We start from the raw sequence: 53,479 nt of genomic DNA, 5'->3' as shown, positions 1-53,479 counted from the left end.
TAGTGTATATATATATATATATTATACTATTATAGCATATGTTTTATTTAAAGTAGTACGTATAGTCATATATAATTATATATTGAATGGTACGTATATATGTGTAATTGTTTATATATTTTTAAAAAAATATATATTGTATATTGGAGTGTATATAGTGTATATAGTGTATATTGGATTTTTTATTTATTTTTTAAACGGGTTTGATTGGGTTTTGGTGGGTTTGACCGGGTTGGGTTAAGTGGACCGGGTTAGGGTTGGTTTTAATTTTTTTACTATTTGACCCGGCCCGGCCCGGTTAACGTCAAACCCGACCCTTAACCGGCCCGCAACCCGGTTAAAATGGAAGGGCCGGTTCCGGGTTGGCCCGGCCTGGCCCGTTTGACACCTCTAGTTGTAACATAAGACTCATCTATTGGTAAAAATTAAAACAGAACAAAAATCTATTTGATTTTCTCAAAAGACGAACATATGTTACAACAGATAACGCATTTGATGCAATAGATTAGACAACAGTTGCAACAGATGTATATATTTGTTTGATAATTTTATCAGATGTATTATCTGTTGAAACAGATATATGCCTGTTTGTTTTTTGAAATAGATGATATACATTCACTTTTTTCAGCTCATGCTGCTCTCCTGTGGCCCTTGTACATTGATGTAATGTCCCAAAATCTGATCCCGAGATGTCACACGGTGCTCAAGACTATTAGTAGCCTTAAGCTAACCCTGTCTACCTACTACTAAATCTGAAACTCATAATAATAGAAATATGGGCATAAAGTCATGTTAAATACGGAAAACTGTCTGAATATAATATTTAAAACAATGTCTGAAATCTTAATACTGGATAAGCTGAATCATAAATAGTTGTCTGACAAGCCTCTACTACTAACAACTAAAGAGTCATTGGGACAAACTCCCAGCTAACTTGAACTATCTGAAAAGAATACTAAAGCATGTAAACTGATAAACTGCAAAATCTAAGTAAATAAGTCCTCGAACTATGAGGACTCACCAACTGTAGGATATATGGAGATGCTTGGACTACTCACGCTGTTGATAGTGAGCACCTGAACCTACATTATGAGATAATGTAATACATAGACATATATGCGGATCAGTACTTTGAGGATGTACTGAGTATATGGGGGTGAAATGCGTAAATAAATTATCATCACATCCTCATAATTTATAAAACAATGCATGCTGAATGAAAATGACTCACATAAGCTGGAATATCTGAAAAACTGAAATCATGGATAATAAATCAATCATACTTTATAAATCTAGTGAGTCATAACATTTATTTCTGAAAACTATACTAGTACTCTGTCTTTAAATCATGCTATCTAAGTGTAGGAAAGACTCACTTCTAAGTTTGAAAGCTGAAATTTGTAACTCTTATCTTTTTGCAAAGCATAATTTGAATAACATTGTGACCCTTTATACTTAGTCTTCTAAAAGCTTTTTTTACTAGTAGGGAAATACTCAAAACTGTTTATTTACTTTTTACTAGCAGGGAGGTTCTCTTAACCGACATAAACCATGCGAGCTACATCGAGTCCAATATCTCATCCTCCTAAGGAAAAAACCTCACGTTGGGGAGAGGTGTCATACTCTTGTCAGGAAGTATAACCTGAGCTAAGTGATCACATCTGAAACTATCATCCACATAGAAGTAGGAATAAGCTGATAATCTGTACCTACATTGGCTACGCAGTTTTCTGGAAGTAGGATGCGCTAAACTCATACTTCCCGCTCGGTGCTAAATACTACTCCCTTTAATTTGCTACACTCATTCTATTGGAAATTCACTTTAAAACTAGCATAAGGGTTTATCTAAAACCAATTATGCATTTATCTGATAAAATTTATAAATAAAACTGATCTGAATTTTATAATCTGTAATAATCTGAAAAGTGGATTCCAAAACTTATCTGATGATCGAAAGATCAAAACTTTACTAAAAATCTATAAATAATTTGATAATAGGATGTTTTAAGCATCATCTTTCTTGAAATAATAATATTCAATCTTGGGGTAGTAGCCCATGCTTCAATCTCATGTCAAAACATCATAATAATCATGCTTGATATTGAAAACAATGATAATTCATCTCAAAATCTGTTAGTTACTGCAATAGGCATGAAAATATGAAAATAGACATGCAACTCATCTTCTAAAACATTGGAAATCTCATAATCTTACAATTAGAAATAATGGGTATGAACCCTAATTCAAATCTCATGTATATTCATTCAAAATCATATGAATTTTAAATAAAAGCTTCGTTTTGGACACAAGGATTGAAGAAGATCCTTGTTCATAAACCCCACATACCTTGATTGATGATTAGATGAAGCAACTTGAGTTATTGATTCCTAATTGAGTTCTTGGGGATGAGTTCTTGATTATCTTGCCTTGGGAATCCTTAATTTTAAGCTTTCTTGGAGAATCAATAGAGGATTTTGATTACTTAGAGAAGAGGTTTTAGAGATCTAGGATTTGCTTTTGAAGAGAAAGATGAAAAATGAACACAAGGTTCTTTGAATATGATTACTCTTGTGTTTTGGACGGATTGGGGCCTTAGGAATTGACCAAGATACCCTTTTTAAACTTCTAAACAAAACTGGAGAAGATCAATATTTCCCGATTTGACTGGCCACCGCGATGCACCAATATCGCAGTGGCTCACTGAAAAATGACAAGTGGAAATAGGGCTTTCTCCGCGATGCGGAGCTATCGCGGTGCCCTAGAGTTTTGCTATTTTGGCCACTAGCGTGACGCGCCAACATCACTTGGGTTACTGGATTTTGACAAATGGAAAATTGGGCTTCTCCGCGATGCGGGTCTATCGCGGAGGGCCACTTTTTACACTTCTCCGTGATGCGCTACGGGCCCAAATCACGGTGTTTTACAATCAAAACTTAAAATCGCCATAACTTCTTACTCGATTATCGGATTTAGGTGAATCTTTATATCGTTGGAAAGTTAATTCAATTTCCTACTCACTGGAGGGTCCGAAATTGGAAAATTGCACATGAAATAAATATTCTTCATTTTGGAAGCTATCTCTTAACATTCTAGGAACGAATTTAGGCTAGAAAAAGTATGGGGTATTACAATTGAACAATGGTACAAGACAAAGACAGAGGCGTTGTAATTTTGCTTTTTTCAATGCTTGATGATGCCTTAGAAATATCTTTCCTTCTTCTCTTAGCCAACTTCATCTCTAGTGGAGTGTATGGATATGAAATCCTCTTTGATGGAATGACATCCCTCTTAGATGTCATTTTCTTTGCAAACGCAGTTAGTACATTAATAGCATTAATCACTCTATCATGTTTTGCCTTGCAGTCTTGATATTTGCATGCAGAACATTCGCTAGATGTGGCAAAATCTAGAGAAAAATCTGTATAACCAGTATGATCATAATCATAATGGCTTGTTGTTTTAAAAATTATAAGAGGAACATCATTATCCCCAACATCAGCACCACTACAACTACCATCATTAACAACAACAAGCCCACCCTTCAAAGTTGTTTTTCTTGTGATGGTTGTTGGTCTAAACAATTCCATTTTTATTCTATCAACGACCTTGGGGACCGATAAAGTTTGCACAAACCATAAAATAAGAAAAAATAGCATCTTTAACTCTCAATTAGTCGGAACAAGCCATGGATGGACAATCTAAAATAAATCAGTACATATATTAGAATGATGATGAAATTATTTAAAATAATCATTAATTAAAATAAAAAATTGATTAGAATTAGACTTACTGCTTCCTTCGTGGATTAAAAAGATCAAGAAATTTTGCATGTTTATCAGTTTTGACAGACAACTATCTCAAGATTCTTGGACATGAAACTTCTCCCTGGTAGTTCACTTGTTGTCTCAAATAAGGAATGACTTCAAATGCTCAAGCCTCTAACATAACTCCAATAAATCAAAAATATTATTGAATAAAAAAATGAATCATATCATAATAAAAGAAATATTTACCATGAAATCCCATGGAAAGCCATATAAGTTGACTGTCTTTGACATTAATGGAGTCAACAAATATTTGACAGTCATTTTGAAGCTTTCATAACCCCAAGGATAGTTGTTAAATGCCTTAAGATCCTCGGAGAGATTTATTAAACCGAGGCTTATGTTGTTGTTAACGTCTCTCGCCTAAAGAATATTATGTACAAACCAAACTAAGCACAATGATTTTTGTGCTTATTTGAAAGTCATTTACCTTTCGATGCTTCTATCAAATTTTTATTTTTAAAGGTTGGGCCAACAATGGATACCAGGTCATCACGATTACTCGACTTGCCTTTGACTTTTTTGGGTGTACGGGGTGCTTTTTTTAGGTCAGAGTAAGTATAACTTGAGAAGGAGAAGGAGAATAACATTTTAGTCTAGTAACTTTGGCAAACTCTTTCTAACCAAAACAAACAGGCATGCCACAGTAATTTATCCACACCTCATCCATCTTATCTTTGTTTTCATACACAAACCTACACTTGAGAAGATCGTATACCATTTTCATCTAAAAACGAGCATTGTTGTCCTCCGACAAATCAAGATATTGCCCAAATCAGCTTTTCCTGAAATAAAAATCCAATTTGTGTTCTCGAAGTATTTTTTTGAAGGCATCAAAAGATTTTTTCATGGATGACTTAACTACGAAATCACTCATTAAATCTGTGACACCATCACACTACATTCTCACAGGATAATGATTAATGTTGAAGGTTTGACCAACTCTTTGGCGGAAGGGCTATTAGAATTCGGATCACCTCTTTTGAAATATTCCTCCTCTCCGTATTCATTATCTTCTGCTCCTGATTGAGATAACACTTGTAAAGCAAGCTCATAGAGTGGTGGATGTAGCCTAGCTGCTTCACTTGTTCCTTTACTTGGACTTGATTCGGTTTCTTTTCTTTTGGGAGCCATATTATCTAAAATTAATAGGAACATAAAATAGATTATAATTGATTAATGCATCATTAAAAAAAATAACAGTAAATCTAACATGCACAATAGTAAACTAACAGTTTCAACAGACCATACATCTGTTGCACTAGGTATGTTATTTGTTGCAATATATAACCGACCTGTTGCAACGGATGAGTAAACCGTTGGAAATAATAAAAATAAATCATTAATCTGTTTCACTAGGTAGTTTATCTGTTGTAACATATAACCAACCTATTGCAACGGATGAGTAATTCATTGGAAACAGTAAAAATAGATCACTTATTTGTTTCACTAGAAAGGTTATCTGTTGCAGCCTATAAACAACCTATTGTAATGAATGAGTAATTCATTGGAAACAGTAAAAATAAATCACTTATCTGTTGTACCAAGGAGATTATCTGTTGTAGCATATAACCAACTTGTTACAATGAATGAGTAATCCATTGAAAACAATAAAAACAGATCACTCATCTGTTGCAGCGGATGAGTAATCCATTGAAAACAATAAAAATAGGCCACACATCTGTTGCACCAGGTAGGTTATCTATTGTAGCTTATAAACAACTTGTTACAGTGGATGAGTAATTCTTTGGAAACAATAAAAATAGATCACTAATCTGTTGCACCAGAAAAGTTATCTATTGCAACATATAATCAACCTATTGCAATGGATGAGTAATCCGTTGGAAATAATAAAAACAGATCACTCATTTATTGCACCAGGTAGAATATCTGTTGCAGCATATAACCAACCTGTTGCAGTGGATGAGTAATCCATTGGAAACAATAAAAATAGGCCACATATCTGTTGTACTAGGTAGGTTATCTGTTGCAGCCTATAAACAACCTATTGCAGCGGATGAGTAATCCATTGGAAACAATAAAAATATATCACTCGTCAGTTGAAATAGATCCTAATGATGTTTGATCCTCTAAGTTGGTCGATGTCACTAATCTTTCGTTCAAGACTTAAAAGAGACCTTTCCTTCAATTTTCTCAAGTTTTTGTAGTTTGTTCCCTGTTTCCCATCCATACTCATTCTATCATCCAGAAAATAGATTAGGCGAGTTCTAACGTTCAAAATCAAGGAAATAATCAATACATGTGGACACCGATTAAAGATTACTCTATACTATTAATCCAATTTCATTAATCTGTCATGGTTTTCACACCTCTAGTTATGGTGTTTAGCTACTCATAATTGCAAGAAGATGAAAATAAATTTAAGATGAAAGCATAATTCCGAGCTTACAATAAGAATATGAAAACTCCATGATCTTATTTTGAATTAAAACCCTAGAAATCAATGTTTGTACTTCCAAAATTAATTATATATCTCGAAATTAATAATAGAACGTAAACTAGAAAAATAAAATGAATAAGAGTATTTATGGAAAGAATAAAACCTATCCTAAATAAAATAGGAAATCTGGATTGGTCACATCGAATGAGTGGAAGGTATGATCGTGGTTAAATACCACAATCGTCCTTTGGTGCTCATGGTTTCAATAAGGACTTTGTCATCTTCAGGTCTTCAATGGTATGACCTCTGTATGGATTCGTGACTTCAACCAATGCCCGTATAATACAGTCGTCTAATCACACTCCATTTTTACTCCTATAGACTTCACTTCTGACATTCAATCTCATGACCTTAAGGTATAACCATCATATCTAGGCAAGGTCGCGGGATCCTCTTTTCCCCTTAACTTTTGCATGCCTATTTTCAAGATATCCTTCCCACGATCGATCGTGTGATCAATATATGATCATCGGAGCTCTCGTCTAAGTAACACTCGAGAGTCATTTATCTGATTCTTCCTACGAGGCACAAGTACATTCACGGTCAGATTCCACGCTTATGGCAATAGTCGTCTGATGTTCTTTATTGTCCAGATCCATCACTCTACTCTTCGGAACCTGTTGGACCCGTAAACACACAAAAACCCATTATATCCACGTAGAAATACCCTTACACTTGCAAATATTTATCGTTTTAAGCTTCTTAAGTGTATATATATATAAGAGTTTCTCACTCGAAAATGCATATATATATATATATATAAGAGGTTACAAAGTTGGGTATGCATGCAAACTAAAATTCAAATTCAAAACCAAATATAAGTCGGATATGCATGCAAACTAAAATTCAAATTCAAAATTGAATGTGATATGAATTTATTAGAAAGATTAGATTTCAAAATATTATGATTATCTTAAGTTTAAATTCAAGATTCTAATATATTACTATTATATTCAAATTTTAAGTCTTTATCTTTTAATATATATATATATATTTATGTTTGATGAAAATAATAAATCTTTTGATATTAATGATTCTATTCATTTTTTGCATCAACGACTCGTTTAGCATGCATTATTGGTTAATAAATCTAATATTATTTTTAAAAAAAAATCTAAGTTTTTGGTTTTGAAAATTTTAGGTTTATCTTTTAGAAGATATTGTATCTCCAATTCAAAATTTAAAACTCTTTAGTGTGATAATTAGCTATCTTGATAATGTTAGTTGTTAGTAGTTACTACTTATTGCTACTTCTACTACTATTACTATTATTGTTGCTACTACTACTATTATTTTTTTAAAATTATTATTATTATTATTATTATTATACTATTACATTTTTTTTAAACTAAAAGCACTATTACTACGTGTATTACTATTATTCTCTTTGGTTAGACGTGTACCACTGCTACTATTATCATCATCATCATATTATTATTATTATTAATTAAATATATTAAATAATATTTAAAAGAGATATGCTTACGAATAGTAAGAGTTCATTTAGAACTCTTTAATATTACTAGTTTAGGTGTACGCGCCTCGCGCGTGTAGTTCACTTTATTGAGTTCAAATGTTACACTAAATAAGATATTTGTTTAAATAATACAAATGAATACAATAATTAAATTCAACATTTTTTGGAGAATTTATTTTATTAAACCTAATCGTTACCAAAAAATTTGTTAAGCTGATCGACATTCATCTACCACTTGTAAACTATAACAAAATAATACAATAATAGAGATATCAAAATAATACAACTAAATTTAACCTTTACAAAAAAATATTCTTAAAGTAGAGATATAAATACAATACAATTAAACTAACCTTTCTCTAAAACATTTCTCAAAACCGACTGACATTCATCTACTACCTGTAAATTCATCTCCGAATATATATATATATATACACACACACATACATACACGTTGAATTCTATTATGTTGATAAAAACAGTGAGGAAGTTGAAGGTTAGAAAATTAAGCATCCACCAATCTAGACATCCAACCGAATCAAGTTACATGAGCATCAATAATATTTTTTCAATAAGTTAATCTGTTTCCTCTCTAGTTTAACGTGCATCCCAATATTTATAGAAATATTTTCTTAATAGAGTCCTATTTTAGGAGTATTTTTCTATTCTATTTTAGGAGTATTTTTCTAATTGATCAGTATAAAGAAAAATATTAATTTATTCTTCTTCCGTATATTTTAGGAGTCCTATATATTTTAGGAGTCTAGTTAATAAAATAAAAATAATTAAATAATAAATTAAGGAAAATAGTGACAAGACAATTTTGTCCAAAGAAGGATTTTTTAATGAAGGACAAAAAATTCAAATCAATGTTCTAAGGGTCTTCACACTTTTAATATACTATAGATATAGATGCTCCTAACGTCAAGCTAATAATAATCTTTAAAAAATACTAATATTTTTAAATACAAATATCAATATCAAATCTTTTAATTCAAAAATTTTACTATAATATTATATTCGTTGTATTAAAATTGTCAAGTGACTTATTATTATTATTATTATTATTAATAATAATAATAATAATAATAATAATAATAATAATAATAATAATAATAATGTTGCTACTACTACTTATTATTAATAATATTGTTATTGTTATTATAATACTATATTACTGCATTTTATAAAATTAAAGTAGTGCTACTATTTGTACTATTTTTTTTTGTGGTTAAACGTCTACTAATACGATTATTATCTTTATGTATTGTTGTTGTTGTTGTTGTTGTTGTTATTACTAGTTTAGATGTACGTGCCTCACGCGTGGATCTCACTTTATTGAGTTCAAATGTTACACTAAATAGGATATTTGCTTAAATAGTAAAGATGAATACAATAATTAAATTCAACATCTTTTGAAGAATTTAGTTAATTAAACCTAATCTTTACTAAAAAAAATTCCAAAGCCGATCGATATTCACCTACCACTTGTAAACTGTAACGAAACAATATGTTGATGAGACATCAAAATAATATAATTAATCTAACCTTCCGACACTCATCTACTATCTGTAGACTATTACAAAATAATACGACAATAGAGATATCAAAATAATATAACTAAACTTTACCTTTACACAAAAAAAAACTCAAAACAGAGATATAAAAATAATGTAATTAAACTTAACCTTTACCTAAAAAAAAATCCTTAAAAAAATTTCTCAAAGCTGACATACATTCATCTATCACCTGTAAATTCATTTACGACATATAAACTACAACAAAATAATACAATAACGATCACAAAGCTTCAGTTTTGATGAAAATAATTCTTATCTGAGCGAAAATTTTGACACTGACTTGAATAAAAATAAAGAAGATATATATATACACACACGTTGAGTTTTATAATGTTGACAAAAATAGTGAAGAAGTTGAGGATTAGAAACTTAAACATCCACCAATCTAGACATACAGCTGAATCAAGTTAGATGCGCATCGATCATATTTTTTCAATAAGTAAACTAGTTTTTTCTCTAGTTTAATGTGCATCTCAATATTTATAGAAATATTTTCTTAATAAAATCCTATTTTAAGAATGTTTTTTAATCCTATTTTAGAAGTATTTTTTTAGTTGATCAGTACAAAGGAAAATATTAATTGATTTTCCTTCCATATATTTTAGGGGTCCCATTATTTTAGGAGTCTAGTTAATATAATAAAAATAATTAAATAATAAATTAAATAAAATAGTGAAAAGATAGTTTTGTCTAAAGGAGAGTCTTTTAATGATAAAAAGTTCAAACCATTTTTCTAAGGGTTCACACTTTTAATATATTATAGATATAGATTATAGATTATAGATATACATATAGATTATTATTATTATTATTTAGGTTAATATTATATTTTTATTTAATAATTGAATATATTTTAAATTATATTTAAAAAAGATAAACTTATGTTTCTAATTTCAAGCTAATGATAATCTTAAAAAAAAATATTTTTAAATATAAATATTTTATCTTTTAATTCAAATCTTTTATTACAATATTTATAACCTTGTCCTAAAAACTGCCACGTGATTTTCTATTGTGCTGCCACTTGGTATCATCCACTTTTAGTTTTGCTTTATATATATATATATATATATATAAGTACTCCCTCCGTCCTAATTACCCGTCTCAAATTAAGATGACACATTAATTAAGAAAAATAATCAATAACATGCCTAGTTATCATAGTATCCCTATTAAATGATATTTACATTTTAATTTGAAGAAAAAGTAATTAATGAAAAATATCAAATATGAAAAAAAAAAATTTATGATGAAAAAAGATAAGTAAAATAAGAAATTAAATTACTAAATCTGGGACGGCTAATTTAGGACGGGAGAGTATATATATATATATATATATATATATATATATTACTTTACTATTACTAATAGAAGCGGCAATGTTGAGCAGGTTAGGGTCGTTCTGACTGCTTCAGCTGCTTCAAGCGTGATTTTACTATATCACCCCTAATTAATTATTATAAATTATTTCATTTAAGTATTATAATATTAATAATATTTAATAAGAGGGTAGTTTTCAAAATGACTACTAAATTCCTCAAAGTTTCACTTATTATTATTCGAAAAAAAAACATTTAGCCGCTTCAATCGTAATTGTAATGTATTACCTCTAATTAATTATTATAAGTTATTTACGTATTAAAAGTTAATAATATTTAATAAAAAAAGACAAACAAATTTGACATGTCTATTTTGGTTGGATCGACGTAATTTTACTATATCACCCCTAATTAATTATTATGAGTCATCTAAGTATTAAAAATTAATATTAAAAATTTATTATAAAGTCATCTAAGTTTTAAAAGATTAATAATATTTAATATTAATTTAACTTGACGTCTTATATGAAATCCACTTAATTTTTTTCAAAAGTATTTTCTTATATTAATTTTGTTATATCACTTCTAATTAGTTATTATAATTCATTTAATACATGTCTACTTCATTGCTTCAATCATGATTTTATTATATCACCCCTTATTAATTATTGTGGTCATCTAAGCATTATGCCACTTAAATTGAATTGAATAGTTATATATAAGAGGGAGTTTTATGCTTAAGCAGGCAGCAGGTCGGCATGCATGCTTAAGCAGGCAGCAGGTCGGCATGCCAGCTTCAGCTGCTACAACCGTGTTTTTACTGTATCACCCTTAATTAATTATTATAAGTTATTTACGTATTAGAAAATTAATAATATTTAATATAAATAAATAAAATAAATATTTCTAACATGTCTGCTTCAATTGTTTCAACCGTAATTTTACCATATCACCCCTAATTAATTATTATAAGTCATCTAAGTATTAAGAAAATAATAATATTTAATAAAAAGGATGAAACAAACATAAAATAATAAATTAACTCTTGATATTCTAAATTAGCTTGATATCGTATATGAGAATCACTTAGATTATTTTCATAAGTAATTTTTTGTAATTATTATGCTATATCACTTTTAATATATGTCAGCTTAGCGACTCCAATCGTGATTTTACTATATCATCCCTAATTACTTATTATGGTTATTTAAGCATTAAAAAAAATTATATTATTAGTATCCTATATAAGAAGTTACAATAAGTAGTTGAAGCAGGCTGCTCATGTTCGACATGCCTGTCTCAGCTGTTTCAATCGTGAGTTTACCATATTACCTCTAAGTAATTATTATAAGTCATTTATGTATTAAAAAATTAATAATATTTAATAAAAAACTAAAATAGATATTTACAACATGACTGTTTCAACTACTTCACTTGTAGTTTTACTAAATTATCCATACTTAATTATTATAAGTCATTTAAGTATTACAAATTAATAATATTTAATAAAACAAAGTAAAATAGACGTAAAATGATAAATTAATTTTTGATGTTTTAAATTAACATGACGTCTTATATGGAGCCACTTAAAAAAAAATTCACAAGTATTTTTTATAATAATTTTACTATGTCACTTCTAATTAGTAGAATAGAAAAAAAAATTATAAATCGCAATAATTAAGAAAATAAATTATTAAAAAATATAATTGACTATCAATGTCATAGAAGTTTGAACAACTTAAAATATCGTTATTCAAATTTCATCAATCTAAATATAATATTATATGTCTAACTTAGAATTTATCAATCAAACAAATAAAATTTTTAATTAAATGATAGAATTATACATAACGTAAAATTTTTAAGGATCAACATTGGGTCGTGCGTAGCACAGCGTAAGCTCGCTAATATAATAGAAGCGGCAATGTTGGAGTAGCTTAGGGTCGTCTTAGCTGCTTCAGCTGCTTCAAGCGTAATTTTACTATATCACCCCTAATTAATTATTATAAATTATTTCACTTAAATACAAAATATTAATAATATTTAATAAAAGGGTAGTTTTCAAAATGACTACTAGGTTCCTCAAAGTTCCACTTATTATTATATTTACGTATTCAAAATTAATAATATTTAATAAAAAAAATAAAACAAACATTTTTGACATGCCTGCTTCAGTTGGTTCGCAGCTGAAGCAAGCAGGAGGTTTACATGCCTGCTTCAGCTGCTTCCACTGTGATTTTAAGTTATTTACATATTAAAAAATTTAAAATATTTAACAAAAAATTTATAATAAACATTTATGACATTACTGTTTCAGCTGCTTCAACCATAATTTTACTATATCACTCATAATTAAATTATAAGTCATTTAAGTATTAAGAAATTAATAATTTTTAATAAAAAAAAAGATAAAATAGATATAAAATAATAAATTATATTTTGATGTTTTATAAGTCATTTAAGTTAGTTATATAGAAGAGGGAGTTTCATGCTGAAGCAGGCAATAGGTCGGCATGCCTACTTCAACTGTGTTTTTACTGTATCACTCTTAATGAATTATTATAAGTCATTTACGTATTAGAAAATTAATAGTATTTAATACAAATAAGTAAAATAAATATTTCTGATATGTCTGCTTCAGGTGCTTCAATCGTAATTTTGTCATATCACCCCTAATTAATTATTAGAAGTCATCTAAGTATTAAAAAATTAATTGTATTTAATAAAAAAGGTAAAATAGAAATAAAATAATAAATTAACTCTTAATGTTTTAAATTAGCTTGACGTCTTATATGAGACCCACTTAGATTTTTTTCACAAGTAACTTTTTGAAGTTATTATGTTATATCACTTCTAATATATGTCTGCTTCGCGACTTCAACCGTGATTTTACTATATCATACCTAATTACTTATTATGGTTATTTAAGTATTAAAAAATTATATTATTAGTATTCTATATAAGAAGTCACAGTAAACAGCTGAAGCAGGTTGCTCATGGTCGACATACCTGCTTCAGCTACTTTAATTGTGATTTACTACATTACCCTAAGTAATTATTATAAGTCATTTACATATTAAAATTTAATAATATTTAATAAAAAAACTAAAATAGATATTTATGACATGACTGTTTCAACTACTTCAGTCGTTATTTTACTATATTATCCATAATTAATTATTATAAGTCATTTAAATATTAAAAAATAATGCAAAATGATAAATTAATTTTTGATGTTTTAAATTAACTTGACGTTTTATATGGAACCACTTAAAAAAAATTCACAGGTATTTTTTGTAATAATTTTACTATGTCACTTCTAATTAATAGAATAAAAGAAAAATATTATAAATCACAATAATTTAAAACTTAAATTATTTAAAAAATATAATTGATTATTAATATCACAAAATTTTGAACAACTTAAAATATTATTATATAAATTTCAACAATCTAAATATGATATTATATAACTAACTTAGAATTTATTAATTAAACAAATAAAATTTTTAATTAAATGATAAAATTATACATAATATAAAATTTTTAAGGATTAATAATGGCCAGGTAGGATATATATATAGAGAGAGATGGCCGGCCTAACTTTCCATTGACGCCCCTATATTAGGAGAGCATTTTTGTCATTTTGTATGTGAAGAAATCATAATTGATGATACCCTCGGTTATAGGAAAAGCCAGTGATTGATGAAATTACGGATGAAGCTATCAGCTGCTATAGGGGCTCCCTCGTTATTTCCTTGTTGCAGTTTTACTCATTTGCCTGCCTCTCCTTCAACGCTTTATGCTTCCATCCCCTTCTCAGGTGTCGTTCTCTCTCCGTGTCTCTCTCTGTATGTTCGCCAAATGATCTATTTCTCTTTTTGTATGTTCGCCAAAGTATGTAAATGATCTATTTCTCTTTTTGATACACCACTGAAATGTGAATCTGAAGAAAAATGGTTAGACTTGTATTAGCAATACTTTCTAATATAGATAAAAAATCTATTTTTAAGTTTGATCAACTTCTCAAAATCATTATCTGTCTGCAGAAACATAATACTGATGGTTAAGCCTTTTTCCCCCCCTTTTAGATGACTGCTAAGGGACTGAAAAGTGAAACAGATGGATTCACTTTCCTTTTTTTTTTTTTTCGAGTAAATATTCCATTTTCTGCTTGATGTATGATGCTGATGTATAAGCTGCGCTTCTTCTTGTTGTCTGTAGCTGACAATCGAACCATTGACATGTGAAAATAGAGAAAAAATGATCTATCATACTTCTTGTTCCATGCTGCTCTGCAATGTGGTCAAATGGGTTTCAAGGACGCCTTTTCATTTTCTTTGTCCCCTATTTAAAATGCGAAACAACTGGAGAATGATAAGACGAACATATCTTATGTTTCATTCTATTTGTTTGCCTTTGGATTTTGCTTATTTGACTATCAAAGAAATAGTGTTTTTCATGAGAGTTGTCACTTAGTCTGCTTTGTACAACAATAATTATCAGTTGTTTCATGATTAGTGTTAACTTTACAGGGAGGAACAAGTTATTCTTACGTGCTGTGAATCTTGATTGTGAGAGTGTGGAACAAATGAATTTGAAGAAGGAAATTCCTGAATTAAACAAGAATCTATACCCCTCTATAGAGCCATATTGCACTGGATTTTTGAAAGTTTCAAACCTTCATACTCTATACTGGGAGCAGTCAGGAAATCCTAATGGCCACGTGAGTTTTTTCTTTTTCTGTTTCTTTCCAGTTTATGGTTATGTTGCCTTTGGAATAAAAACTATTCATCTTCTTGAATGAAACTTAACTGAATGCCAAGCCAGCATCGAGTAGTGAAACTAGAAGTGATGACAACCAACCCAGGAAGGCTCAAATAAATTGATTATAACCCCAGAAGAACATCTTGAAATCGGTGTACAGAGCAATAAAAGGATAGGGAAATCGGTCTCCATAATCAAAATCAACTAATATCAAGTGACAATTATTTTTCTCATTATAAACTAAAGCATCATTAAGCTCAAAACTGTTATAGCTATCTTTCAAACTCCACTTTCATCAAAATTAGTGAAAGCGTCATCAAAATAAGTCAAAGTACTGGGAAGGATAAGCTGTTTCACTTTGAAGTTCTTCTAACATACTTTCATTACCTTGATCTTTGCATAATTAAGTTCATAGGTTCTCTTGAAAAGGTAACTTGATCTTCCAATCTATTCACGTATGGTTGCTCTTTGCCTATTTGCTCCTTTTGGTGCTCTCCTTTAAGAGTTATTGTGTAAGATACGAAGTAAGAAAGAAGAAAGGTTAAAATAGTTAGAACCGGAAAATTATTATCGTTCTTTTTTCTTTTTTCTTTTTTGTCATTTTCTTTTCTACTCGTGACAACTCATTTCACTCTACACTTCACTTCTGCTCTTTTTCCACTATAAAGTTGTCACTTTCCTCTCCCTCACCTCTATTTTTTTTCTCATCCTCACTTTTTCTTGAAATTTTCTTTAAAGAGGACTTAAGTTCATTTGCAATTCCAGTCCTTCACAGGGTTGCAATGGTTCAAAAGTAATCTTCTTATCATCCCATTCGAGCAAATAATGGTTCTTTATCATGCATGATATTCCTATCATTCAACCAAGGTCTCCGAAGAATAATATGGCAAGCATGTAGTTGCATGGGATCATAATTGACTTCATCTCTATAAGTCCCAATCATGTATTTAATACTCAACCTTCAACTTCTTCGATGGATTTTTTCTGGTTTTCTTTCAGTTTTGCTCCACCCATTCCACCAAATCAATGGATAATCACATTTTACTCCCCTCCCCCCCTCCCCCCAAAAAACACCCGATAGATATCATTTGAAATCACCAATAAATTTGAAATTTAAGATCAAAACTGGAAGAACAAGAAGTCAAAACTTCAACAATGGAAGAATTGTCTTTGTTTTTTTTTTTTTTGTGATTTTTGTTGAAACCTTAGGGGTTGCACCACACTTAAAGAACAACCCACTATAATCAAACTCTTGATTACAGACTTGATTTGAATCTAACTCTAGGTTCATCCAACTTGTAGTAACTCTACTACAACCTCACATTGACAACTCTGCCAAGACTCTCTTAACACTGATCTCTTATCAGTTTCAAGCTAAGGCAACTCTACCTAAGCATACTCAAAACAAGAAGAAAACATTACTCTTATAACATGAGTAATTCAGTTGTATACCAATATCTAACTCAAGAACAATTTTCTTTTTTTGTGCACACTGAACTGAGAACTTGAGCTAAAAATGAGTTTTTGCTTTTCTTCTTCTTGACACTCCGATTTTCAATCTTGCAAAAACTATCCATTGAGAAGCATCCTTTTCTTTTTATGGTAGAGTAATGATTAGGGTTAAAATATGATTGAACCAGGTGTCCTAAATAGTACAAGCAACACCTACGCAGTTTGTTACTCTAGATGACAAAACTGTGTAGGTGCGTGCCAACTGTCCTTTAGCCTTGAAGATTCAGGGACCTGGTCCCTTATTGTAAGCTGCTCATCATCAAAACAAGATTTAGCAATTTTTCCCCCTTTTTGATGATGACAAACCAACCACAATTTTTGAGCATCTGTATTTATTCATCACATTTAATAAGAGTGATTACCACTATTGAAAATGAATGTTCCCCCTATCATTCAATCATCATGCAGCATAGGGACTTGGTCCTTTGTTGTCAATTGATACCATAAATTACCAACCATCCTTCCCCCTGTCAATATGCCTTCGTACCTTCTCTATAGCTCATCACACCCTTCCCCCTATCAACATGCCATGAATATATGCAATTCAAGATTTCATTTACACCTGGTATCTGGTAGCTGGTCCCTACCACATGAAATTAATTTTCTCCCTTTTTGCATTATTGAAAAGTGAAAATAAAAAACCAAGAGTAATAGTAAGCACAGGTTAGTTAACTCACGGCCATTAGGGCAACACTTAACATGTAGAACAACTTTCAAAATAAAGCAGAAACAGATAGAGCACAAAAACAAGAACTCATTCATATTTTAACTAACTTTGGTATCTTTACAGTTCAAGATTTACATTTCCTGTTCCATAGAAAAAACGATAAAAGTTGGAGGAATCAACAAGGTGAAGGATTTGGGGAGAAGGTTTGGATAAGTAAGGTTATCTTGAGATAGTGTAACAACTCTTTAGTTGGCATCCTGATATCTGTATTCAAGCTCAGAACCACATTGGTTAGAGTTGTAATCTTCTTCTTGAGTTCTTCATCCTTCTCACTCCTAAGTTCTACAAAGACCCTTGGGCCTTCCTTTGAAAATTGCTGAATTTGTACATCTATTCTCGCAATTTCTGCATCTCTAGCAATTATCTCTTGCTTTTCTTCTTTTAGAAGCCCTACTAGGTTCATCATCAGCCATTCTCTTCTTCTTGGGACTAGGTCTCTCAGAGAGTCTGTGCTTTTCAGTAGGATTTCCAGATTTCACTTCGGAGACTTTTGTTTTCAGGCTGTCATTTTGTTTCTTAGGACCATCCAAACTTCCTCTTGGGTTGTGTTGTGTGTCAGTAGAATGAGATTTTCAGCAACCCAAGCATTACTAGTCATTACACTGTTAGAGGGATCATGTGTTTTCAGGGATAAATTTTCATCAGGAAGGTGAGTGGCGGAAGGGTTTGGCTTTGAATGGTTAGGATAGCTGAGTTGGGCAGGGTCTTTGCAGCTAATACAAAGATGAGCTTTTTGAGAAAGATTAGTTTGATTTCAAATTGACTCATCTATCCCCTTTTGGACAAGACAAACTTTCTGACAAGGAGAGAGAGGATGCGGCCTTTCCTAACAGAACAAAAACAAATACATGCACATTTATGATATTAACCTGAGAGATGGGACTGGGTTCCTCTCTTTCTTTGAGTGAGTTCTCAATCTTGTGCATACTTCATTTGTGTTCTTTCAAAGATGTTCCCATGGGTGTATGCCTGCAAAGGTATAATACTGAGTTAGACTAATATGCACCTACCTTATTAAGGATACTTGTCTCCTTATCATAGCCAATTTTGAGGAAAAACACACTGATTTACATGCTAGGTCAGGTTAGTTTTATCAATCCATGCTTTAGCCTTTGCACACCCTTTTTATTCAAGAACTTGTTCTTAAGGCAGGTCTGGGGACCAGGTCCCAGACTTGACTTTATTCAAGCTGTTGAAGCTTCTACTTAGACGAGTTTCCTAGGGACCAGGTATATAATTTTGACATGACCTCTTCATCTTCAGCAATATCAATCCTTGTTTAGGTGTAGCCCACACATACAACTTTTCTTGATCCTTTTTATCTTTTCCACATAAGACACCTCTACCTAGGAGTGTCTTGAGAGAGAATACAATCATACCTTTCAGTCATAGCTTTGAACAGTTACATATCAAGAAGATAGTTCTAACTGCAAACCCTGTCTCCCTCTTGCAAACAAAATCATTTGTTAGATTTGGGAATCCACTTGAGTTTGAGTTCCTAGTAGGAGGATAGAGGTGTGTTCAAATCCTTCTTTGCCCATCTAGGTAGTGAGAGCTTCTTCACATTTTTCAAAGGTCTGAAACCTTTATGATATGTATTCCTTTGCTAGATATATCTAACATTGATCATTCTTGCTCATTCCAACTATGACAATTTTCCTTTATGTGTCAATCTCTTCCACAGTGAGTACATAGAGGTTTGTGAACCTTGTTTCTAGCATCAGGAGCAGCCTTTCCTTGAGACCCAAAAGGCTGAGTTTTTTCTTGATACCCAATCCCTTTACCATTATTTACACCTTGACTAGTTAGATTAGAAAGGATCTGTGAAGATGCAGTCTATTTAAGAGATTTGTTAAGCTCTTCTCTTAACGGACCAGGTCTCTTTCTAGTTCATCATTCTTATGAAGTGTAGACATAAGATGTTTTTGAGAATCCCTCAATTTCTCTTCAAGACCAGTCTCAATTCTTGAAGTCTTGAAGCTTCCTTCTTCCTTGTACTATCTGAATTATTTACCTTCTTCAGTTGACTCATACAACTCAAATTCTCAAATTTTTAATGTAGAGATCATTTCTTCAGTTTCTGATATCTGAAGGATTAAAGTAGCCTATTCAAGTTCTTGATTCTCTACTTTCTCCTCTAAACATTTTTCTCAACAGTTAGTTCACATACGGAATCAATTGGCACACTTGCATGCCTTTTTATCTTCCTAGTAGAGTTGTTATCTAGGTTTTCTTTAATGTCAGAAAGAGTTATCTCCATCTTCTGTGTTTGCCATGAATGCAAACAAAGAATCATAGACAACTGAATTTCTCATCTTCATCAGATTCATGGGAAGAATCTCCCCATACTGTCAGAGCTTGCTTCACTGCATAATTAGCTACAACCTTCCTTCTTTCCCTTGTCACCTCCAGTCTTGAGATACTCCTGATAATCTATTTTGTGCATTGGATAGTCCTGAATGAAATGCTCAGGACTTTTACATTTGTGACACACTTCAACATTGCTTCCCGTTCTGATGCTGCTTTCTCTTCTTTGGAACAGTCACTTTTTTTCATGGCTTTGACAATTCTTTTGCCAAATAGGCAACATCAGTGTCCTCTTCTACTGAATCATGTTTTGAAGCCTTCAATGCCAGGGATTTTTCCCTTTTTGCTTCTTGAGCTCATGGGTTTTTAGATTTCCAATCAGTTACCCAGTTTTCCTTAATTACATCCTAACAAGCTTGTCTTTTAGCCAATATTCAGAAACCTGAATGGTTTTTGAATATTTTCCATCACTATACGGAAGTGAATCTTCAAAGGATTGTGATCTAATCCACTTCTAAACAGATGTTCCACTTCAAGAATTGGAAAGAGATCCTATAATTTTTCATTACAAAGCACTCTATCCAGTCTTTTGAAAATACTATCTTCATCTGTCCTTCTATTCCACTAGGTATACTTACTGTCTTTGAAACCTGGATCTTCTATTCCCCATATATTAATACACTGCTTGAAATCCTTAGTCTTAGCCACTGTGACTGGTGGACCTCCTAATTTCTCCTCTTCACTGACAATTATATTAAATTCTCCCCCTATCATCCATGGGTGTTGCATTGTTTGAGAACTATCTATAAGTGGCTCCCATAAACACAACCTCTCCTATTGAGTATATTTAGCATACAGCAGGGTAACAACAACTGTAATTCCTATCTCTTGACTGGTCAATTGAATGGTAAGTTGCTGGTCTTCATCCTTTATTACATCAATGTTAATAAAGTCTTCAGTGAACATGCATATTTTGCCATAAGAATTTGCAACTGCATTCTCCATGTTTAACTTCCTTCTGTATTCATCAATTGAACTTGTTTCCTGCAAAGGTTCCATTAAACCTATGAATGTGAAATGGTATCTTTTTTGTAAATTGATAAGTCTAGTGAATGCTTTCTTTGTGTTCACTGATATGATATTCTTTATTAGAGAATTCATTTGGAGTTATTTTTAATTGAATTCCTTATCTGCATTGAGGAAGTTTTAACTCCTTTATCTTTCTTTTTCTGCACACCTTGATGTGATTTTATCTTCTCTATCTGCCTTGGAGATAAATTACCTTCCACTCCTATCTGCTCTATGGTTTTAGTCAAATCTCCTTCATCTACGTCTACATTATTCACATTACTGGCTTCTTTCTGATTTTCCACCTAAATTGCTAAAGGTAATATATTTTCAAGTACCTTTTCTACTTCTTCTGTATGTTGTTGTTGTACTATTGCCAACTGTTTACTTTTATCTTGTTCCCCCATAACTGCTGCTTTATTTAATTGCTCCACATATACTAATTTTGCACTCTGTTATTGATATCTCGTGACTTGAGCCGGGGGTCTATCGGAAACAACCTTTCTACTTCTTTAGAGGTAGAGGTATGGACTGCGTACATCTTACCCCCCAGACCCCACTAGGTGGGAATACACTGGGTTTGTTGTTGTTGTTGTTGTCGTTGTTGTTGTCATCCATAGTGAGGGTCTTCAGGTTTCTTGCGTCAGTTATAACATCCACTTTGCTTTCCCAGGACTTGGGAAGAACACCAAGAATCTTCCTCACTTGCTTATACAATAGACACTTCTCCTAAGCCGTGAAGCTCATTTGTGATAGAAGTGTATCTTATATGCATTTCTTGTATTGTTTCTCCTTTTTTCATGGTGAAGGTTTCCTACTGAGTAGTCAACATGTCTACTTTTGAATCCTTCACATTAGTGGTACCTTCATAAGCAATCTTTAAACAATCCGAGATTTTTTTCGTATTTTGCACACGCTGAAATGAGAACTTGAGCTAAAAATGAGTTTTTGCTTTTTCTTCTACTTGACACTGATTTTCAATCTTGCAAAAACTATCAATTGAGAAGCATCCTTTTCCTTTTATAGTAGAGTAATGATTCAGGTTAAAATGTGATTGGACCAGGTGTTCTAAATAGTACAAGCAACACCTGCGCAGTTTGTTACACTAAATGACAAAACTGTGTAGGCGCTTGCCAGCTGTCCTTTAGCCTGGAAGTTCCAAGGACCTAGTCCCTTGTTGTAAGTTGCTCATCATCAAAACAAGATTTAGCAATTTTAATAATAAATGAAAGCTAAGGATTAAGGATTAAGAATTGTAGGAACTATTTTTTCCCCAACTTTTGCACCAAGATGATCACAACCAACCCAGGAAGGCAATAAAGGACTGAGTGAAATACTCAACCCCACTAGAACATCTAAATCTTATAGAAAGCAATAAAAGGATAAGAAGACAAAGGATTAGGGTAGTGAATGACAAGAACTTAACTGTGAACTAGTTTAACGCTTGAATTCTCTACAACGATCACTAATCAAGGATAGAAGAAAGAAGGGATCAAATCAAGTAACAGGTGCAACCAGTAAACCCCACGACAATTAAATTGAGACAAACCAAATTAACATTAAATTACATACTGTATTCATGGATGAAAAGAAATGAACTAATACATGAATTACTTAGCAAAATAACAATCCAAGAGAGGTCATGGAAGAGAACTAAGATAACCCTAAGATAATCCTAAAGCTCACAAGAGTATTTGTCAACTTATCATTCATCCAATTGGGAAGTGGGATGTTTATACAGGTCTTCGAGTAAATTATCACATTACTGTCATCGAAAGGAGACGGATTATGGATGCTGCAGTTTTGGCTAATGAATTAATAAACTCTAAAGTCAAATTAAAAAGCTAGGGATTCTTTGCAAGTTGGACATTGAAACGACTTATGCTCATGTCAATTGGGAGTTATTACTGAAAATCATTAAAGACATGGGTATTGGTAACAAATGGTTTAACTGGATAAGATTTTGCATTTCTAATGTTAAATTCTATGTTTTGGTCAATGGTGGACAGAAGGTGTTTTTCAATATCAGAGGAGGCTTAGACAAGGTGATCCTTTATCACCTTTCCTATTCTTGATAGCCATGGAATGACTAAATCATATGACAAGGTTGCACAAGTGAATGGGTGGATAAAAGGTTTTGGACCTCATCCAAATGCCACCGAAGGAATGGAAATATCCCATCTTTTGTATGCCGATCATTCTCTGATATTTGGGAAACTGTTGTGGTACATATCAGACATCCCAGAGCCATCCTAACTGTTTCTGAAGGTTTATCAGGTCACATGTCAACTGGCACAAGAGCTTCCTCTATCCCGTCAATGATGTGGAAAACATGTTATTTTTGGCAGGTAACCTTGGCTGTCAGGCAGGAGCTCTTCCGAAAACCTACCTAGGGATTCCGTTGGGGAATAAAAATTATTCTATAGAAATCTGGAATGTTGTTATAGAAAGGTGTGACAAAACTGTCAAGATGGAAATCACAGTACCTCTCCGTATGTGGGAATTGATTCTCATCCATTCAGTTCTAGATGCTCTTCGTACTTACATAATGTTTATCTTTCCAATTGCCCAAAGGGGTCAAAAAAGAATTGACAGATTGAGAAGTCTTCTACAAAAATGGCATGGGCACTTGGGAGAAATTTCATATCCCAGAAATATGGGGATGCTAAACCAGTGGACCACACATGAAGTAAATAACTTATATGACAACAGTGTGTGGAGGACTATCAAAAACCAATGGCAAGACTACCGGAAAATGTTGATTTTATTGTGGGAAATGGAAGAAAAACTGATTATTGGAAATCTTTGGAATGGACAGACAGAGCAATCTAAAGTCTATGCTTCCAGTTCTTTACTCTATAAGCCTTCAACAACATGAAGTGATCAATCAAATGTGGACTCAATAAGGATGGAATCTAAACTCTCGAAGAGCTATTAATGACTTGGAAGTATAGGGTGTTGTTACAGAGCTCCAGATATTGGGAACTTTGGGTGGATGCTCTGATTCCTCAGACACACTCAGGTGGAAATTAAACTGTAAAGGGATTTCTCAGTAAAGTTGGTGTATTGGCAGCTGAACCAAAGAGGTCCTGTGTAGGAGATTGGCCTTGGAAACAAGTCTGAAAAGTAAATATCCCTATGAAGGTGCCAGGCTTTACCTGTTGGTGATTAGGAGAGCTTGCCTAACTTAGGGTAAGTTACAAAGAAGTCGTCTTCAGATTTGGTCAAGATGTAGGTTGTGTGAACAGGAGAGTGAAAATAATGAACACTTATTCCTACATTGCAGGACAATAACAAATCTGTGGCACATCTTCCTTTGTATTTTGGGAATAACATAGAGTAATACCTAGTAGTTCTCCTTTGGCACTGCTGAATAATTGAGAAAACGACCAACATGGTCCTTGATATATTGGGGTTTAACTATTTGGTCCTTTATATATATATAAAGAGATGATCATTTTGGTCCTTTGTCCTAAAGCCAACAGTAAATTAAAAAAAGTTCTGTTAAATATAATTGTGGGTCCCTCAAAAGTGACACCTGGCAGACCCTTCTCTATCCATATTTCTTCTCCGGCAATTCTTCAACAATTTCCAATTGGTTTATTCTTCTTTCCATTACAAAAACTCTCTTTAACACACAAAACTCTTCAACTCTCAAAAGAAAAATTATAAGATCTCTATTTTCCACCTCTTTCCATTCAGTTTTCGAACTTGTGTTTAAACAATGGAATAAAGAATAAATACATGGAAAAGCTATTAATTTTAAAAAGGGAAAAACGAAAAGAAAGTTCTATGCTTCCGTAAATTGGTTCAACTAGAGAGAATAGTTGGTTAAAACTTGAAAAGAGTTGGTTTATGGTGATCTCCTTGGAGGAATGGAGTTCTTTTAATCTGATTTACGTAGTTTAAATTTATCTTATTGGTCTCGTTCTATTTTTTTTTTTTTTTTTTGTATGTATGAAAATGGGAGCTGCTGGTAGTTATTGTTTAGAGGGAGATTAGAAATGAGTGGTGTGTTGTTCTTTTTATAAGGATATGGAAGGTTGTGGACTGAAGATGAAGCATGACCTCTAATGGTGAATGAGAAGATTGAGGAAGAAAGATATGGCAGGTGATGGACTAAAGAACTGAAGAAGGGACTGCGAGGTGTCATTTTTGAGGGACCCATAGATGTATTTAACAAAATCTTATACTTGTATGGTTAATTTTAGGGCTGAGGACCAAAATGATCATCTTTGTATATTCATCAAGGACTATTTCAACCGGATATATCAGGGACCATTTTGGTAGTTTTTTGTTGAATAATTGTTGGAGTATTGGAAGCAGAGGTGGGAGGAAGACCGGTGAAAGTTCATTCCTGCTTGCATTTGGTGGACAGTATGGAAAGAAATGAGTGCAAGACATTTTGAAAGCACCAATAGTTCTATCTAGAAAAGTAGAATGAATTTTCTTAGCTTGTTCTTTTTTTGGGTATAAACAGAATATGCAGGGAAAAGTAGGGTAGTTAGAAGATTTAATTGCTATGTGTAAGTGTATATGGTTTTGGGCAAGGGTTTAAGCACTTTTTGCTGCTTGTAAAGTTTGCAGGTTGGCACTTTTTTTTAGGTGGGTAAGCTTTATACTAGTAAAATCGTTACTTGTCTAAAACAAAAAGTCTACAGTATTCCTAAACTAGGCCTTAAAATACAATTAGGCTGAAAATAGTAAAATTCGTAGGGGTCGAAGCGTCTAGACGTCTAATAAATGTCTAGCCATTTTTGGTTAGCGTCAACTCCAACTCACCTAGACGTTTATCTGCTTTAGCTCTCTTCTCTCCACTTGCTAGATGTTTTGAAACGTATAGATGATTTTGGCCTACGTTTCTGGGTCTGCTTCAATTATGCCTCTGTGCCTTCCCCTGGATTGATTCTTGGTTTTCAGGTCTCTTTGAAGCCTATCAAGGACATGATGTTGACTTGGTAAAACCCCCTATTATATACTTCGATAATGAAAGGGAATTGGAATTGCAAAAGGGGAATTTTTATTGCTAATCCGAATTCAATACAAATTAGCTATTACAATTGATAAACTGAATTGGACATAACGAGAGATAAGTCGCCTTAGAAACTCCAATCATCACCTGTCAATGGCAATTAAGGATAGACTCAGTCGAGAGGAAGTAGTTAGGAAGAAGAGAGAGAAATGAGAGAATGAGAGGGAAAGATCGTTAGGATTTTACCAAAATGATTCGTTGCCCCCCTTCACAATAGTTCATTGTGTTTATATTGAAGTGGATTGTCCGTGCCTCTCATGTGACCATAATGTATGTCTCTCACGTGACCACATATCTGAATGCATCATACAAAAAATGTAACGCATTCACATTCACAAGTGTACCAGTCACGCTTCCATATAGTTTGACTATTCTCAAAGGAGACGTCCGCGCTCATCAAGGAATGTACTCCGAGTGGAAATGTGAAGCTGGAACTTTTTGGCGACCAGAAACGGATGGCCTACAGCACAGAAAACAACCACTCCTACGAGGCAAGACAAAGAGGTTTGGGACTCTTGATCTTGTAGCCATGAACTCACAACTAATTCCTGGAACCCAATGCTGAAATATGTCCTTCATAAGTAATAAAGTGTGTACATATGCCCCAAATTGCAATTGTAGAATTTGGAGATATCGGGTTTACAATAGATAAGTTTGCTCCGTAATCAAAGGAAAATTGATTCAAAATACTTTGATCATTGGGCGTGGAATCAATATGATAAGATAATATTTGAATGATCTCCTTGAAATCATCCACAACCATAGATTGAATAATGTCTTGTAGTGCCAAGAAATGTGGTAAGCAAACTACAACTGAATGATTACATACTTGACTTTTCTTATTGAGGAAAGCCTTGAAAGCCTGCCCCGTATCAATCCAATTACATCTGTATAAAACCTAAAGCATGTGGAAGCAAACCAGTAGTTGTAAAAGGGCCACAACATGCTGTCAAACTCTGCCTTTCCAGCTTTATATCGAATAGCTTGTCACTAAAATCTATGTCAAGCTTATGTCCCTTGCATGGAAGTTCGTTGAGACACATCAATTTTGATATTGTATCCTCAACATCAAGAACATAAAGTCGGAATCCGGATGTAAGTCCACGATCTCGATCTCCGTGGTGTTTGTATTGTGGATGGAGTGAAGCTCAACTAGAATTTCATATTCTACCCATTGAGGACATTCATCAAACACCTGGTCCTCATTGCCTTCGAAATTGACCTCACTGTTATTTTCCACTTTCAGCAGTTCAACAATAACATGGCTGCAAGAACCCATCTCTGCTTGGTTGTCCCTTCATTCATTTCCCCCGAATAGACGTCAAAACAAAAACAACATTGTCAGTCAACATTACGTAAACACCATAGACGCAAGAGTTTCATTGGCAGTCAACACTGCATATGCAATCCTCACACCAACTCCGAAATTGTTAAATCCATAAGTATTCCTGAAATTCCATCCACAGGGCCCTTCTATTGGCATTGTTTCGTTCAACCAATTCAGCCAAAGTCAATAATTCCGCAAACATCTTCGAATTACTACCCACGATCGAGATAGGTTCATGTCTCTGATACCAATTGTTATGTACTTCGATAATGAAAGGGAAATTGGAATCGCGTAAGGGGAATTTTTATTGCTAATCCAAATTTAATACTAACTAGCTATTACAATTGATAAACTGAATTGGACACTACGAGAGATAAGTCGCCATGGAAGCTCCAATTGTCACCTGTCAATGGCGATTAGGGATAGAATCAGTCGAGAGGAAGAAGTAGTTGTTAGGAAGAAGAGAGAGAAATGAGAGGGAAAGATCGTAGATTTTTCCAAAATGATTCGTTGCCCCCCTTCACAATAGTTCACTGTGTTTATATTGAAGTGGACTGTCCGTGCCTCTTACATGACCCTGACGTATGTCTCACGTGACCATTGATACAGGTCATGACACCTCCTTTGCTTGAGAGATCATGGAATAGAACTGAGATAATTCAATGCTCACGAGAACATTATCCCTAAACAAGGCCTTAAAATACAACTAAACCAAAAATAGCAAAAAAAAGGCGGGACTGAATCTTCTAGACGTATGGTAATCATCTGGAAGTTTTTGGTCAGCTTGAACTCCAATTTGTCTAAACATTTACCTCATCCTCCTCTTCCTGAGAGTGTTCTTGACTCCTTTAAGTTTCACCGCTACCTGATTAAGTCAAACTCAAGTCATGTACTGTGAAGGACTTCGTTTGGAATAAAAGATCATTCTGGGAAAGAGGATTCTAATGTTACAACTCCTAGAAAATAAAAGAGGGTGCAGATAAGGGTCTTAGAAAGGTTACTATCATGAAGATCTATTTGGTACCTCTTAGGAAGGTGATGGCGTGAGACATTTATCAAGTATATTCCCTTCGATTCCTAGTCATTGTTCTTTTTTTGGCAGTTAATTATTGTTTTATTTCTTCTGAAATCCAGACTTCATTGACTAAAATATTATTAGCATCCCGAGTTGGAAAAGTAAACAAGTCCCAGTCTTACTACATTTTCGGCAAGATCTAGCTAACTTGCAATTCCTAGTAGGTGGCCATATTTTGTTCTAAGGTTGCTCTTCTATTCTATCATAACCTTTTGTAAATTTGCAAATGCAGTATCACAATCACACAGTGATTTTAAAAGCAAAAGCAACAATAAATATCAAGATTGATAGACCTTGACGTGAAAAACGAGTAGTGAAGTGCACACTCCTTTGAACCGAAGCTCACGACTTATAGAAAATATGAAGAAGTACCAAACATATATGAATTTAGTTTTCTAGTAGCTGGAATCATCGAGGTATTTGTGTAAATAAATGCAATCCATGTAATCACAGAAAGTATCAAAATCAAAGAACATTTTCGAGTCTATGAGAATTCTTCTGAAGCCTTTCATTTGCTCATCTTCAATGGAAGTTTATAATATCAGCCTCCAATGTACAATAATGCTGATACTATCTTCCAACTCTTCAAAGTTGAAATTCAAAAGATTGACTGCTTGTTGGGATCAGTTTAAGCATCATTGTTTGAAGCGCATACTTCTCTGAAGCACGTCATTTACCCATGAAATGATAACCCCTCTCTTTACGTCAATCCATTATTTTTAGCAACGAAATGTAACTTTTAATAACACTGTATCGGATTTCTACTCATACACGTGCTCTATTTTCTCAGAGGTGCCCCAGTCCTCCTCCTTACTTGGAGAAGAGAGAAGGCTGAGGGGGCTAGCATATGATGACTGCATTTGCTTATAGTCCACATGTGATTAATCTGTTTCTCTCTTTTTATGAGGGTGCATTGTTTTTTTTTTTTTTTGGCCAGTGATATAAGCCTATTCCAAGGTAGGTTCTATGTTTTTCTTCTTTTGTACTCTCTGATGCCTTCTCATGCTGCTACATTAGTTGAAATTTGTTTTTTTTTTTTTTAGCAAAGATGTGTTGATGTGTAGCGTTTTGAAGAAATGTTCCATATTTGCAGCCTGTAGTGTTTCTCCATGGAGGCCCTGGAGCTGGGACTTCACCCAATAACAGGAGGTTCTTTGATCCTGTCTTCTACCGAATCATTCTATTTGATCAGGTAGATATTCTTAACTAAGTGCTAATTCATGCACTTTGTGCTTTTTCAAATGAAAAGATTGCTATCTTCTAGAGAGGTGCAGGAAAAAGTAAGCCTCATGCTTGCTTGGAGGAGAACACTACGTGGGATCTCATTGGGGATATTGAAAAACTAAGAGAGCATTTAAAGATTCCGGAATGGCAGGTGCAAATCGCTCTCCTTTTGTGACTGCTAGGTCGATGGTAGTTCATAAGCCTCTCATAGGTGATAGATGTGAGTTTGCAGGTATTTGGTGGCTCATGGGGAAGCACTCTTGCTCTTGCATACAGCATTTCACATCCTGACAAGGTCTACTAGTTGTGATTCTTTAAGTTCAAGTTTTGTGGTGCAAACTTGTTAGGAGGAAGTGATAGATTCTATTTGCAATATCATGTTAAATCTATGTTATTGCTAAAGATGTTAAATGACCTTTCTGTTAAAGGTTACTGGTATCATTCTTAGAGGGATCTTTTTGTTGCGGAAGAAAGAAATTGATTGGTTTTATGAGGGCGGAGCTGCTGTAATATACCCTGATGGTATGCTTCTGAATTTTATGCGTGCATATGACTGAGAATAGATAAGGGAGGCCAACCAACTATACCTGGTGCACAGCTGTATTGAGTTGTTGTAGAATCTGAGAAGTATAAACTATTTCATCTGCTGCTGGAATGTATTAGTTTGATTATATATGAACTTGAATCAGACGTAGGATATAAAAGTAAGGATTTGGCAAGGGCATTCCTATTTGGTTTTTCCATACGAAGATGACAAACAACTTTTATATCTACTTGTAGATCCCTGCAATACTCACTTGAAAGCCAATGTTTTAGTCAGTTCACTATTTCAAGTCTACAGATCAAATGCATTCTCCAGAATATATGCTTCATTTTGCGATTTCTAGCAAAGTTGTGATTGGTCTGAGGCGTTTCTTTTAACCAATCCTTTTAAGTAAGAAGACGGCTCATTCAAACTGTTTAATCACATTGTCTTAAGTGGTTAAATGCTTACCTAAACCTTGGGAAATGATAAATGTGTAGATCTGATGATCATTGAGGTGCTGCTTTCACTTGGTTGTTTAATGGGACCAATGATGTGGTTTTCAAAGTTGACACCACCTTTTTTTGTCTTCCACCTTTTTTTGTCTTCTGTTATAGTTTGGGAACCATTCAGAGATCTGATTCCGGAGGAAGAAAGGAGTTGTTTTGTCGAGGCTTACCACAAGAGATTAAATTCGGATAACCTAGAGACACAGGTAAGAAGTTGTTGCTTAATTGCATGTCCTAGTTTCTTTTGTTGTTCCTAATTTTGTGAATATGTTAAAATTTCCTTTTTTTTAATGGTGGAAAGAAAAGGTTAAAAAAAGAAAATTTCCCTCTGTCCCATTTATGTAGCAACCTTTCCTTTTTAATGCGTCCCAAAAAAGAATAACACCTTACTAATTAGAAACAATTTAGCTTTAAAATTCCCCTTTTATCCTCAGTTAAATGATTTATAGCGACACAAATATCTAAGGATTATTTTAGACCATAAGTTTCAAAAGTCTTCCTTGTTTTTCTTAAACACTGTGCCAAGTCAAAGGGTGCCACATAAAATGGGACGGAGGGAGTAATTATTTGCTCTTTTCCTTTTGATATCCTTGATGTTTCACTTACACAACCCCTGAAACTTTTGAACATGCATGTGTTGTGTTGTTTATTTAACTTGATCCTTTGTTAGCACCAGACAAGTATTGTCCCTTTTTTTTTGATAACCGTGGTGTCCGGGCCAGATTGTGCTTAAGATAGAATGTTTGAAAGTACTCGTAAATTGTCTTAGTTTCTTCTAAATGCGGTGCACCTTCAAGTGCCGATGCTTTTGGAAATACAATGTTGACTTATTCAAAAAGGAAAAAAACTCATGCTACTTTTTTCAGTAAAGAAGTCAAAATTAGGTGGCTTCACAGTTTTAAGAAGTCATCATGACTCGTGAAAAGATATGATAGCAAAGTTAAAAGCACAAAGGATTTTAATATGATAGGCAGCACAAAGGCTTCATAGTTTAGTCCCTCTTGCATGGATATGAGTTGTTTGGAAAGAGAGAAATAGGAGAGCTTTTGAGGGGGTAGAGTCTAGTTTTTCTCAGGTGAGGAATAGCCTCCGGTCTCTCATTTTCTTTTGATGCACCCATAATATTCCTAGTTGTATAGAACAATGGGTGGACCTTGTAGAGAATCAGATTTTGTAGATTCTTTACCTTTTGGTTTTTCCATTGTATATGGCCAGATCGACCTTGTTTATGAATGAAATACACTTACCTTATTAAAGAAAAAAAAGAAGCTGTGGCGTGGTTTGTGTCTGCAGACGCCGTCTGACAGTTTCTCTACATTTTGCCTCCTCAACGTCAAATCAACTCCACATATTGCTATATTACTATTAAATAGATTACAGCACTTGTTTGCTTGTCTCAAGTTCTTAATGTTTTAGTATGCAGCGGCTAGGGCATGGACTAAATGGGAAATGATGACCGCTCATCTTCTCCCTAATGAAGAGAACATAAAGAGAGGAGATGATGATCATTTCTCCTTGGTGAGTACATCTATGAAGTGCATGTGGTTTCTGGGTGACCTTCCTATTAAAGCATTGTTCTTTTGCATCTATATTCTTGAACTCCATCTAAGAGCTGCAGTTTCACTGTTTTCCATATCTCTTTTGTCTATACTGACAACTTGAAATTACAATATTTTGGAAATTCAATGTGAACAATTTTTTATAGTAATAGGATTGTTATCAGCCGTTGTATAACATCAACATATCTTGCTTTATTCAGGCATTTGCAAGGATTGAGAACCACTACTTCATCAACAGGGGGTTCTTCTCTTCAGATTCTTTCCTTCTGGAAAATGTTGAAAAGATAAAGCATATCAAAGCAATAATTGTTCAGGTAAATTCTGCTTTATTTATGCTTTAGCTTTGCGCTGCCTTCGACTTCAAAACTCCCCCAATACGTGAGGCCTTGTCCAGAGACAGAACAGTCCAGAAGACTTGCTTTTCTTCCCAATGATGGATGAGATTCTTTTTTTTTTTTTGTTCTTTTTGATAAGTTGATTTGTGAAAATATGTGATTGAGGACTTACATAAAGAACGTAATGGTAGGGGATGAATGGTTGCCAGCGTTGTTCTAGCACGACTCAAATCTGAACTTAGGCCGTGATGATCAGTATCCAACGAGCTACTACCGATGCTAGGCGTCTATGTTGCTCGGACTCTCCAAAAATGTTTCCACACCTGTGTCGGATTCTCCAAAAATGCTCTATTTTTGGAGCATCTGCACCCATCGAGATTTATTGACGAGTTTGTGTAGCATAGTTAGGCATATCCGACTGTGCTATGAACTGCTAAATATGCGGAAGCAATACTAGATATCAAATAGAAAAAGAGTTCTCGTAATAAATATCTGAAAATGAGTAAAAAGTCAAGAGAGAACCTGTAAACCCCAAATATCTCGGAGTCATGGGGCAACTAAGAATCTGCGATACCACATATGAGATGCAACTCAAAATGAAATAAAGAGAAAGACTGTAAGTGAGCTAGGAGTTGACTGCCCCACGACTAGTGGATGGCTTACCTCAACTGTAGAACTGGACGAGCAACTCAGCGGTCAACAACTATGTCGACCTTAACAGTATCTACACAAAGTAGTAAATGATGAGTTAAAATGACCAGTAAGATTCTTGATCCACTTGTCTTACCCTTGGACATGCTTTGGAAACTGTAGTGCATAGTGACATAGAAAGCTTTAACAAGTCAAACAATTGTACGAGCAACCATCTAAATCACAATATCAAATAAGATACACATATAACTGAAAGTGCTGTTTATTCTGCTAACCAGATAGATGCTACAAGAACTACACACCAGTGTGATCCCACAAGTGGGGTCTCAGAGGGAGGGGTGTACGCAGACCTTACCTTATCTTTGTGGAGTAGAAAGGTTGTTTCCGATAGACCCTTAACCCACGAGAAGCATTTTTTCAAAACGGGTTTGGGAAAAACTAGAGTAAAAGATATGATAAAAGTATTGAAGAAAAGGAAAGTACTGACAACAAAAATAGTTCAATTACTTGAGTAAATGAAACTACAGTAGTAATTAGCTTAACAAATAAATAATGATAGAATAAAAATAATATTTATAAGGGGAAGAGAATAAACAACAACATACCCAGTATAGTCCCACAATGGGGGTGTAGGAAGGGTAGATGCAGACCTTACGATTACCTTGTTAGGTAGAGAAGCTGTTTCAGAAAGAGCCCTGGCTCAAAGAAAGCAAAAACACAACATTTATGAAGACATAAGCAATAGCAAGACAGGAAGAAAGTAGAGGCATACGAGACAATAACATATGTTGCTCGATAAAAATATCGTAATGATACTTGTACTACTAGTCAGAAAAACTAGATGCAACACTAACATATGTTGCTCGGACTCTTCAAAAATGACAACGTATGCATGTCGGATAATCCAAAAGTAGTGGCTTTTGGAGAACCCGACATTGGTGTGACAATAATTTTGGAGAATCTAAACAATGTAGACACTAAATGCTACTTGCCTTGTACCCGAATCGTCGATCTCCACACCCTCCTATCAAAAGGTCACTTCTCCAGTAAGCTGAAGAGGGAGAAGATAGGGTGCTATTATTTAGTGTGAAGAGAACAGAAAATTAAAACTATGGCCAGATCTATAAATCTGGTTGAAACTACTGATAGTCATGGACTTAGGTTGGAATCACCAAATGAGTAATAATAACCAAAAAAACAGAGGTTGAAAATGTTGATAGGAAGTTATAGAAAATTGTATGGATGGGTTTGGAGTCACTGGACAACCACTATAGAAGAGGAATCCAACTTGGAAACATGTTAAGAGCAGTATTCACGCATCGACAAGTGGATTTACGCTCTCGTCAGAACCCTAACTTTTGGCGGCACGTGTAAGGTTCCATGTCTTTTTGGATATATTTTTGATTCCAAAAATGTGGGATTTGGAAATTCAAGTTCAATGGTTACCTCAGAACCCATAATGAGGATATCAGAAAATCAAACATCAAAGTCTATATTGAGGAGGATAAGGATGTCGTTTTGGAAGATATCGACCTAGTTGTAGTTATTGTAATAGGCTTCGACATATTTGTGAAGTATCTTGTTCTCTACATTGTCGACCTCCTAAGAATGCTCATGTTGCTCAACATAGTGACCACCTAAGAATGCTTATGTTGCTCAAGACTTATACTACCGATAATCATTGGGTTTATTTCTTTGAAGAGGAAAATAATGAGTACCTTCAGTATCAAGTAGAAGACGTCTCCATAAGTAGCTGCGGTTGCACAATCTAATACCCCTAGATTATGGGTCATGGATTACGACGGTTCTGATCTTTTTCTTTGGGATTTACACTACAAGTAATAATCGTGTTTATTTATCTAAAGAGGAATATAATGAGTACCTTCAATATCGATCTAGTAAGAAGGCATCTCCACTAGTAGCCTCATTTGCACAGTCTAATACCCTTGGATCGTGGGTTGTGGACTCCGATGCTTCTGATCATATTCTTGCCTGTAAGTCACTTTTGCCAAATATTGTTTATTCATAGTCTCTTCTCGCTATTACTTTAACTAGTGGGGTCCAAGCAAATGTCAAGGAAGTTGGACAAGCTAAACCTCTATCCTCACTTTAAATTTTGATCATTATGTCCTTGGTTGTCATCATTTTAATCTTGCATCAGTCAGTCATTTGACTCATGCCCTAAATTATGCCATAATATTTCTTGGTTCTTTTGTTATGCAGGACCACAATATGGGACGTACGATTGGTGTAGAAACTGAATCACTAGTCTTTACTACCTCACCTCTCATAATTCCCCTGACTTAATTCACAAACGTTTGGGACATTCAAGTTTGTTCAAGCTACAAAAGATGGTGCCTAGTTTGTCTAGCTTTTTTACATCAGATTGTGAGTCGTTAACTTAGGAACACACTCGCGCTACCTTTCCATGTAGTGTTGCAAGTCGTGCAAGGTTTATTTTCTTAGTTCATTTTAATATTTGGGGTCTTAATAGAATTAGTTCAGTCTTAGGATTTCGTTATTTTGTTAGTTTTATAGATGATTATTCAATATGTGTACTTGGATTTTTTAATGAAAGATTGTTCTGAGTTGTTTTCTATATTCAAGAGTTTTGTGCTAAAATGCAAAATAAATTTGGTGTCTATTCGTACCTTCCGTAGTGATAATGCCTTGGAATATTTGTCCTTCCAGTTTCAGCATTTTATGATTCACCACATAATTATTCATCAGACATCTTGTCCGTACACCTCTCAGCAGAATGGGGTAGTAAAGAGGGAGAATAGGAACCTTATTAGCTGCTTACACTCTTCTTATTCAATCTCATGTTCAACTGTTTCGTTGGGACGGTGCAGTTATCATGTCTTTCTATTTAATTAATCGGCTGCCCTCATCTTCCATCTGTAATCGAATTCCTTATTCAATAGTGCTTCCTCGATCATCGTATACTCTTTTCCTCGTGTCGTTGGGAACATATGTTTTGTTTTTAATTTAATCTTTGGAAAGATTAATTGGTCCCTCCTGCTCTCAAATGTGTCTTTCTAGGTTATTTTGAGTTCAAAAGGGTTATTGTTGTTAGTCACCTATTTTTTTCAGTGCCTTATGTCCATGTCACATTCTAAGTCTCGATCTTACTTTACATTTGCTATTTATCGGACATATCTGAGGTCTTACCTATACTTATTTTTTAGGAATCTACTATGACGCCTGCATCTCTGTCCGTACTACCACCAGTCTTTATCCATACCGACTTTTGAGGAATCTATAGTCACTTCTATATCTCCATCCGCAATGCCACCTCTCCTGACTTATCATTGTCATCTATGTCAAGCATTAGGCCTAAATAATTCACGTCCTGCATCGGATCCTGCCCCTGTTATGGGCTAATCAACTGACTATATGTGGATAAGGTATACGATACACTCATAATACTAATCCCCATTATACTCTGTTATCATTGCCTATTATCACCCCATTATGCATTTGTATCATCTTTGTCCTCTATCTTCATTCCTACGTCTAGGGTGAAACATATTCTCATCCTCGTTAGAGACATTCTATGATTGACTTGTACACGTCTGCTTTACATGCGAGTGGTACTTGGGAGTTTGTTCCTCTTCCTTCAGGTAAATCTACTCTTTTGATGGTTATCGTTCGATTTATATAGTCAAAGTTGGTTCAGACTGGGAAAATAAAGGGAGAAAAGAATTTGAGAAATTGCGTCTTGATTATTCCCTCAAGCTAGTGGGATTAAATAGTGCTACAGAGAATGTAAACAAGTAGGAAAACTAATAAAAATATTACACAATATTCTAAGTGCCTAATTATAGGGATTTGGGGATATTCCAATATTTACTCTATCTAATTATAGAGATATACTCATAGCTAAATTATCTGATAATGATATCATATTTAACACCCCCCTCCCCCCTCTCCTCGCACGAGCGTATAATTTTATATATCTAAATTCAATCTTCTCTCGAATGAAGTGACAATCTATCTCAATGTGCTTCGTTCTTTCATGAAGCACGCATTAGAAACGATGTGTAGTGCTATTTGGTTATCACAAGTCTATTCATTGGTTCAACTCCGCCTATGTTCAATTCCTGAAGATGTTGTCTTCAGCCATATAAGCTCACATGTAGCCAATGCCATAGCTCGATACTCCGTCTCTACACTTGATCTAGCCACAACATCTTGCTATTTATTTTTTCAGGATAATAGATTACCTCCCATTAGAACATTTGAAGTGGACCGCCTATCAGAAGTACAATAAACCTTGTCTTGGAGATCTTTTGATATATCACAGAATGCGAATCACTGTATTTCAGTGACTATCGCAAGGTGATTACAAAAACTGGCTAACTACACTAACAACAAATAAGATGTCTGGTCGTGTGATCATAAGGTAGTTGAGTTTGCAAGTCTTCGATATCTTCTAGGATATTTTAGAGGCTCCCCCTGTCCTGGAATAAGCCTAACATTTGAATCCAGAGAAGTGTCCATATGTTTGCAATCAAACATACCAACGTATTCCAAAATGTCTTAAGGCATTTTTTTGCGTAATAGTAATACCATTACCAGTCTGTGCCACATCAGTGCCTAAAAAGTATTTCAGCTTGCCCACATTCGTAGTTTGAAAGTGACTTGAGAGGTGTTATTTGAGTTGAGAAATACTTTCATGATCATCATCTGTGATAACAATATCATCAACATAAATAAGTAAAAACATATGTTTGCATGAGAGGAATGCATATTAAATACAGAGTGATCAACTTCTGTTCGCATCATTCTAAACTCTTAGACAACAACTTGAAAACTACCAAACTATGCTCTAGGAGATTGCTTGAGACCATAAAGAGATCGACGAAGTCTACATACTAGTCTAGACTCCCCCTGAGCAACAAATCCCGATGGTTGCTCCATATAAACCTTTAAGTAAGTTCTCCGTGAAGGAATGAGTTTTTTATGTCTTGTTGGATAAAGGGTTAATGTTTCATTGCTGCCATAGATATGAGAAGATGAACTGAAGCCATCTTGGCAACTGGTGAGAAAGTATCTCCATAGTGAATGCTATAAATCTTTGCATCCCTTAGCAACCAGTCTCCGCTTTGAGAGGATTAATAGCTCCATCTGAACCTACTTTAACTGTGAATACCCGAAGACATTCAACCATGGGCTTGGCTTCGTTAAAGGAATAGGCTCCCAAGTAATCTTAATGCAAAACAGTCATTTCTTCAATCATAGCTTGACACCAACTTGGATGAACCAATGCTTCTACCAGTCTTACGAACTTTGTCAGTGGATAAGCTAGTAATGAAGGCATGATATGAAGGTGAGAAACGACGATAGCTTAAATAAGTATAAATAGGAGCTTGATTGGTAGTAGTTCTAGTACCTTTGCGAAAGAGCAATGGGAGGATCATCTAATGATTGTTCGACCAAAGCATGAGACATTGTTGGAGTAGGTAATGAGTCAACAAGAATGTTTTGTGTACATGTATCAGAGTTAGAAGTACTAACTGGATTAGCAGGCTCGGGAGGAGGCTAGGGTCGTCAAGAATAGATCTAAAGTGAAGGAGGTAAAGCTGGGGTTGGAATAGTTTGAATTGGAAGGATTGTTGATATGTTTTTTGATTTTTCGTATTAGGAGAAAAATACGGAGAAGACTCAAAGAAGGTAACATCTGTTGAGAAAATACTTATTAGTTGAGGGCCAAAACATTTGTAACCTTTTTGTAGACAAAACTACTCGAGAAAGATACATTTAAAAGCCTTGTGTTGAAGTTTGTATTTTCCAGGGGTAACGTTATGAACAAAATAAGTGCAACCAAACACAAGTGGAGGAAGGAGAAACAAATTATGGTTCGGATGGAGGATTTAGTGTGAACTCTTGCACTGCTAAACAAAGTAAGGCATACGATTGATCAAATAATAGGCAGTAATAACAGCTTCACCCCAAAAACGTAAAAAGAAATGATTGTGGATGAGCAATGTCTGAGCTTGTTTTAATTAGATGTTTGTTCTTACACTTATCCACTCTATTTTGTTGAGGAGTATGTGCACAAGTAGACAAGTGCAATATGCCAGGAGATGACATAAAAGAATAAAAAGAGGTAGGGAAATATTTTCGGGCATTATCACTGATTAACTTCTTAATGGCAGTACCAAATTGATTGCGAATTTTCGCATGAAATTTTTGAAAGATGGAGAATAACTCATATTTATTTTTCATTAAGAATAATCATGTGCACCGAGAATAATCATCGATTAAAGTCTCAAAATAATGAAAATCTAAGGAAAAACTAACATGACTTGGACCCCATATATCAGAATGAACAATTTTAAACATAGAGGTGACCCTATTATTGATGTTCTTTGGGAAAGAGGAATGAGTGTGCTTCCCTAGCTGAAACGACTCACATTCTAGCAAAGATAGACTAGGTAAACTTGGAACCGTCTTTTGTAGTTTTAAGAAACTCGGATGACCTAGGTTATTTTGGAGCAATTCATAGAAAGTAGTGGAAGTGAAAGCAACATGTGGTTGTGGGGTGGATTACAGGTACAATCCTTGTACTCATATCATTTTCCAATTATTTGTCTTGTACTTGGGTGCTGCAGAAGAATAAAATCATCACAGAAATTTACAACACAATTCTAGTTTTTGGTTAATTTGCTTATAGAAATAAGATTATACAAACATTCAGGTGCAAAAAGAACTGAATTTAAAGGTGTGAATAGGAGAGGGCAAACTATACCTATTCTTTTTACTATAGTATTTGATCTATTAGCTAAAGTCACAGTAAAGAGGATAGAAGTAGTAATAAGAGAAGAAAGAGCATTTTTGTCACCAGAAATATGGTCTGAAGCACTAGAATGAAGAATCCATTATTCCTGAGATGAAGACCGTGTGACATAAGCAAAAGAGTTACCAGGTTTCATTGTGCGAGCAGCTGATGAAGTTGATGACTGTTGTCTTGATGCCTTGTACTGTAGGTAGTTGTAACGTCCCGATTTTCTGAACCGAAACGCTACACGGTGCTCATGATCCCGAAGGACCACAAGCTAACTCATGACTGATATCTGTACCTGTAAACTGCATAATATCTCATAAAAATATGCGGAAACATGAACTGTAAGGCCATAAGGTTCAATACTGATACATATCTGAAAAACATGGTATAACAATACCAAAAAGAAACATGAATACTGCAGTTTGAACATCTAATCTGACATCTAGTTCGAAAGCCTCTAACTGAACTGAATAAGGAGTTGAAGGAACATGTCTCCAACTAACTCCATGTATTGAAAAACTAATCTGAAATACTATAATAAAGTAATAATAATATTGTCCTCGAATGAAGAAGAGCACTGACTGCTGAAATCTGCAATGCTATTGCTGCTCTGAAACTCGTGCCTCTGTACCTATGGCGTTAAATAAAACACCATAGCGCGAATGCGTCAGTACGACTGAATGTACTGAGTATACGAGTGAGGTAGGCTAAATGCAAAGGGTTTTATATGCATGAACAATGCTGACTGATATGAACGTGAGAATACATACATACATACGTAACTACAACTAAACTCGTGGTTATACTGACTATGAGTCTGAATACTGATAACATGAGTTTACTGATGCTGAGGTACTGAATGACTGAGTTTACTGATATTGATATGTAATTCACTAATAAGTGAGGAACTGATACTGTATTACTGAATACTGGGAGACTGATACTATATTACTGATAAAGGAATGATTGTTTCTGATAGTTATGATTATGAAGAACTGATTTGATTGACCGTATATAATAGTCCTGAAACTGAGCTCATGATAACATTACTACTGAGTATGAATACTGATGACATGTATTTACTGATAACATATCATGAATGATAACTGAATTCTGATAACTGATATATCTGATAACATGAGTTCTGATAACTGATAGCATGAATGATTGTATCTGACAGTCCTAAATCTGATGGAACTAGCTGAGTTCCGTATTGTATCTGAGTTGACTGTATCTGACAGTCCTGATATCCTGAAGAACTATCTGAGTTCTTTCACTGAGACTGATACTGAAACTGTGGGAAGTAGTATCTAACCGACATGCCCCAAATACGCTATAATAGCTAAGCTGGGGTCCAATCTCTGCCCTGATTGGAAGGGTGTCAATACCGCGCCACTGGTAAGGACAAGCTGTGAGTGACCCTCATCTGGCAGGTACTTTAATGAGAACAGTGGGAACCCTCATCTGATAGGTTAAGCCACCTCATCTACCCTCAACTGACAGGTATTAATGTCTCAACCTATGCTGGCTATATAGTTCTGGAACGCAAGGACTGCTTCTAAGAATCACACCCTCTACTGGCAGGTGAGTTCCCATCCTTGGGTTCGCTCGGTGCTGAATCCTACTCCCAACTGAATGACACTGAACTGATTTCCTAGTTCATACTAGAATTAACTGAACTGTTGCTGATTGTTCTGTTTAACTGAACTGAACATGGACTGAGTTTATTGAGTTCCGATGACTAGCGGAACACTACTGAATTTTGTTAACTGACTAAATGCTACTGAGTTCTGTTAGCTGACGGAATACTACTGAGATCTGAGGACTGACTGAGAGTACTGAAGTTACTGAGTGGGAATGGACTGATATTGAGTTTACTGAATTCCGTTGACTAACGGAATACTACTATTATCTGATAACTGACTGAGTTCATGAGATTTCTGAGACTTCCTGAGTCACATGACTGACTGAGTTCTATAGATCATGGCTTGACTGAGGTAATTGTGACAACATGACGTGGCTCTAGGCACACAACTATAGTTTTCGGGTACAAGTACCCCCAGGACTCGATGAAAAGAAACTGACACACATGACTGACTTGATCATAAGAGTAGAGTCCATAATTTATAATATTATAAGTAGGGATCTCATATTAAACATGGTTATCAATAATGTATTACATGGAAAGGATTTCATATCACATGGAAGTACTTGCACCACATAAATATCATGTTCATTGCATAATCATATTGGCAACACATACCAATAGCATGGATGTTCACATGGATTGCATGGTTATCATACATATTGTTCATAAGTAGAATTTGCAAGTAAACATAGCATAATCTCATAAGACTAGTTCATGACAATCCAACAACATTTACAAGACACATTATCAACATAGAAGTCATTGGAACGTAAGGGCATATCATGAATCCTTCACTTAGTCACAATTTAGCTATATTGCATGATTTCTAGTTTCTTAGGCATTTTATCAAACACCTTGCATGCACATCTTAGGTATAGGTGAAATGGTCAAATTATACATCATGAACAACCAAATTTACCTGTTTCCAACTCATATGATATCATGAATTCATAAAACATATAAAGATTCCATCTTGGGAATCACCCAACATCAACAACATGATCATCAACACTCAACAATATAGACATCATACTTTATAATGTAAAAGAGGGTTTTTGAGCTTTATGGATGAAAGGAATCCATAAATCAACACAACGCATTCCTTAGTTCTTGATTTTTGGAAGATTGACGGAGAGATTCTTAGATTTGAGCCTTGAATTTGGATCCCCTATTGAAACCCTAGCCTTGTTCTTGAGAGGGTTTTTGAGATAGGAGAGTATATTTTGCTGTAACTAAGCACTAATCCCGTGTTTGTGGTATATATAGGGGTGGAAGATGACCAAAATACCCCTAGGGAAACAAATAAGGTCAAATCTGTCCATAATTAACTGTCTGATAGGCTGAAGTAAATCGATAATAACTTTTTACTCAGATGTCCAAATTAGATGAAACCAATTGAATTAGAAAGAAGACTTAAAGATCTTTCCATTGATATATAGTAGCTATCCCAGTTCATTATATACAGGAAGTTATGATAGTTTGAAGTTGACCCTTAAATGCTGAAAAAAATTGGGTACATAGGCTATGAGAGGGCTCCGCGGCTCAAACGCCTTTAGCTACTGGTTCGGGCAACCAAACATGCCCTTACACTACTTTAAAAATTCTGAAACTCACCCGGGATGTACTACGAGCTTGACCGATCGTAACGCAACTTGAAAATCGAAAAACGGAGGTCGGAAAGGTCGCCAAATAAATCCCCGAAGTTTGGAAGTATAAAAATGAGACCAAGTCTTGAGAACTTAGCAAAATATTCTAAGTGTTAGAGCTCGTAAAGCTTAATGAGCTGAATTTTAGACTTAGGATTTTACGGGGTCTTACAGTAGTCAATATAGTCTGTTGCAATTAAAGTTATAGATATAGATGATCCATCCCTGAAATCAGGTGCGAACAAAATATCATTTTCGTTATGAGCAATATTTGTTGTGTATCTAGGTGGTCATTATCTTGTGGAGGCATGATTTATCAATAAAAAAATTTAGAAACCAGTTGTGACAAAAAACTGGCAGAGATTTTTTTTCATGTTTCTGCGATTTTGTTTTGTAGAATTTGTTTCCGCAATTCTGCTATTTAGATTTTTTGGGGGGGGGTTTCTGCGATTCTGTTTTGCAAAATCTTTTTTGAGAAAAAGAAGGAAAATTAGAGAAAGGAGGACTCTGATACCATGAGAAATTAGAGGGAGAATAGAAGAGAATTTAAGAATTTGTGTCTTGATTATTTCCTCAAGCTGGTGAGATTAAATAGTGTTACAAAGAATGTAAATAAGGAAGAGAACTTTTTGAGAACAAATAAATAGGGAAAGAAACTGTTAAGAATATTACACAATATTCTAGATTTCTAAATATCAATTAAACTGAAGTATTTTTAGGTATTGAGGTTGTTCAGTCTAGATCAAGTATTGTTATTTCACAACACAAGTATGCCTTGGACATTCTTGAGGATACGTGATGTGGACCCATTGGACCCGGTTGATAAACTCATAGGGGTAACCACTCATTAATCTTGGAAGATATAGATGGATGGTTAGTAAATTGAATTATCTCACAGTGATTAAACCTTACATTTCTTTTCATGTGAGTGTTGTAAGCTTGTTTATGGATTCCCCCTATGATAGTCATTGGTATGCAGTTGTTCACATATTGCAATATAGAAAGTAAGCTCTAGGTACAGAACTACTCTTTGAGGTTCGAGGTCATGAGCAAATCATTGGATATAATGCTGAATGGGCCGGATCACTTTCGAATAGACATTCTAGATTCGGATAATGTGTTTAATAACAGGAGGTAATTCTGTGGTAGCTCTATCTAGTGCAGAAGCAGAATATTGAGCAATGACTGTAGCAACTTGCGAGCTAGTTTGGATTAAGCAGTTGCACAAAGGATTTTAAAAAATCAATAAGATGGAACCATAAATTGGGATGAGATATTTAATTTTCAATTGTCTTAAACATTTCAATTGATGACGACTTAAATATGCATATTACCTTCATATCGCATCAAATCTTGTATTTCTACTGATATGACTAAGCACATTGAGATTGATTGTTACTTTTTTGAGAAAAGATATCTCTTTTTTAGATATTTTTTCAAAATTTGTAAATTCGAGTTGATCAGCTAGTAGATATTTTCATTAAGTCCCTCACTAGTCCTCATATGAGTTACATCTGTAACAAGCTCAATACATGTGACTTGTATGCACTAGTTTGAGGGGAAGTGTTAGAATAGGAATAGGAATAGGAATAGGAAGAGGAATAAGATTTGTATATACTATATAGTATCCTACATGGAAAAGGATTGAGATGTAGTGTCTATAAATAGGGCTCAACGTAGCTATGTAGATACACAGCTCAATAATATTCTCCTGTATTTCTCGCAAAAACCATAAGTACCACCATAAATTTTGTTATCAGTCATCCATCTGATCTTTCATGACTTTAGTTGTTGAATCTGCTATTGTTCATTATGGCCGTGATCACATAATATGATAGGTCCCTTGGTTAGTTGGAAGGAAGGAGGAAGGATTAAGCCTGTAGTTGCAATGAGGAGCAGGATGGTGAGCTGCTCTGTGGTATTAAGACAATTGCGAATAGGGCCAGGAAAGAGGAGTATGATAGAAATGGGATTGCTTGATTGAATATAAGAAGAGGATTTTGTTTCGTTACAGATTTCTAAAGTTTAGTAGGTGATTTTAATATTTAATAGGGTATTTATTTTCTTTTAAATTATATTTTTCATTACCACATTTTCCCTAAAACCTACTAATATAGTTTAATTGACCATAGGAGTAAAGAGCTGGTCAAGGCTTTCTGATCTTATGTTGCCGGAAATGGAAGTGCATTAAATTTTCATAGTGCTTCTTGATGCGTTTATCATGTGAGTTTTTACCTAGACCGTTCCTTAAGTGCAGTTGACAACTGTGCGGTCCTCAAATATTGAAACTATTAACCAAACATGTACTTTCAAGTAGTCAGATGTGGCTATGCTCAACTGTTTTCTTGTCATTATATATTATCAATAAGACATATATTCTGTAATATGTTTCTCTTTATGACTAGCCTGAATGTTATATATTTGTTCACGCACTTGAGGTAATTGTGTTCTTGGATAATCTGAGTACAAGAGAATCTTTGTAACACCTTCAGGGAAGATATGATGTTTGCTGTCCAATGATGTCAGCATGGGATCTTCATAAAGCTTGGCCAGAGGCAGAGTTCTTAGTAAGTTACAAATGATTTTCTGAGTTACATAAACTTAATAAGGGATGATTTCACAGACCTCCCTCCAGGTTTGGCCTAATAACACTCACCTCCCTTGTTGTATGCAATATTACGCTTACCTTCCTTGTTCCAATTTTTTTTGGTAACATTATCTGAACTTATTTATAATTAATATTAAGTAATAATAATCTGACCAGTATACCTTTGCTGATCTCTCTCTCTCTTAAGGTTTAGGATGAATAGAACATCAGAACACGCTTCTAGAAAGTTTGATCGTGGGAAAAAATGCAGAAACTTCCTTTCAATTCACTTTCTTTTTGATGTGTTTTAAGAAATAAGATCCCTAACCATGTATTTCCAGAAGTGGCATAACATGTTCTGCTTTTTCAATCGAAAACGTTGTTGCAAAACTTATGCCATTTAAGTGGATGTGATCCAAAATATATTAGCAATTTTCTCTAAGATCTCCATGTATGCTTGGATTTTACCTTACCTCTCTAGACATATGCCATGGTTTATTGAAACTCTGGTATCCCTCTAGCATTTTCCCCTTTCTAATATTGTATGCTTTTGATTATTTTATTTTATAATGAACTTTTTTTTTATAGAAAATAAATGATAAATTAAAATAACAAAGAGAAATTAAATAACTCATGAGACAAAAAATTGTTTGGAGGTCGCAAACTGGTGAGATTTGGCAAAAAATTTGTTATTGGAAACTGTAGCAAAGGATTGGGTAATGCATGCTAAGCTCTAATGACGAGAGTCTATGGAAAAAGTAATTAGGTTTTTGTTGTAAAGAAATTAGTTAAAGAAGACATTCAATAAGTTAATCAATCACAATAAGTATAAAATTTTAGAAGGGTAAATTAGTGATTCGATTTTTTAAAAAATTAATAATAAATAGATTAAAGCAATCGTTACAGAAAGACTTGAACTGTTTACTCTGGTGAGGAGGCACAAAAAGATGGGTCATTACCTTTTTGGGCCTCCCTAAAAAAATATGAGATGTTTAACTACATATGTTTTGTATATTACAAATATATATATAATATTCAAATTGTATACATAAATATACCTGATCAGTGTGCATGTCTTGAGGAGGAGGTTATTTTAATTTTTCTTAACCAGCTGAACGGAAGAGGTTATGAGCCAAGCCAAAGGGGCTTGTACAAGAATTATGAAACAACAAAAGGACCTTCGAGTATAAAACTGATAGATTTGCCTATAGTCATTGAATTGAGATTTCTATGAAGAGTTGGGATGCGACTCAGACCAATTAAACATTAATTTCATATTGAAAACCTGTAGGTTGATGTTAATTTGGATGTGGGGCATGAAAACTCATCCTAACTGAAGACATGCACTTTAGGAATGAGTTCAATCGTATGGGTTATTGGATTCATCCTTTCGGAAGGCCATGATTTGAACCCCTTCACCTCTAGGGATTTGGATGATACTGTTAAATTAGCACTAACCATCATTACCTTGAAAAGAGATAATAGCTGAAGAAATGAAGCTTCCTTTTATCAAAGGAAAACTGAGTTTCTGTGTAACGAGGGTTTCATAAAAAAGATTTTCCACTTTTGTGTACGAGGTCATATTATTTGCAACTGACATTTTCTGCCGTGTGATAATAGGTTGTCCCTGGAGCAGGTCATTCGGCAAATGAAGCAGGAATAGCAGCAGAACTTGTTGCAGCTAATGAAAAACTGAAAAAGCATCCTTGAAGGAGTTTCTTGAGTGCAAGTGCCCGCTAGTCATGGACATTAGACATTGGCATGGATGTTTGTTAAGAGTTAGTATCCTTTTATTCCAGTTTCTAGCTGTCTCTTAGTATATGAACTAAGAGCACAGGTGTGGAAGAAAGAAAGTTTGAATTTAAAAAAACGCCAGAGAGTTCTCTCTATGTACGACCATAGCACGAGGCCATAGGATTATTTTATTTAAGATGCTCTCTCCATCTCTTTTTATTTGCTCCATTTGGGTTGTGCTTATATCCTAAATATTTAAACAAAATCTTTCTATTATGTCATTGTTCAATAAATGTAATCTTTATTGATTTGGAAACAGATATAAATTTTAATTAGTACTATATTGTTAAATTATTTTTAATTTTATAGGAGTAAGAGATTTATTAAGAGGGTGTGTTCAATTCAAATTGATTTATAGGAGGGAACATGCTATTTGATCTGAGGAATATTGTTGGGAATTAGTTTCAATTTCCGATCATGGACACAAAATAGAGATAATATTCTTAACTTTTTCCTCCTATTTGTTTTACTAGTTATGTGTTTCGCACGTATAATTTAAAATTAAATGATTTTATTTATTGCGATGATTTTAATGAAGTGCAAAAAGTTTAAATCACTTCTTAACGATCCTTCACATTTTAATATGATAACGCAAATATAACATATCACCAGAAGTTTCAAGAGGTTAATGGGTCGTTACTTTTGTGTTTGTCATGCGATACTTCTTTTTCTTGCTGCTAGAGGCTAAGAGAGACATATTGATTTGAATTATATTTGTAGTACGATTATTTTTTTAATATTTAAAATATATTTTTATTTTAAAAGTTAAAATCTTTAGAAAATCTTTGATTATTTTCTTAAAATTTTAAAAATTTTGTCACTTCTTATTCTAATACTTTGATTTAGAATTTATACACTAATAAAAAAGGTATTAATTGTCACTAATTCTAATAAGGAGAGGTTTTGTCACAAATAGTTGATTAATTTTTAACTTATAAATATTTTAAATATAGTGAAAAGATAATTTTGTTTAAAACAAGTACTGAAGGCAAAAGAATCAAAGGTCATTCTCAATTTTAATATATTAGTTATAATTATTAATTATAATTATAATTATATTTGCAGTACGATTTTTTTTTTTTTTCCATATTTAACATCTTTCCTTATTGAGAAAATACCCTATTACCCTCTTGAACTATACCCAAAACAACTGTGACACACCTCAACTTAAAGGGGGCCCTATTACCCCCTCTGAATTAATTAAAAGTGTAATTTTGACACCCTTAGTGCCTACGTGGCACATACGTGGCACAACACACAAAAGTGTCCACGTAGGCACTAAGGGTGTCAAAATTACACTTTTAATTAGTTCAGGGGTAATAGGACCCCCTTTAAGTTGAGGTGTGTCTCTGCCGTTTTGGGTATCGTTCAGGGGGTAATAGGGTATTATCTTTTCCTTATTTTTAAAATTAAATCTTTGATTACTTAATACTTTTAAACATTTGGTACTTATATTTTCTTATTCTAATGCACATGTGTCTCATGTTAATTAATAAAATAATATATAAAAAATTATTTAAAATATATATAAAAAAATGAATTTGACTTTATAATAAATGGTATATCTATTCAAATGAGGCTTTGATCACGCGCAAAGCACAAAAGCTCTTAACCATTATTAATCAATAATAAAGTAATAAAATAATGACTCAAATTTCATGTATAATAGTATAAACCAAAAAGGAGAAAAAAAAATAAAAATATTTTCGATACTTAAAATTGATTTCAAGTTACTAAGTTAATGATGAAACTCTTTAAAATTAATTATAAAAAAATTATAAATTTATATTAAAAGTATTCTAAAAAGACATCTTGCAAAAAAAAAAAAAAACAGTGAGACAAAAACACGGTATAACATTTGCTATGAAAGCCTTTGTTGCTTTAGAATGCAAATCAGGGACTATGTAACCTCACTAATTTTCGTTCTTACCACTCTTCGATTTTATTTTTTCACTTTCCTTTTCATAGCAAAGCACTGTTAGGGTTTTTGCCCTGATTTTTCTACTATATTTAAGTTTTACTTTTTCTTAGAAAGAAAATAAAAGTTACCATAATTACTTTTACTTTTCCTGAAAGAAAAAATATAATTCTTTTCCATATTTAGCTAACCTCTTTTTTGGAGGAAAGGTTTTTGACATCTATAAATAGAAGACCCCCTTCTCATACCATAACACAATAACATCCATAATGTAGTTTTTAAAGTGTCTTTGTTTAGGGGGAGATTTTCTCTCTAATAATTTTATGTTTTCTTTTATATTAGGTTTTTATATGTAGGCCAATTGAGCAAACTATATAATAATCATGTTTTTAGTATGTTTTTCTTTTCGTCTGATTTATCGTCTCAATAGTTTGCAACTAATAGCTTCCGCATGACGCCCTCTCAATTTCGAATCCAACAAGTGGTATCAAAGCTTACTGTTCAATGGTCCAATGATGTGGTGAGACGAGATTAAACAAATTCAAAGCGGTTTCAAAATTAAGCTGCAACCAATTTGATGATAATGAAGATATATGTCCAAAAGCAACATGTGGAGATCATTGTCAATCATATTTTCAACAATCCTGCTGTCACATATTTAAAAATAAAGCTCACTTTTAACCTTGCAAAAGGGCTCCAATATTTTTAACCCGAAAAGGGCTAATATATTTTTTAACCCCAAAAACTCCATTTTTAAACATGCCAAACAACAGTGATATGCGAAGAATATATATGAAGAACGAAGATCATGCACAAGAAGAAGGAGGATCAAGAATATTTTGAAGAAAATCAAGCCAAAAAGGGGAGATTTGTTAGGGTTTTTGCCCTGATTTTCTTACTATATTTAAGTTTTACTTTTTTTTTAGAAGGAAAATAAAAGTTATCATAATTACTTTTACTTTTCCTGAAAGAAAAAATATAATTCTTTTCCATATTTGGCTAACCTCTTTCTTGGAGGAAAGGTTTTAAACATCTATAAATAAAAGACTCCCTTCTCATACCATAACACAATAACATCCATAATGTAGTTTTTAAAGTGTCTTTGGTTAGGGGGAGATTTTCTCTCTAATAATTTTATGTTTTCTTTTATATTAGGTTTTTATATGTAGGTCAATTGGCCAAACTATATAATAATCATGTTTTTAGTACGTTTTTCTTTTCGTTTGATTTATCGTCTCAATAGTTTGCAACTAATAGCTTCCACATGACGCCTTCTCGATTTCGAACCCAACAAGCACAACTATTAAGCTGAGACAAAAACTCCATTAATAAAATTTCGAAACAAACTTCTAAACATAGTATTTCTTTAGTTACTTTTTTGGGGCCTTCACTTGAGGAAAGAAATCAACTACGCGAAAGAAATTATTATTTCAAGTTTCATTAAACTATGCAAATTTTATATATTCATTCAAAGATTACAGAATAAATAACATATTATTATTATATTTAAGTTTTATCATCCCTTCTCTCCTCTACTTCACTTTAAGCAAATTTTATTATTAAACAAAAAAAAAGGCATGAGATAAACCTTGATTTTTTTGGCTACTTTATTCGACGACAACAATATGCTTGTTTCATCCATTTTTTTAATATGAAATTTTCAGCTGACAAAGAAAACATGAAAAATTATCAAAAAAGAAGAATCCATTGTCAATTGTTAATATAATTAAAATTAAAGCTATTAACTAAAAGAAAAAAAGAAGGCCAAAAAGGATGATGATAGTGAGTGCAAGAAGATGATTGATTAAAACGATAATAAAATAAGAAGAATAACATAAAAGTAGAAGAAGCCGATGTTTCTTATCAAATTTAATCGAAAATATTACTTACATAAAATTTTTACCTTCATTTTTTGGCTACTTTATTCAAAGACAACAATATGCTTGTTTCATCCAATTTTCTTATCTAAAATTTCCAACAAAAAAAAATATGAAAAATTATTAAAATGGAAGAATCCATTATCAAATGTTGATTATTAAAACTATTAACTAAAACAAAAAAATAAAGTCAGAAAGGATGATCATTCAAGATGACTAATTGAAACGATCACAAAATAAGAAGAAAACATAAAAGTAGAAAAAGTCAATGTTTCTCGTCAAATTTGATTGAAAATATTACTTAAAATTTTTACCTTCATTTTTTGGCTACTTTATTCTAAGACAACAATATATTTGTTTCATCCAATTTTCAACTGAAAAAAAAATGAAAAATTATTAAAATGAAAGAATTCATTGTCAAATGTTGATTATTAAAACTATTAACTAAACAAAAAAATAAAGCCAGAAAGGATGATCATAGTGAATGCAAGAAGGTGACTAATTGAAACAATAGCAAAATAAAAAGAAAACATAAAAATAAAAAAAAACAATGTTTCTTGTAAAATTTGATCGAAAATATTACTTAAATAGACTTTAATAATTTTTTTATTTAAGGTAAATTCTAATTAATTTAAAAGTATTAAATTCATGATTTCTTATCTTGATCAAATAAAGATCTTAATTAATTTTTAAAAAATAAATAATGTATAATATTGATTTCTGTTAAAGAATAATCCTAAATCAGTCGTAAAAATCAACTTTGGTAAAAAAATAAAATTAAAAAGAAAGTCCTTAATCCTAAATCTATACAAACGTATGTATTGCTAACATCCGCACACTTTTTAACTAATCAAATTTTTTTGTGCGCTTTTTTAGTAGAAAAAAAAAACATTTACTTCCTTAATTATTAGATTTTTTTTCAAATAATTCTTACCATATATTTGTTGTTAGTTGTTATCATATACTTTAGGACTTCATAATTAGTAAAACTTACCATATATATTAGGACTTCTTACTTTAAAATATTATAAATATAATTAAATAATAATTTAAGAAAAGGGTGAAAAGACAATTTTATCTTTAATATATTATAGATAACTTTCGATTTTGATAGGGTTGTACCAGGGATAGACTCTTAGCCCTTTTTTATTTGCCTTGGCGATGAATGTTTTGACGCGTCATATTCAAAGGGGTGGATGCCTTGGTGTATGCTCTTTGCGGATGATGTGGTATTGATTGACGAAACTCGGGGAGGGGTTAATGATAAGTTGGAGATTTGAAAAATGACCTTTGGGTCTAAAGGATTTCGTTTGAGCAGGACCAAGACGGAGTACTTGGAGTGTAAGTTCAGCGATGTGTCGCAGGAGGCTGATATGGTTGTAAACCTGGACTCTCAGGCCATTTAGAAAAGAGAGAGTTTCAAGTATCTGGGGTCTATGATTCAAGGCAATGGGGAGATTGATGAGGATGTCACGCATCGTATTGGGGTAGGGTGGTTGAAATAGAGGCTCGCTTCGAGATTTTATGTGATAAGAAGGTGTCCCCGAAGCTTAAAGGTAAGTTCTATAAAGTGGCAGTCCGACGGGATATGTTGTATGGAGCGGAGTGCTGGTCAGTTAAGATCTTCCATATCCAAAAGTTAAAGGTAGCGGAGATGAGGATGTTGCGATGGATATGTGGTCGTATCAGGAAAGATAGGGTGAGAAATGAGATTATTCGAGAGAAGGTGAAAGTGGTCTCGATGGAGGACAAGATGCGAGAAGTGAGGTTACGTTGGTTCGAGCAAGTGATGAGGAAGGGTTCTGATGCTCCAGTGCGAAGGTGTGAGACACTGGCTATGGATGATTTTAGGCGGGATAGAGGTAGACCGAAGAAATTTTGGAGGGAGGGGATTAGACATGCTATGGAACAGTTATAGCTTACGGAGGACATGACCCTTGAT

General features: G+C 33.6%; 1 protein-coding gene across 4 annotated transcripts; it reads left to right on the top strand.

Moving 5' to 3' along the window:
* Window positions 1-14,226: 14,226 nt before the first annotated feature.
* Window positions 14,227-48,000, top strand: LOC107867377 (proline iminopeptidase). 4 transcript variants are annotated; one of them, XM_016713571.2, is made up of 11 exons: window positions 14,227-14,484; window positions 15,197-15,387; window positions 29,570-29,668; window positions 29,741-29,851; window positions 29,933-29,995; window positions 30,129-30,222; window positions 30,841-30,938; window positions 32,149-32,250; window positions 32,492-32,605; window positions 45,854-45,928; window positions 47,569-48,000. In XM_016713571.2, the coding sequence occupies exons 1-11, from the start codon at window positions 14,367-14,369 to the stop codon at window positions 47,656-47,658; spliced, it is 1,155 nt and encodes a 384-aa protein (XP_016569057.1). In that variant the 5' UTR covers window positions 14,227-14,366; the 3' UTR covers window positions 47,659-48,000. The 4 variants fall into 4 exon arrangements, with proteins under 4 accessions (XP_016569057.1, XP_047266981.1, XP_047266980.1 ...); XM_016713572.2 differs by having other exon boundaries at window positions 14,278-14,512; XM_047411025.1 differs by lacking the exons at window positions 45,854-45,928; window positions 47,569-48,000 and adding an exon at window positions 35,501-35,876 and having other exon boundaries at window positions 14,274-14,512.
* The last annotated feature ends 5,479 nt before the right edge of the window (window positions 48,001-53,479 follow it).

This window comes from Capsicum annuum, chromosome 4 (genome assembly GCF_002878395.1).
Source record: "Capsicum annuum cultivar UCD-10X-F1 chromosome 4, UCD10Xv1.1, whole genome shotgun sequence".
Taxonomy (NCBI): domain Eukaryota; kingdom Viridiplantae; phylum Streptophyta; class Magnoliopsida; order Solanales; family Solanaceae; genus Capsicum; species Capsicum annuum.
Note: the sequence above shows the minus strand (reverse complement) of the source record. Positions and strands in the feature narration are given on the sequence as shown.

What these genes read in the sequence shown, in the direction of transcription:
- LOC107867377 (XM_016713571.2), top strand. Translation starts at nt 14,367, where the DNA reads ATGAAATTACGGATGAAGCTATCAGCTGCTATAGGGGCTCCCTCGTTA. An exon ending in CAGGAAATCCTAATGGCCAC is followed by an intron (nt 15,388 to 29,569) that starts GTGAGTTTTTTC and finishes CCATATTTGCAG; the next exon opens with CCTGTAGTGTTTCTCCATGG. An exon ending in GGCCAGAGGCAGAGTTCTTA is followed by an intron (nt 45,929 to 47,568) that starts GTAAGTTACAAA and finishes GTGTGATAATAG; the next exon opens with GTTGTCCCTGGAGCAGGTCA.